Raw genomic sequence first — 72089 nt, forward strand, 5'->3', positions numbered from 1 at the left:
TCTTTTTATAAAATAAGTGTTTATTAATCTTAACAGATACTGCTGTTGCCTTTATAAAATTCTGAGTTTAAGACTCTATTTCTGTATCATATCTATTATCTATCTATCTATCTATCTATCTATCTATCTATCATCTATCTATCATCTATGTAACTTCAAGCTAAATGGGCCTTATTTGTCACAAGAGTAAATATTCTCTGGTATCTAGGGTAGGCAAAATCAGTTGTGCAGTATTCTTGAGTTCTGATATACTGAATACTTCTGACTCAATATGCTACATCATACACTAACACAAGGATAAAATCATGGTAGCATTTAAAAGGAATGTGGCAATGTGCACAGACCTGAGTAACACAGGATTTTGGAGAAATCTGATGTCCATGTAATATTTTCTCACATATTTTTACATGCATCCCACTCTTCAGCATAGAGAAGTAGGAATATAAGAATTTTGGAATCCAAAAGTTGGAGATTAAATCCCTATTCTATCAGTACAGGCAAGTGATTTGTCCTCTCAAATATCAGCCTCATCATTTTTAAATATGGAGATGTCAATACAGGGCTGCTTGATGTTCAAATATAATCATTTGTGCACAGACAAGACACATAATAGGTACCAAATTTATTGTAGTTAATGTGGTCAATAACTGAACTAGAGCCAGGTTTCTATATATTTAATTCATTCCAAATTCAAAACAACAATGAATACAGTTAAAATAACTTAATCAAGCACATCTTGCATGCTTTTTTTAAAATCCAAAAAATAAAAAAGATTATCTTTTACTAGTTTTTCTGAATTCCTCAGTTTGTAGTATTTTGCCTTTGTTCATATTAAGCTTTTAATAAGTTTTCTAACATTTGTGGATGTTTGTACCTCCAAATAGTCATTCCTCAGATTTTACTGCTGCCTCAAGAAAGAATTCCTTCCTTTCTCTTCTCCTACATTTCTAACCTGTCTTCTCAGGTATTTTTAGTTTATCTAGATCTTTCCATTCTCTGAAGCTCTATCCTCCTATATACATTCAGGCATCTGTTTCCCTATATTTAGAGTTTTAATTTAGTTGTGAGGCACTTTCTTGACATCTGTGACTTTTTATATCCCCCAAAGCCCTTAGCACAGTAGCAAGCTGATAGTAAATGTTCAACGTTTTTGCTAGTTGTACCTAATTGGGAAAAAATCTCATTTTAAGTATGTGATCCAGTGACAGGTCATAAATACGAAAGTTTGAGTTTGGTGCTCTTCTACCTCTTGTTACATTTTAAGATTTCACATCTCAGATGTCAATTCGTATAGCTTATACCAAGAAGGTATCAATGGTGACTCATTACTCCAAAATTTCAAAAAGTCTTCCCTACTATCACTTGTCCTAACTTGAAATTCCTTCCTTTCTGAACACCGTTTCATGAAAAGAAGCCCTGGAATGTATTCTTCTTAAGATAAGAATGCTATCTTTCCTAAGATACTTTCATAAGGTTAAAATAATGAGGATATAGCAGATCCCAATCTTGGTTAAGGGCAGAAGGAGAAACTGGATTTTATTTGGAATAGTTCCTCATTTGAATAAATGTTCACTGAAGTGAGTAAGCAGAGGCATTTCCATCTAAAATTTGGAGAAGAGACAGGAGAAGGAGCAGTTCAAAGAAGCAGGAGTCTAAATTTTCAGGAGTCAATTTTAAATTTTGTGCTTGTGCATGTTCATTACAGACATGATATGAGTACAAGAATTCTAGGTACAAGGTCTGGTTTTTCTAGAGTCAGTTTGTTATTCATCTCTGCATCGTAACATCTAGTATGGAGTCACAGAAACACTGTTGTACTGAAAAATTATTCCTGTCTGACTCTGGATTCTTCCTCAGAGACAAATTATTGATCAAGGTAAAATAAGGCCAAGTTAAAATGTGACAACACAGTAAGAAATATTACTACAAGTAGTGTGATACTAAGAGAAGATGGTTAATTTAGAAGATGGTTGGTATCCTTGAGCTCAGGTTCCCACTCCACTGTATTCAGCCATTCATGATATGACCCATCATTCAACCTCTATTATTTTAGCTTTCTCTTCCATAAATGAGGACCTTAAATCTCTAAGCCTTTTCCCCTCCTAATTAAAAAAAAAAATCTTTGATTCTCTCAGATTAAAAAAAAATTTCTTCAAAATACTTCCATTTAAACTATTTTTATTTAAATGAACTTCAGTTGTCTAAGACCTTTCTCTAAATATTTCTTTTAAATCATTTTTTTCTAGGGTTTTATGATTGATTACATCTTTGTAGCATCTCTAAGAAGGGTAGAAAAGAGATAAACATTTATGGGACATCTCATATAAGCCAAATTTTTCATATTTATTTCATTCTCATGCCTTATGAAGTGGAAATTTTCTCCATTTTAAAATTAAGGAAACAGAGAAGTCAAGTAGCATTCTGAAGGCCAGGCAAGGGCTAGGCAGTGCCAAACTCTCCTTTCAGGTCTGATTGATTTAAGAATCCATGTTCTTTCTAGTACATGATGCTGGCATTCTGTAAAAAAAGTAGGTATTCCTACTTAACAGATGGCAAGACTGAGGTACAGAGAAGCAGAGACTTCCTCAATTTTGTAGTAAATCAGCAGTTTGAGTGCCAGAAAGAAACTCAGGTATTTTGGAGTAGAGTATAAGCTCATCACAGGGTGTAGGAAAATATCCTTTTGTATGATAATTTTATTTGATGCCACCATTGAATTTTCAAGGTTTTAAAATAATGAGATATGAGAGAATATCTTATTGTATTTATATTTTTTTCAAATGAAATTCTAGTAATACAACTGTTTTCTATAGACTGTTTCAGAATGAACATTTTGTATCCTAGAAATTTGATGAAGCTTTCTTTTTCCAAACCATGCGCCCGAGACTCCCAAGCTCCTCAACCCCTGCCTTACACATACATGATACCTAGAGCATGATAGAGCTTAGTCTTGAGCTTTATTTCTCCTTATAAAAATAATTTTCTTATCCGAAAATAATTTGTAATGCTGCACAGTACTATACTTCCTTGTGCTTCAGAAAAGAACGTTTTTCCTCTGAATGTTCCTTGTGTTGGCTTCTAGCCTTCTGTTCCTTTCAGTGCATTTGGTCTTGTGCCAAATAAGAGTCATCACTTAGCCCAAAAGTATCGTTTTCCAACACACAGAATCAGAAGGAAAACCCCGCCTATTACACCCACTGCCAATTACCATACCACAAAACTGACTAGTTGCATCATTGGCCCATCACTTGTGAATTTCTGCCTTCCAGAGCTTGTATTCCTGCAGAGAATGAGTTTGAGCCACATGGAAGATATGTCTTTAAGCCATTCAAGTCCTCAAGGGACACACAGACTATCCTGGAAGCAATGGTTGCTCTACTCAACAACAGTTACTTTGCTGTTGATTTGCTCCTTCAGCACATTAATTCTTACTTTTCTTCCATTCAAGGTAAGGAGACAACAGTACCTATAATTGCTGTTTTTCTTTTGTAAGTCTAGTTATTATCATTGTCACTCAGTACTGTTAGAGCTAATTGGAAGAGATGTGTGGGTACAGATAATGCAAAAAGAATTTCAATTTTGTTGTGGCATATGGCTTTTTAGGCTTATCTAAATATTTTGAAATAAAAGGTATTAGAAAATGCCAAGTGTTAGATGCATAACTGGGCTAGATAGAATCACTTAATTAAATCAATTGACAGATGCCTTGGAATATTTTCTCCCTTTCTGGAACTCTGCTAAACCCTCTTGGTGGAATAAAGGTATAAAACATATGTTTGCCTTCAAAGAATGGGATGCAAGCTATCATCTTATTGAGGGAAAAGATTTAAGAAGATAATGGAAGAAAGAATAAGGTAGGCAACAGGTGGTTAGTGCATTTTTGTGGAAGGAATTGGCACTGAACTAGGAGTAAGATCTGGATTCTGGTTCTAGGTTACCCTAGCTGTATGAATTTAAGAAAGACATTTAATCTTTCTAGTTCTCAATTTCTTCATCTGAAAAATGGTGGTAGGAGAATGGATTTGTTTATTACAGTGCCCCTTCTAGGTATAAAATACAGTGATTAATAATTTATCTAAGGATAGTATAGAACATAGATACTTTAGGAATTCAAAATAGGGGACAATCACTTTGGACTAGGGTGATCAGGGAAGGCTTCATGGAGGAAGGAGGAAGCACATTACTATTTGGGAAGCCCCTGATGCTTATCAGGAATTTCCCATTGAGCTCCAATCCAAGTTGTGGATCTAGTAAAGGAAATGGAGATATTTAGGTTTTTGCTGAAGTTTTTCTGATGGTTGACTACATAATACTGATCAAAAATAAAAGAAGAAATGCCTTATTTAATTTAAGATTTTAGTCTATTTCTGGGTACATTTGGAGATTCTGAGCCTTAGAGAGAATAAGGTAGTATATGCCTGTCTAAGAAAGGGCTATGATATGAAATTAGCACCTGGGGAAACACTTTTCTAAGGTGATTGGCCAGTGAGGGTTTCAATGACATGTCTCTACTAATTAAGATATTTAAAAGTAAATGAGAAAAGATGCAAAAAGAAGTACCTTGTACTTGCTGATGTCAACTTAGGGCAAGTGCAGCTTTGGCCAAATTTTTATACAGTCACCTATTAATCTGTATTCCCTAACTGTACACTAGGATATGCAACAGAAGCATTTCTAATCATACCCCCATTCTCTCCAGAATGTATCTATCAAACAGAAGTCTGAACTTTCTGGAACAGTGAACCTTTGAGAAGAAAGAAAAGAATTGTCAGGAATTCTGAGTGTTTTGATTTCTGAAGAGGAAGGGTGAGAATAGCAATAGCTTACTTTGGAAATACTTAATCCCTCTAAAAGCCCCTTCAAGGTTTAGCCAGATTTCCCTGAAGAATGTAGGATATGTTATACCTGTTATCCATTTCTGCATAAACTGGGGTATCAATGCATAAAACAGACAGGAAATGTTCTTCTCAAAGGAATACAGTAGTTATTGGGATGTCTAATAATGCCAGAGGCATCTAGGACACCTCTTTCAAGAATTGAACTTGACCAATCCCATGTGTTTGAGCTCTGATTCTCTCTCCTAGACAACATGCATCTTCTCAATGAAAACTTCCGCCTCTACAGAAATAGCCAAGTTTATTTCAAGTTTGGGGAAATTTAAAAGGTTTTCAGGATATTGTCCTGATTGGATGACATAAAGGCTTATTTCCTATAGCACAAGCCAATGGCCTAGCTGATGATACAATATTAACTCACTTTCCACTTGCCTAAACTTCCTTTTCCTTAATGGTCACAAAAAAAGTATCTTAGGAAAGGAGGACTGAGTGGCTAGCGGATGTTGAGTCATTATGAGGTGGCCACTTCCACCTTCTTACAATATGCATAAACCTTGGAGATTTTATTTGGTCTCCACTTTAGTTTTTATATACAAAATCCCACTTTCCAACTTCTCTAGGCACTAATTCAAAAAGTGTTAGATAGGAAGATTAGTCCTTCTAGACCAACAGAAATTTCCTTGGGAGAACATTTTTTTCTCCCCTCTCACCCCATCTTTCAAAGGGATTGTTTTGATGTTGGATTGTTTCAGTTGAACAACTGAAAGTATTGACTATGAACCCAAGAAGTTTGGTCTACCCCTCAGTGAAAATAACCTCATAGAAGTTATCTTTAAAAAAATGCCAAACCCAAAAACCAAATGTTCAGAAGAGACTCCTGCTTCAATGAAATGAAAGATGCTTCCTAAAGGGGAAGTTGTGCTTGTTCTTAAAAGCAGAAGAGAGTCTATTTCCAAATGATGATCTATATTAGGATTAGTTTGGAGAAAGAATGATTGTTTTGGCCATTTGAACCCAGACATTTAAATCTGGGCTTAAATCATAATGGGGTTACAAGAGCAATTGCTCCTTCTAAAGCAAAAATGAATTAAATTAAATGGGAAGTCCCATATGCTTCTTTATAAATGGATATTTACCCCTTCCAAACATCAACAGAATTATAAATAGAAACTGCCCCCACAGAGTAGTGGGGGTGAGACTTTTGAATCAGACAGACTGTTTGGATTTCAGCATGGCCTCTTATCAGCTATATGACCTTGGACTAATTACTTAATCCCTCTCAGACACACTTCCTCATCTGCAAATGAGCATGCTAGTTCTTATCCCATAGACCTGCAATAAGGATTAATGAGACAGTATAGTACCTGACCCATAGTAGGCTCTGAATAAATTGTAGTGATTAATATTTACATCATTATTATTGACATCATAGTGCAGATCAATTTAAAAAGATTTTTAACAAAATGGATATTCCTTGCTCATCTATTTCATTTCCTCAGCTAAAGAGAATCCCTTGTTGCCAAATAGATGATTTTTGTGATTAGATAGATTTTGATTTGTGGCAATAGAAAATGTTAGTGGTGGTTTCTGACATAGCTCAGAAATAGACATTAAAGCAGTCCAAGTACAGCATTCGGGATTTCTGTCTCTGGCAACTAATTTGTCTGTGGCCTTAGGTTTTTCCCTACACTCTTTATGAATGATAGTAGACACCACAGATCCTATCAGTGCCACATATTTTGGCACTCATTTATATTTAGATTGTTACCCAATTGCCTCATGTGTGTAATCATCTTTCTAGAAAGACTATAAACTGCTTAAGAGGTAAGGACTATAAATTGTATTTTTTCTTGCTGACAATGCTAGTTGGGAATACAGGTGATTCATGTTTTTTTTCAGTTCTTCATCAAAATCAGCATCATTATTGAAACAGGTAATATTTAATTAGCAGGACCAGATCTGTCTGAGAAAAGTCCTCCTTAACAATTATTACATTTAAACCCATAAATATCTTCAGTGAGCTAGATGCTATTTTGTCCTCCATTTTATAAACAAGAATATTGAAGATAAGGAAATCCCTACCACATGACTATCATGGATCAAACTAAATTGAATTTCAGCATTTCTTTTAAGAAATCCCAAAAGGAGGATGAAATAATCGCAAGAGCAAAAACAACTGTAGGAATCCAAGCTTTTTTATTGCACCTCTTTATCAATAAAATATTTTTAGTACAATAACAACATGTATGGTAATTTATTATGTTACATAGAAGTACTAATACTATATATAATAAAAAGATACACAAAATGGAAACTTATAAGGATAAACTAAATAACATGCTTGCTCTAGTTTATTCACAGTGCAAGACTGTTTTTCTTTTACCAGAATATTATATTCTATATGTTAATATGATATAAACATTTCTAAGCTAATCAAAATAAAATTTCAGTAATTTGACAAAAGTGTTTCTTTTATATTCTTAATCTTAGTTTAACACTTTGTGATACAATAATTTGAAGGCTATATTCGAAGTTAATTTACTTTGATTCATGGTTTTGACTGTCATAACCTATATGTCTCCATTCTCCTCTACTTGACTATTTTATTCCTTTAACTTCTATTTAAACATGCAATAACTTTTCCCCATTCTTTTTCTTACCCGAAAGCCTTGCCTTCAATTTCTATGAGAAAATAGAAGTAGGCAAGAAAGAAGTAACAAAACTCCCTAGCATATCTACCACTTACCTGCAAGTTTGTTCACATAGACTATGTTTCCCTTTTGTCACTGTGCGTGAATTATTCACGTACCTATGTAAGGCCACCTGTGAACCAGATTCTATCCCCTCTTACCTACTCAAGGACATTGCTCCAACAATTATCCCCAGCTCTTAAATTCTATCCTCCCCTGCCCCCTTTACTGGAACATTGTCATCAAATGGCAACAGATAACCATGTTGTCAGTTCTCTCATGTTAAAACGAAACCACCACAACAAAAATTTCTTTGACCGCCTATCCCCGTCGAGACTCCAATTAATTTTTCTATTTTACTTTACAGCAAAATTCCCCCAATTTCCCTTTTCTCATTTAACTTTATAGACATTCTAATTATTAAGCTTCTGTCCTCATCACATCCCAGAAATTGCTTTCGCCAAGAACCCCAGTGACGACTGTATTGTTAAATCCATCAGTTAATTCCCTGTCCTCTTCTCGCTTGACTCAGCAGCATTTGATACAGCTGACCACTTCTTGCAATACTTTCTTCTCTGGGTTTCCAACATCACACTCCCCAGGTTTCCCTTCTGACTCACTGGCCTTTCATTCTTAATCTCCTTTGGTGTTTCTTCCTCATTCCCTGACCTCCAAACATTGCAGTGTTCCAATGCTCCTCTCTATCTATACTCACTGCCAGAACAATCTCACATGATCTCATGTCTTACAATGTCACACAACAGCTTAAGACTCCAAATTTTATACCATCAGAATTCCTTACATTCCATCCTCATAGGTCTGACTGCCTAGCTGGCACTCCTACCTAGATATGTAATAAGCATCACAAACTTGATATGTCCAAAAGTGAATTCATCACTCTTTCCTCTCAATTTACTCCTCTTGAATCTTGTTCATTGCAGTGATTAACAACTTCATCTTTCCAATTACTGATGCCCAACATCTTTAAGTCATCTTTTTCTTCTCATTTTCTCATCACATATCCATGTCAGGATAGCCAGCACCTTGGTCAGAGGCATCATGCTTTCTTGGCTAGATGATTATAGTGAATTTTTGGCTGGTCTCACTGCTTTTGCCATGGGCTCTGTTTGCTTTATTCCTACCATAGCAGCCAAAGAAATTCCATAAAAAATGTGCAATATCTTTAAGTTCAAAAAGTCTCCTAAGCACTTTGCTGCAGGGAAACCAAAGAACTATACATGGTACAAAAAATATTTTGTGATAATATCTTATTTTACTGTTATTTTAAAGCCTTTGGCGTTTAAATACCAGTATTTATAGAATTAGCCGCAATGATGGCTTCTTGTTGCAAGTAAACTGTGGTATGTTACGATACTTTGAAACTAGTCTCCTCACAGTATCTCACTTATTGTAAGTGGTGTGATTGTCTGCATATTAAATGAGGGCAGCTTTACCAGTCTTCATGGTGAGTATTTCTATAGTTTGATTTAATATTATTAAAAATAAAAATAAACTTAACTAGACATTCTATTATTTTCTTTTCACATGCCAGTGGATCACCTTGTGTACTGATTGGGCATAGAGACTACTACATATAGATAATTTCTATAGCCCAAGAGGAAGAGAATTCAAGATAAAATAGTTGCCCTGTGGGTAGAGGTTAGGTGGATGGGAGGAGAACTTAACTTTTGTCTAGAAGACTCAAAAGGGCAGTTAGGTAATAAAAGGGAAAGGACAGAACCAGCCGTCTGCAATGGAAAGCTGAGACAGGTGAGACAAGGTGGAGGGAAGAATTTTTTAATATGACTAGGGAAAAGAAGTTTGCTTCAGGATCTGAAGCTCTAAATAAATCAACCAAGAAGTCTGTGACACTGTCATTCTCCTGACCAATTCCTCTTTTTCTTCCTCTACAGACTGCCAGTGAGCCCTGTGTAGCTAAGTTTGGTGAGTAACCTATCTTTCATACCTCCTTTTTACTTTTCTTAGCATTTGATACAAGAAGGAAGCCCATATCCTACTTTAGTCATTTTTAAACCACTATTTATAACTGTTTATCTTGTGTCAAGCAGTTTTCTAGCAGCTGAGACATCAGAGGTAAGCCAAACAGACAAGTCCAAGTTTTTTTTTTTTTTTTTTTCCAACGATTTCTTTTATTGGACGCCTCCAGGTACCCGGGGATCACCCTCAGGAGGCGGATGAGCAGATGGAGACGACTGGGTGTGGGCCCCGGGGAATCCGCAGCATCCCGCGCCCCCCTCACCGGGCTCCTCCGGGCTCTAGAAAACTTCCCTTGGATCCTGGAGTCCCGGGATCGAGTCCCACGTCGGGCTCCCTGCATGGGGCCTGCTTCTCCCTCAGCCTGTGTCTCTCTTATAAATGATAAAGCTTACATTCAAGGTCATTTCTCTGGGCCGGAATACACATCACTCTTACAGGGCCAGGACCTGAAATCCAGGAATCCACCTTTAATTTTGCTTTTTAATAAGCACAAGTTACAAATTTCTACAACTCAAAGTTCTCACATTTCACATATTGCTGATGCTCAGTACAGCACGTGGTGTTTTTTTTTGTGTGTGTGTTTTTGTTTTTGGTTTTGTTTTTCCACATAGGCAGAAAAATTAAACTAAAAGGGTAAAAAGTCCCTCTGTCTCGAGGTTAAGAAAGCCAAATAGAGATTAGGATAAAGTTGTGGGGCATTTATGTTTGCTAAATACACAGATTGTTCAGCTTACTTGGTGGAGTGGAGGGTGTGATGGAGTCTCAGAAGCAGGAGGTGAAGGAACTGGGGAGAGTGGAAAGGAAGAGTCCCACCAAGGGTGAAAGAATCCAAGGCTTTGTTTTTTTTCCCACATATCTTTGTGTATACGGAAGAAAAGTGAAAACCATGCAATAGGGACTCATTCCCAGAACACACACAGATTGCAAAACACCAGCCTCAAGAAGTAACACCTGTCCTAACCCCCTGCTGGCTCTGTGCATTTTTGTTTACAAATGTATAGAAAAGGAATGAAAGCCAAGGAAATGGCTATTTCCTTTGTGCTCTTCTGTCCTCTCAGTTTCTAGCCACTTTCCCTTAAAGTGACCCGGTACTTGCTAAGAAAACCATTAAAGTTTCCAGTCACACCGGGCCTTAGGGTATTTCTTAGAATACATACAAAATTGAAAATAAATACATTTGGATTGTTTATGTGTTTCAGGCCACACACACACACACACACACACACACACATTTTCAGTGGGGAGCAGAACATTTCTAAAGTTAACTGCAACTCCTGTTTTCCTATATAGTTCGAATTGCCACACTTCCCTGGCTTTGGGATTAAGGAATCTCTTTTTGAGGAATCTTGTCTCTGCCTTTATAATTTGTTTTTGTTTTCCTAGTGAATGGAGTGGAAATCATGATATGTTTGAAATTCCTTCTTGAGGTGATAAAATGTTGAGAACCTCAAGTGTTGCTGAGTGGCTTCAAGTCTTTAAGTGGTCCTTATTACAGAATAAGAGAACCAGTGACACTTTTTCCTGGTGACTTGCCAATTATCTACTGCATATTATATGTAAAGCAGGAAGAAATTCACTGGGCTTTGGGTTCATTGGAGATACAGAGAGACTTTGCTTCTTGCTCTAATGATCTCTCCTTCATTCTCCTTTAGAATCTACCCTCAGAGCTTTATAATCAATCATTTATATATAAATAAGAATTTACATCAACATGTGATCCCTTCTGGGTTGCTTTCTTATCAAGGTTTCTTTGTAGTTATCAGACTTTGCCTTCCTAAGAAAAAATTACAGAGAATTAGAGAACAGGCCAAATAAGTATTTTGAAGGATCAATACACCGCCTTGGGCTCTGAAATCACACTACTATGCAAAAACAATTAACATTAGGAAGATATGTACATTCCACATATACCTATGAAATAAATGATCGAGTCTTGATTCTTTTCCCATCCTCTGTGACAGTATTAAACTAGGAATACTTTAAACAGTCAAATTCAAATAATTTCCATTTATAAACTCATGAATTTACTAGTAGTTACTTTTGAAGAGTTGGATAATGATATCCCAATTAGATCTCGGGTATATACCCATAAACTAAAAAGAAGAGCCATAATTTAGACACAATGCACCAAATTCAGGAACATGGATGTATCATTCAATCAAGAAATATTTATTGAGGACACACTAGGTTCCGGGAACTCTTTTAGGTGCTAAAGATATAGCAATGAACAAAATAGTGAAGCACTTGTCCTCAAAGATGTTATATTCAAGTGGGTATAATATAAAAAATAAACAATTTTTTGTTTATAATTTATAGATGATTTATAATATATAATTTATAATATGCTAGATGGCGACACACTTTCTATAAGGAAAACTAAAGCGGGATAAAGGGAGAGAGTGGCAGGAGACCACTATTTTATGTAGATTGATGAGAAAGGTCTCACTAATAAAATGATACACAGTAAATAGTACTTACATAGAAAAGGATGAATATGCATGGACTGCCACGTTTGGTTATCACAATCCTGGCTTGTGATTCCTCTTTCCCTTCCTCCTTCTTTATTTCCCTTCACAAATGTTAATTGACAAGAGATGAAATGCCACCTAAAACTTAACAACCCATTTTTCTATCCTAAGTCCATTTCTTTAGAATTCCCCAATCAAGAGATTTCTCTACAACAAGTTTCTCTAAAACAAAATACTAAAATTTTGGTTGGAGAGAACTATATAGACTAAGAAACAACTTGGAAGTAAGGAAGAACTATAATCAGGAAAGGAAGGAAATAAATAACTATGCTTTCCTTTTTTTTCCCCCTCCTTTATAAATTTTTTACAGGACCATTACCTTCAAAATGGCAAATAACATATCCTAAGCTTCCTTGTGTGAATAAGACAGCTGATGAGAAACTGGAGATACTTCAGAATGGTTTATATCTAATTTATGGCCAAGTGGCTCCCAATACAGCCTACAAGGAACCAGCTCCTTTTGAGGTGCGGCTATATAAAAATGAAGACATCATACAAGCTCTAACAAACAACTCTAAAATTCAAAATGTAGGAGGGACTTATGAATTACATGCTGGAGATATACTAGACTTGATATTCAATGCTGAACATCAGGTTCTAAAAAATACTACATACTGGGGGATTTTATTGCTGGCAAATCCCCAATTTATCTCCTAGACTTGATTTGGCCTTTGCATCATCTTTAGCACATGCAGAGATGCTGGTGAGTGGGTTGGAGGAGGCAGATTTTCAACACCCACAGTTTGAGTACACAAATCAACACAAATGGAATCCCTTTGCATGTGACTTTGCATCTCTCAAGCTTATCTGAAAAAGACTCAAAAGGCAGCCCAGAGATATTCGCTTACCCCTGACATTGGGTCAGCAAAGATGCTTTACTAACCCATGATAAATGACTGTGGGTAGCTCAGGGACAGAAGCTTCTTGAAGAGTCTTTGTCTACTTCTTGAATGCTTGGGTGGAAAAATTGTCTTATTGCCCTGGGAGACTTACCTGGTATGCAAAAAAAAAAAAAAAAAAAAGATTCAGGGGAGTAGCCTGGGTTTGTTCTTATATTCTTGGTCTGTATCACTTTATTCTTCCTGTACTCATGTTTTTTGAGGCCCACCTATTAAAAGTGGCCAGACTTGGAGGGTGGCCACAGATATGCCAACAACACCCCACTTTAGATGTGGTAATATTAAGAAGACAGACATGTTCTCTAAAGTTAGAGAACTATTGGGACAGCATAGAACGGAATGCACTTTACTTAGGAATTTCCCTTGATTTCATCACATTCAGGATACAGAATGCTTAATAAAACCAGTTAGTCAAAGGGCCCTCCTTCATGTAGGGCCCATGAGAAGTTGTTGTTTATGTATGTCTAAATGTTGTCAGTAGTAAATAAAGAGTAATCATTAGTAATCATAAAAATTAAACCGCAGAAATTGGCATCATCAAAAAATATATTGTCATGTAATAATTTCATATTTTTAGCTGGCTCTCCACAGTTTGCAAAGTGCTTTCATATATCATAGGGCAACTCTATAAAGTGAATGGGGCAGGTGTTTTTGGCACAATTTAAACAATGAAAATAAGAAGGCATCTAGAACATAGGTAACTTGCTTCAATCCATAGAACTAATGATTCATGGGGCCAGGTTGGTTTCCCCAGTGTATCATACTATCTCAGCTTTAGAGGTTAGTATCGACTTTAAAACCTATTAAAGTTTAGTAGATTTAATTATTAGGAGATACATTCTCTTTCAGCCCAAGGTGGGTAGAATAAAACTACAACTGATCTCTCCTTTCTTAGCAAACTACTTTTCCTTTCCCTGCTTGAAACAGGGAGCACAAGGGTATTGCTTAGGGCTTACTCCAACCAAATCCACTTCCTTACTTTAAAGAACTTGTCTTGGTCAAATGTGTTAACTTCTAAAAATAATGAATAGCCTTCAATTCAATGATAGTCTGCTAAAGCTTTAGACTCTGTTAAATTAATTAGCTTTCTTGTTGAAAGGTATGTAATATGATTACATGATAACCCAATTCAAAATATTTATGGATATTTGTAAAAAGCTGCATTATGTTAACTAATAGTATTACATATAAAGCTAATTTAAAACTATTTGTATTATATGCAATAAAAATTGTTGGGGAGCAGACTAAGCCTGAGGCCAAGATATTTATTAGGCTTTGTTAAAAAAAAAAATCTGCTGAGTAACTGTACTGGCCAAAGACCTGGATATCTTCTTTGTCTTGCATTTGCATATCTTCTCAGGAAATTAAAGTTATATAACATGTATTTATAGAAACTTGTTACTGATTGTTGTTGAGTTATAAACAAGAGTGTGCTGAAGTGCTGGAGTGAGCAAGCAGTTAGCTCATGACAGCTGATTGTTAAATTTTCAAAATTTTGCAATCTGGTTATTATTTATAGTCATCCTTGAAGTTGGCCATGAGAGGACAATTTATGTCATAGGAATTGACAACACAGCAAATTAGGGATTTTCCTTTCGGAAAGCCTGTTCACCATCACACCACTGTTTATAAAACTCTCCTTCGTAATGACTCCTCTCTGCTCCCACCTCATTCCTGGGACAGTCAAGGCAGGCAAGGGAGAAAGGGAAATTGTAATACTCCCAGCAAAAGTCCAACGTCATCATGATTTCTCAGAGCAAGAGTGATCCTCAGCAGCTGCAGCCAGAGCGATGGCTAACAACAAGATGACCTTTAAATTTTCCTGATGCTGTAATTTCAGCCTTTGGTTTCATGTATACTCTGTTTTCTTTTTTCTTTGAATAATTGAAACCTATAATAAATGTATATTGGTAAGTGGACTGTAGCTGGCTTATCTGTGGGTTATCAGTTTAGTCAGTGATGTTGAGAACTTCAAGGTGCATCAGAGAGATCCTTGACCATATGAAACACTTACGAGGCTAGTGTTAGGCAAAAGTGAGAGCTGGATGCAATTAGCTTTTTGATTATAGCTGTCCCAATCTCTGATGAGTTAGTCAGAGAGTTTCACATTCTGACCTGTACTTACCTCCTCAACTCCACCTCAGTCATCCTCACCAACAAAGCCATCACCAACACCTCTTATACTAATTGTTTTTTACTTTTCATTTGCCCATCAAAACTTATCGTTGTAGGTTAAGTCTCTGAAGATGGCAGTTAATTAAAAAGTAATGAAGCATTTGAGCATTTGATGGGGGCAAACTAACTCCTTAAATGAAATGTATCTGTTTCATCTTGGAGATGAAATTGCTGTCTTTTTGTGTTTGATCTCAAAGAAGCAATTTCATTGGTGGGTGTGAGAGGATTTTTTTTTAAATTTTTTATGTGAGAAGGAGAAGCAAAAACTTGATCAATTTATGGGTGAGGAGTCTGAGGATTACTTTCAAGTAGAATTTATAAAGGATACCTTGATACATACACTTTTCTTGATCTGATAGGATGCATCTCTATTTTGGGAATCAATAGTGACACTGGCAAAGTCACCTTAGGGGTCATGACTCCTCTGAGTCCCACATCTATCCTCAATAAACGTTTACACATGCCTTGCACCTACAAACTCAGAAAGTATGATTGTAGCAAGACTCTCCCATATCTACTACCAAGGAGTTGACCTTCCTCTTCCCAACAGATCTGCTGGGTGGGGTCAAACTCTAGCTTACTGTCAACTTTTGCTTTCTCTGGTGGGAGTCAGGTACTAGTTCTATCACCCAATTACAAGAAATATACTTCAAAGCTCTTTTAGGGGTTTCCTTGAAGTCCTCTACCAGGCTTAAGGTTGAAAAGTTTTATTGTTCCCCATTCCTCCTGCAAACTGAGTGGTTGAGGACTCACAGCATGGCTGCAGCTGTTTCTTTATAAATGTTATACAAACTCTCCTTCTTACCACTCTGGCCTCATTTTATGTCTTTGATTAAGCTAATGTGTCAAAGAGTATTAGGGGAAAGGGCTTACCTTCATTTCCTTTTGTAAATTCTGCATATTGATGGGAGCAATTGTCTTACTCTCACTTTGGTTGGTATCTTAATTTGTTCATATTATGACTGAGTTGAAACAAAATCACATTGGGTCCCACTTTAACACCTAGTTATACTCTTAAATGTCAAAAAGGGATCAGAGAGAACTATGGTAACAGAAATACAAAAAGCCCCAAACTCTCATCATAAGGAGCAGTAAAATGAAGTCTTAATACAAAGGCAGAGGGAAAGGAAAAGTATTGTTCAGAAAGTTTGACTTAAGAACATAATTACAAATGAACCTAAAACATTGCTTTTAATTTCTTGAAAATCAAGGAAAATTAGAGAAGCATGAAGGAAGGAAATAGAGTTGTTTCTTCCATTAAAAAAATGTTTTAACACACATTGTTTTATCAAGAAAAAGCAACTTTCCCCTGATACTGAGCTCTAAGTAGATTCTAGATCCACAATGAATGCTCTAGATAGTAAAATGCATACTTCCCCATTTGTTTTATTTGAATGTACTGGATTCTGTTAGCAGCTAACTAGTTTAAGGAGTTCAAAGCAGCTTAGTTGAGCTCTCACTCCAAGAACACAGCGATATTGATGAATCCCATTATACTACCTGGGAAAGTAGACTGGAGGGTATATACAGGATCTGCTTCAAAGAACTCGGGAAGTGTTTGGGAATAGGAACATGAAAATTCAATGAACAGAATCATTAGATTAAACCAACTTCTTCTTTGCTTCAACTGCATAATCAGAATGTGAATCTCTGATTTTAGTGTCCAGAGTGATTGTTTCCACCCAGCTTTGGTGTTATCCAGGGACACTATGGGGTAGCATGTTCCTGGGCCTCAAGTATGCAGAGTCCAAGCTGGACTGGGATGAACTGGTGAGTTTAAGTTTTGCAGAATGAAAGACCCAGAGAGCATCTTACATTTCCTCCTTGCTTATGGGTTGTATCTCTTATCCAGTGGGCTAGTCTCTGAGAGGAATCTGATGTCTAAGAGTCCAGGGTCTGACACCGTGCCTGACTTAGGGTCCTTTTTGTCTATTGGGTGAATAAGTAAATCATAAATTTACTTGAGCATTGGTGAGAACTTAGCATTATTGTATGTACACTGGATAATGGAGTTCAGTGGGGAAAGCCATCTCCCATCCCATTGTCTACTGTTCTCAAGTACTCTCCTCCTTCCCCATCAAAACATTCTGAGGAACATTATTTATGTAAATAAGGCAAAGAACCTTAAAAATTCACTTGCACTAAGGGAAGATAGCCAGTAAGCTACCTCATCTTGTAGCACTAAAACAGGACAAAATTCCATTTGTTTTAAGCTTTGCTGGGCAGATGTACCAAGAAGCAACTGTCTTTATAATATCCTAAGGCCAAACAATTTATTCAATGATCAATAGTAGAGGTTTTCAAAGTGAAGTCTATGGACTCTACATCAGATCCACCAAGGATGCTTGGAAGAAACAAAGTGACTCCTAGGCTTCATTCAAGTCTATTGAATAAGTGTTTCTAGAAATGAAGACTAGGGATCAAATGGATCTTTTAATAACCTCTGGACAGTTGCTTATTCTTATGCACACTACAGTTTAAGAATTGCTGTTTTATGGCATGTAATGAATCTCAGCTAAATATTTCTCAAGTATATAAAAAGAGTCGAATCTTCTAAACAAACAAATAAGAAAGCAAAACAAAGTGAACAACAAAACCAATGCTGGTGCAGCCCATGAGATTTAACATAATTCATCTCTCATCACAAAAGCAAATGGCCTTCTTTCCTCTAAGTTTAAAAAAGTCAGGCTCTTCACTTTTCATAACCTAATGGCATCTCTCACATTTGAACGTTGGCAATCTAAGGCATCTGAGCCTTTCTACAATCAATACTACATTATCTGCCTGTATGCTGTCATTTCTCACCTATTCAGCTTTTGCCCAAGTTGCTCTCCTTTACTTCAAACTTGTAAATCCAGCTGTTTACCCAACAGTTTCACATTGGAGGTATAACAGACATCTCAAACCCAACATGTCCAAAATGTTTCCCCAAACCAGCTTTTCGTGAAGCCTTCCCCCCGCCATTTCAGTTGTATTGCATAGGGCAAAAACCTCTGAGTCATGAATTCATTCTTGAACTCCTGTCTTTCATACATTTAATCTGTTAGGAAATCATGTTGTCTTTACCTTCAAAGAGAATCTGACCTCTTTTCTATTATGTCTCTTGTCTGTGCCACTAAAATTATTTCAATAGCTTCATAACTTCTACCTTTATAGCCAGACAAACTTTTTTTTCAAATCTCAATTTTGCCATTTACTACTTATTTGGATCTTGGACAAATTACTTGCCCTCTTGGAGACCTTTCTTATTTATTTTGCTTCCTGTTACTTATCTAATGCCTGACACATAGTTGGAGCTTAATAAAAATTTTTGTTGAGTCAAATAATAAATTTAAAATAGGTTTCAAATACCAACTAATTTATGTAAAATTCTTGATACATAGTAGACACTAAAATCATGGCTGCCATAGATTTTTAGTACAGTTTTGGATTTATCCCTAAATTTCTGACCTTTGCCATTTCTCAAATTGAGATATTTAACATCTCTCTTATTCTTTTTCCTCCCCAATAGAAGTCCTAAGATAAAAGCATTTTATTTGTTTAATGTGGTATCAGTAGCACCTAAAATAGTGCTTAACATTAAAGGAACTCAAGGCATATAAATGAATAGGCAAAAAAAAAAAAAAAAAAAAAAAAAGATGAGACTCTCATTCTTGGTTAGAATGACCAGCAAGATATAAGATACATATGTTGCAAACAACCTCTCAGAATGGTATGCTCACTTCCATTCCTCTAGGTGTTTTAAATCTCTAAGTAATGCATTGAAATTTCTAAGTATACACGTAACAAGTGCTCAATGAAAGTTGGCTGCTATCACCATTACCTATACCATGGCTATCATTATGATAGTCATCATTTAATTATCCTTGTTTCTCTAGGAAACAGTATGAGGGAACACATTAGCTTGCTTTACCACAGTAATGTCTTCACCAAATTTTAAGTTAAGCTTGTGCCTTTGGCTTTTATAAAAAATTTATATTAGAAACATCCATGGGTATCGTCTCCAAAAATGGTTCTTAAAACAATATTTATTATGTTACTGATCATTCTTTATGGCAAACACATTCAGGAAAATCGATCTCTCGTGAACTTGAAACCGTATCTCTAGAGGCATTTTTGTTCCTTAGGTATTTTTATAGAGCAATTAAAGGGCACAGCAACATGTGAGATTTTGGAATGTGTACAGATTGCCTCTGCAAAAGCACTGACAGTCTTTAGATTTATTACTACTTACTCCAAATGAATATTTTCATAAACACAAACTGTGCTTTCTGAGCACAGATATTGACAGATGCTGCCTTGGTTAATGAGTTAGTTTTTCAACAAGGGTTTTCAGAGTGGTTATTTCAGAACGGTGAAGTTATCATGTCTAAAGTCCAGTCCTCACATTTATAGGTACACACATGGAATTTTATCCAAGGGTTACAGTTTATAAATATCGCAGGGACCATGTAACCAAACTCATAAGAGAATGAGGTATAAACTAAGATGGAAGTTTATTAGTCAATACATCCCCTCCAGGAGAGAGAGCACTGAATGGGAATTCTCATTATAACCAGAAGGTTATTGGCAGGCATAATTTGCAGGCCAAGGTGATGAGGTAAAGGGGACTCCAGTGAATAATGGCCTAAGATACCGAATACATCTTTTATTCATTGAATAATGATTTCCTAAAGCCAATTATATCCCACATAGGTACCAGAAAGGATGCAAAAATCAAAAGATATATTGCCTGTCCTGAAGCAGTTTAGAATTTAGCAGAAAAAGATATGTACACAAATGATCAGAGAATTCTATATGTAATTACTCTAATGGCATTAAATGAGTAGACAATAGAGATGAAGGAGAATCTAAATAAGGACAGTGGCATTAGTCATGGGAATAGGGAGACTGAGAGAAAATTTTGTGTCATAGAATCATCAGACTTTAGTTACTGTGAAAGGTACCACTGGGGTTTCTGACAAGGTCATAGTGGTTTCCTTATCAGACTTTCTTATCCACTGGGGTAGATTTAAGCAGCCTCGTTTTTAACATGTAAGCCTATTCTCTTGAGTTTGACTTGCCAAGGAATTTTTTTTTTTTTTTTTTTTTTTTTTTTTTTTTTTTTTTTACTTGCCCAGGATTAACTACCCAGGATTGACCAGACAAGATAAAAATGTGGAGCAATTGGGCAGCCTATGTACCTTCGTAACAAATTCCTCTCCCTGCCCCCACCCTAGTTAGCTGGATTAAGTTGGTTTCTATTAATTGAAATCAGAGTCTTAACTAATAAAGTGATTGATTCAGGGTGAGGAATGAAGAGGGAAGGAACCTCTTGATGATACTGAGGAGATGGTGATGTTTTCACAGTAGGGGATAGAAAGGAGAATCTAGAGAAAGTTTGGGATGAGATAATGAGTTCAGCTTTATAAGTGTAGGGTTTGAGAGATGTTTGTAGAATATCCAAGTGGGCATGACTATTATGCAACTAGAACTCAGGAGGTGTCTCATGGGATGGGATGAATATGTGAAAGTCAACAGCCTTTAGGGTAAGGTCACTGTCATGAATGATATCACAACAGAGAGAGTTTAAAATAAAAAGGGAACCAGTGAATGAGATCTGGGAGCATCAGTATTTGAGGATGGGCATACGAAAGGAATCCTATAGAATATCATCCAGGGACAAATGAGGTCAACTGGTGGAGTGCGTCCACAGAAACAGACCATGAGTGATTAAGAATAAGGGAGTAGTCAACAACAGAAGCTCCAAGAAGTCAAACACTATGAAGATTGAAAATTGCCCATTGGATTTTGCTGAAAGACAATTGTTGGTGACAGCAGCAAGATCATTTTCAGTGGCATAATGGGGGAAAAATCCAGATTTCCAGGAGTGAGAAACAAATGAGGAATACAGTTGCTAGATGTGGAGTACATGGAAGGTGAGACAATAAGCTATACTAGTCTTTGTAAAACCTTGATTGTGAAGAGAGTTGTGGAATGGTAGAGAGTATATAATCTTAAGGCTAAGGAAGAGGCATCTACTTGGCAAGCAGACCAGGTATTAATGTTGGCTGGTCAGAATACTCTCTTCTCAGGAGATTGCTGGAGATGCACAATATGAGTCAGGCTTGCACAAAAACAAAAAAAACAAAAACCAAACCATAGCCCTCTCAAACACCCCCCCCCCCCCAAAAAAAAAAACCTACAAAAAAACAAAACACTAAACTGGGAAAATCTAATTTCCTTTCTTAAGAATTTGACCTAGAACACAGAAGGAAAATCTCTCATTTAGCAGTAGAAAAGTTAAATGATCCCATGGAGCTGTTTGACAGGCAGGAAGTATAGAACTGTTGTAAAAGAAGAAGTTGCTGCCATATGAATGGGAGAAAAAGGAGAAACCACGCAACTTGCCACAAAGAAAAAGCTGCAGTCAATGCCCAGGAATGCTGCAGTTCTGACACAATATTCAGTGCCTTATAAATATTCAGGTGTTTATAAATCACCTCAGTAAATACCCTTTGTCCTTGAGCTTATGTTTCCCTTCAACAAAATGAGGCCCATCACCTCTAAGATGTTCTTTCAAAATATTTGAAAATATCTGTTATTTTCTAGGCTATATCATCTCAGGAGAGGCAATGGAGTAGTGTGGTTAGGAGATGCATTTAGATTTAGACAGGCTTCAATTCAAATCCTGACTCTGACAGTAACACTCTATGTCAGCTTGAGCAATGTGTGTAGCTTCTCTGGAGGGAAGTGTTTTCACCTATAAAGTAAGGAAAATTATTTATACTACACAGTATAGTTTCAATTTCTGGCAACAGAAAGTTCAATACATGCCAATGATTTTTGTGTTATTATCATCTTACAACTAGCTATATTAGGTGGACGCCTTTTCTCTATCTTAAATTTGTCTTCTTTTTTAGCTTTAATGAGCAACCAAGTACATATTCAGCCTCTTCTTGTTTTATTGATTTGTATACCATACTGATATTTGCATTGTGCTTAGAATTATGAATATTAAAAAGCTTAAATCTCTATAGTGTATTCTTATTAGTTGCCTTTTCTAGATCTTTTCTAGAAACACAGTTAAATGGAGGGTATATTTTATTTAAATACAGTATTTAAATTACATACATAATGGTGACTAATTTTATACAAAGAAAATATCTTAATTATTCATTCACTCGGTCATTCATTTACTCTACAAATATTTATCCTGGTTCTCCTAGGTACAAAGTGCGGTTAGATGCTATAGACAATATGGAAATTTAGAAGGCATTGAGATTTAAGAGGCTACATCTAGTAAGAGAGACAGATGAATTCAAATCACAGAATTATAGAGCTAAAAGGTATCTTATGCAAAAATACAGATCTTCCTCGACTTACAATGGGATTACAACCCAATAAACCCATCATAAGTTGAAAATATAAGTTGAGAATTCATTTCATATCACTAACTTACTAAACATCACAGCTTCACGTAGCCTACCTTAAATATGCTCAGAATGTTATTGGACTCGTGTCCAATCTGTTCATCACACGACAGGCCAGTAAGTTGAGAGATAAGGTGTTGGGGCAGAGAAAGTAACTTCATTCAAGAAAGCCAGCTAACCAACAAGATGTCCCACCAATGTCTCAAAAAGTCATTTTCCCATCTCAGTGCAGGCAGGGGATTTTAAAAGGAGGAGAGAGTTGGATTGGGGGTCAGGGGAAAAACCAGCTACAGCTGCCACTTGGACTTGAGCAGTCAGCCAGCTGTCTTTAGTGAGTATACACCAAGTTCTTCAAGTTCCCCGAGAAACTTTAAACAGAATGAATTGCTATAAGCTTACCATTGTGCTTAGGGACTGACGTAGTCCTGCTATAAATCCCCCTGTCAATTATTTCCTCCCATAACCTTACAGAACTAAAGGGAAAAGGATTAGAGTCCTAACTAGTTCCTGCTGAATTGGGACATCGGAGCGAGGTCATGGAGTGAAACAACTGGACTTGTTTTAGAAAATAATTCTTAGTACCCTCCTTAAGTAAGGGCTTAAAAAACTGGGAACTGTCTCTTAGCAGTTTCCTCCCATTTAGAGCATCCTTTAGCTATGTGAATCATAATCAACTTGACGAACATATCCACGCCAACTCCTATTATAAGTATTATTAAGCCCATTTTAGTAGTAAAATAGCATAAAAAGCTGAAGTAAGTTCATGGAATAAATGTTTTGCTGACTCACATGTCTATGAGGAAGCTTCAGATTGTGTTTCTGATTCCTCAAGTGGGGCTTGCTTCACCCATCTGTGATGTATCCAAGGTTTTCATCCCAGCCAACTTGAGATGATTATGTGGTTACTAATATATCATGTGATCCCATCCACTTTGCAGCAAGTTGGTGATCAGGACCCTGTTCCCTCCAAGTCATGAGTAGCACCTGACCACCAGAAATGAAAGGATGCAGATCTGGATCACATAACTGGATCTGGTGGAAACAAATTCGTGCATCCTATTTGATATTTAACTTAAATTTTGAACATATCTTATAACATTCAACTCACGATTAATTTCAGAGGACAAGGAAGTCAAAACTGTAGCTTGGAAAGGTTTCCCACACACAATTTCAAATGGGCTTAATTTCAGCCTGCTTTGGGGAGCTACCCTTATCCTGAGCAGTGCAACGGCAATGTTTTATCCCAAGTTAATTAAGCTAGTCTCTTGACAAATTTTAGCTATAACTTTTTCCAGTGTTTTCTATAGATTGAGGCCTCTAGGAGGAATATAGTTTCTGTATTAGTAAATTCCCATTCTTTAGCTTGTTTTTCATCTCTTGCAGTATACCGGGATAACTGGAGAGATCTATGTGAAGAATCAGGATACCCCCCAAAATAATTTCTTTAGCAGCCTGTTTTGCCACAATGTCTGCTAGTTGATTTTCTTTAATTACATGGGTTTCCCCTCTTTGGTGTTCTGGATGATTGCCACCTTAGATGTCTGTTGTATAGCCTCCAGTAAAGCAAAAATTTCCATAGAGTGCTTCATACCCTTATTGGTAGATGTCAGCAGTCCCTGCTCCCTCCAAATGGAACCATAAGCATTTACTATCAAAAAGGTGAGAGTCAGTGTATATACTTATCTTTTCACCAGCAGACGAAAGGAAAAGTCCTCATTAGGGCAATGATTTTAGTCTTCTGAGCAGAACTTCCCAGGGGCAGTTGCTTGGCTTCAATTATCTACAACAGTCACCACAGCATATTCAGCCTTCTGCTTCAGGCTGCATATCCAGCCTGATTCTGTAAGGCTACTTTCATCCATAAAGGGTTCCCAATCCAGGTGCTCCGAAGCCTGGTCTATAAGGTCCGGCCTGCTAGAATATTCTAAATGCACAATGTCTCAACAATCATACTCAAGATGAACCTTGGGATTAGGAAGAAGAGCTGCTGGATTTAAAGCAGAAGTAACTTGCAATTTCACATTAATTTTATCAAGTAGAATCACTCGGCATTTCCCCATTCTGCCAGCAGTAGGACAAAATCCACCCTCCCATTCCAACAGAGTAGCACTTAATGAGGTACATAGATAGTTATAGATTGGCCAGGTGTGACTATTTCAGCATCCTGTAAAACATCACAAGCTATAGCGACTGCTTGGAGACAGGGTGGCCGTCCTTTGACTGTCTGTTCCAACTGTTTTAGAAAAATAGGCTACAGGTTATGGAAGATCCCCCAGCAGTTAGATTATTACTCCTAATCCAATGCCTTGTCTTTCATGCATATGCATAGGCAACCCCAAACAGGGGCTGATGGTAGACTTTCTTTTATAGTATCAAAGAGTCTCTGGCATTCTTTTGTCCAAATTATATGGATCCAATCCTTTTAATACTTCATAAAGGTTGAACTATTAGTCTGTAATTTTGAATCCCAATGTGGCAAATCCAGCTATGCCTAGGCACCCCTCAATTGGTGCCTGGTGGTGGGTTCCTTGAGGTCACTATTCATCTTTTTCCTGTTGGGTAATAGGCTTCTTTGCCCTTGTGTTAGGCTGAAGCCCAGGTAAGTTACTTCTTGTTTGCAAATTTGCACCTGAGGATGAGGGGAAACTTTGTATCCACAGTCAAATGATTTAATAAGAGGATGATATTCTCTAAATATCTTTCATAAGTAGTACTAACCACAAGTAGATCATCCACATTCTGCAAGAGGACTTCCTTTATCTACTGAAAGTTCCCCAAGTCTCTGAAAAGTAATTCTCCCAAAATGGTAGGGGAGTTCTTAAACCTCTGAGATAAAACTGTCCAACATTACTGGTGGATGGTTTCAGTATATGGTTCCTACCATTCAAAAGCAAATAACAATTGGGACTTCTCATCTTTCATAATACAGAAGAAGGCATCTTTCAAATCAAGATCAAGTACCAGTCATAACTCTCAGGTATAGCAGTCAGGAGAATATTTGGATTTGGCACAATTGGATGTATTTCTTGCACAATATCATTAATAGCCCAGAGGTCTTGGACAAAACAGTACTCAGAAGAATGTGAATTTTTTAAAAGGAGCATTATAGGGAGACCTACAAGAACTGACGAGCCAATACTTTAAAAATTTTTTTGGAGGATTGGATATACACTTTCAAGAGCCTACCCTTTCAAAGGACATTGCTTTTCATTTGGCATTTTCTTTCAACATAATGGAAATAGGTTCCACACTCTTAGCTTTACCTGGTTTCCCATTGCCCATACAGCCTTACTCACTTATTTATAGATCTCAGGTGGGAAGGTCAGCAGTCAAAGCCTCATCTCCCCTTAGGATTATCTGAAAGATTCATCTCCCAGCAGTCTTAAAGCTTGTCCAGAAGGCACTTGGAATCTTCACTGCTTTTTTTCCTGGAGAAAAAAGTGACTTGAGCATTCAATTTACAGAGCAAGTTTCAATCAACTAAGGTGATGGGACACTCAGGCATGTATACAAATCTGTCATAGCTTGCATAAAGGCCTTTTGTTGTAATTCCTCAGTAATTCACAGTATGGAGACTTTTCTACTGGAACTTTTTGCTCTTTTAGTATTGATAACTGAATACGTGGCTCCAGGGCCTACTAAAAGTCTATTAATTGACAGCCCACTGTTAATTTTTTCCAGCTCCAAATGGAGAAATTACTATTGACTTAACTAAATCAATGGGAGTCCCTGGGCCCCTTCATTCTTCATCAGGGCCTGCATGTTGTTTGATCATTTGATACTTCCTTTCCTTCCCCTCCTTAGCCTTTCTATTCTTTCCTCATTTAGGGCAGCTCTTCCAGTGTCTTTCTTTCTTACAGTAAGCACATCGTTTTTTAACTAAAGGACCTTCCTTATTTTTCCAAAGAGCCCCAAATTTGTGAAAGCCACCCAGGGTTTCCATAAAGATGATAATCTATCTCTTTACAGCTTCTCATTTTGGTGTCTATTCCTGGCCATTGTATACTTTGGATGCTATACCCACCAGCTGTGATGGATTCATCCCTAATGCTTCATCCAAATTTTGCGGTTTTCTTTTAAAGTCAGGAGCATTCTGTCTGAATATTTTTGGGTACTTCAGGATTAGCATCTGTATACTTTTAGTATTTTTGGTAAATATGCTCCAAGAACTCCAAGGGATCCTCATCAGATTTTTGTTACAATTCATGTATTTTATTAAGGCTTCTTTTGTTTAGAAACCCTCTAAGACCAACCAAAATGCATGTCTTGTAGTAATCAAATCCAGGCATTCACCTGTCATTGGGATTCTAATTCGGTTCCACCAAGGGAACTACATCAGCCTAGGAGTTCCTTGACTCCTCTATAAGGGAGCCCACATGCCTCTTCCCAAGCCTTCTCTATTACTAATCATTTCTCAGATATTGAGGTAAATAGCTCAGTAATTTCGAAGAGATCATGCTGGTACGAGGAGTTATTATTCCTCCAATTCAACAGATCTGAAGTATAAAAGGGACTGTAAGTCCATCAGTATCTGACCAGTTGTCCATGCTGGTTTATACCACTAGCAGGGAACTGCTCTGCTCTGGCTGGAATTTCTTCTAGCCAAATTGAGTCCCATGGCATCTTATTAGGAGAGACTACTCTAGGCCCTGGTGCTTCCCTATAATCTTATTGAGGAGGACCTGAAGCCCCAGAAGTTTCCAGAGGCTAAAGTGTTTTAGCCAGAGGAGATAGAAGATTGGCTGGAAGAGGTAGAAGTGGAAGGATAGGTAAAGAATTTAGAGCTTGTAGCATCATCCTGTCTTCTTCCTTCCTGAAATTACCCCATCTTTTTTTCTGGTCTCTATGCCATCAGCTTAGACCACTCCTTTTTATTCTTCTCCTGATAGAGGAGCATAAAAGCTTGCACACAGGGAAATCTCATCTTCGCCAGCTCTCTGGCAATACAACTCCAATTGCAAAGCAGTATGGTAATTCAAGGAGCTGTTTAAAATCCATCATTCACAGATTCCAGTGTATATTTTGTGTCCATGTTGTGTCACAATAAAAGATAATTTGCTTGGATATGGACAAATAACTGATATTGGACAATTTCTTTAAAATGAACCCAAATAGCCTGTCAAGGTAGAATAGACATTGAATTTCCCATGACTATCACACACAATCAGAAAAAAGCTGCTCACCTGACAAACCAAAACCAAATTGGGTAGAAAGTCCAACAACTATTTTTATTGGCCAGGTATCTCAAACAACAGAAACAACAAAGAAAAGGAGTTCTGATTGTACACATTGAAGCAGCAACCCACCCAGTACTTGAGTTCATGAACTCATCCAGAGGTTGGCTCCTTGCTCCTACAGAAAGTTGGGGTGACCTGCACTGACCTCAGAAATGAAGGGAGAGTCCCTGAATGAAAGCAGTTGTGAAAGTTGCTAGGGCCCATTCCCAAAGTCTTCCTAGTCCTGGGTTAGCTAACCATGAGCAAGGCCTCTCCTGGTAGGCTAACCAAAATTGTTACCAAACCCACACCCCATCTACTCACCACACAACAGGCTGAGTCAAGAGATATAGTGTTGGGGCAGGGAAAGGAACTTTACTTGAGAAAGCCAGCTAACTAAGAAGATAGCAAACTAATGTCCAAAAAAACCCACCTTCCCTGCTCAAGTAGGCAAGAGTTTTTAAAGGGGGAGAGAAGTGGGGAAAAGGGAAAAAAGTTGGGGGAGGTTGCGTGGAGAGATAGGGAGAAATTAGCGACAGCTGCCACCCAGGCTTGAACAATCATTCAGGTGCCTTTAGTTAATGTAGGTCAGGCTCTTCAAGTTTCCTAAGACACTTTAAACAGAATTGATTGCTATAAACTTACCATGTGCTTAGTTTGACATGGAGGAATCTGATTAGTTAAGTCCTGCTAGAAGAACATTTATATTAGCCTACAGTTGGGCAAGATTATCTAACACAAAGCCTATTTTACAATAAAGTGTTAAGTTTCTCATGTAATTTGCTGAATACTATACTGAAAGTGAGAAACTAGTTGTATGGGTACAGGATGGCTGTTAAGAGTATCAGTTCTATACCCTCCTAATTGCCCAGGTGCCTGGGAGCTGCAGCTCACTGTTCCTACCTGCCACAAATCACTAACCCAGGATCAAAGAAGATGATCAAAATTTAAGGGACACTTGGGTGGCTTACTGGTTGGGTGTCTGCCTTTGGCTCAGGGCATGATCCTGGAGTCCCAGGATCGAGTCCCACGTTGGGCTCCCTGCATGGAGCCTGCTTCTCCCTCTGCCTGTGTCTCTCATGAATAAATAAATAAGATCTTAAAAAAAATTGAAGTACAGTTTCTATTGAATGTGTATCACTTTACACATTGTTAAGTTGAAGAATCATAATTCAAACCATCATGTGTTAGGGACTGTCTGCAATTAATCTCACATTTCTAATTTATAAATGAGAAAACTGAGATGCAGTGAAGATAGGAAGTAATGCAGGATTTGGAATCTGGATAGTCCAAATCCTAGGCCAGTTCTTTTTCCACTATTTCATCCAATACAATAAAGAATGAAGCAAGTGCTATGGTAAATATAGGGATATAATAAAGAAATAACACGTACTAGCCCAATGAGAGAAGGTGGAGTATTTGAATTTATGTGTGATGATAGAGTAGGAGGTAGCTCTTCAGGCAGAGAGGGAATGTATACACTCTAAAGTATACACTCTGAACCCTTGTTACACACTGTATGCTCATAAATTGTATGTGAGGTGCCACAGGCCTTGACAGCCCCATTGGCTAATGTAAACCTGCACACAAGCTTGCCCAAGGCCAGTCAGGTGGTACCTAGCAGAACTGGTATTAGAAGCGAAGTTTCTGATTACTGGTTCAGTGCTCTTTCTACTATGTCTTGACAATCCTCCATTACTAGGATTAGATAGAGTGGAAATTGACTTGATATTTTGAAGGATTAGGATGAATTTTGAGTGTGAAAGTATATACTTCTGCTGGATCCAAACACTGTCTTGGGAAAAGATTAGCCTCTAATTCTTTACTCCCTGTCTTCCCCGTCTTCCTTCACATGGAGCGGGAATAATTGGTATGTTTCATAAAAGTCTTTGCTGATGTAATCCTAAAGTTTTAGGCAGGTGGCACTATCAGTGGTTCCTTTTCCAGAGTCACTTTCAATGCATCCTCCCTCCCATTTTTCCACTTCTGCTTTTATAATAAAAATAGAGAGAAATCTATAGATAAAATGAGAGTTAAGGAAAATTTTGCACAAACTCTTGTTCAAGAATTTTCTATGAAGCTTTTTTTAAAAAGCAAGTTTTATTAGGGAATACAGTTTAGTCTACTGACTCCTTTTAGTTATAGTGGCTTAGTCTTACATTATCTTTCTTTATCTTTCTATTCCTTCAGTGACATTCATCTAGCCTTTACTAGATGAAAGTCTAGTAAAGGCTAAAACTTTACCCAGTTCTCTTAACATCTATCCGTTATCTCATATAATGGCATTTCCAATGTTTGAAGAGTGTTAACATGAATCACTAAATCTTTTCTCCTTAGATTAAACATCACAGTTTTTATAGGATGGTACAGATGAAAGACTGGAGATCTAAGAGTTAATTACCTGGCTCTGCCACTTATTAACCATGCTACTTTGGTCAAGGCACTTAATACTTTTCAACTTCAGCACTATATCTATAAAAATGGGTATAGTAACATTTATCTCATAGAATAATTATGGGGATCAAAATCAATATTAGAGAATATGTTAAAGATGTGCATACTGTGAATTGGTATTTAATATGTACAACCTGGTTGTTAAACTGGAATAAAGCACTTCAGAATGAGGCTGATCTATAAAGGTTATAGGGAGATAACTTGTTCTGTCAGTGAGAACACTGTTCTTTAGTATGTCTAAATTGATATCAGATGTCTCTAGTAGCTATACTGGGTCATCTTAAGCCTGTGATACCCAGATCTTTTGTGCAGCTTGGCTCTAATTTGCTTACATGCAATTATGGTATTTACCTTATATGCAGGAATTAAACTTTGTGCCAGTTAAATTTCACACTGTTGGTCTTGGCCCAATGTTTGAATATGTGAAGATATTTAGAATATTGGGTGATTCCTCTGGATGAGTTCTGTTATCCAGCTCTGCAGCATCTGCAAATAGATCAATTTTCTTTTCAATATTCTTTGCCTATAGCCTTCATAAGGGATAGATTTGTCCTCTACCTTTCCATTGTAGAACTAGAAAGATGTGCACACATAGATGTAGGAAGTCTTGAAATACTTTGAACTGGGATCTTCCAGGGTATCTGGCTCCATAATCTCTCGAAAAACCTCATTGCTGTTATTTTGGGGTGTGTGTGTGTGTGTGTGTGTTGTGGGGGTTGACAACATGGAGAAGAATTACTAGGTGGCTTCCTTTGCTTGAGAGGTCTTTACTTGTTGATGAAAGATTGACAGTGCTTTGATAATCTGAGAACTTTCCATTTTGGTTACTGCAATGATGAAAGACAACAACCTGACTCATCTCACTTCAAATTCTGAAGACCTCTCCACACCCATTTATTGCATATGAGCACTTCCCCTTTTCATGGGAATGGAGAAGAATATCCTCATTTTCCAGAATTTATTTTCTAGGTTGTCTTTGTATATCCCAAGGATATCATCTTCATCTCAAAGATGAAGTTAAGTAAGTTGGGTCCAACATGAAAGTGTCCCACTATAGATAGACTAAGTGATAAAAAACATAGCTTTTCAGAAATGATATAATTTAAGTAGTCAGGGAGAGGGAAATAGGTAGGATTTTCTTTGGGACTTGGGCTTTAAAAATATGCACACAGATCTTTTTTGAGCCTTCTTTCTTACCTGAGCATTTCATTTTAACTCTTCCCATGTATCCCACTTCCTTAAGTTTTAAAATTGACATAACAGACATATAACATACTAGATTCTGGCATATGACATAATGATTTGATATTTGTATATATTGCAAAATGGTCACCACAATAAGTGTAGTTAGCAGCTGTCTTCATACAGAGTTATAACACTTTTTGTCCTTGTAATGAAAGCTTTTATATCCACTCTTTTAGCAACTTCCAAATATGCAATACAATATTATTACCTATAGTCAGCATGCTGTATATTAACACTTCCATAATCTTCAATGACTTAATGGCATCTTAAATTTCTACCTCTATCCTCAATCTTTTCCATGTGCCTTCAAACATGTTTAAATTTTTCTTTTTTTAAAAAAGATTTTATTTATTTATTCATGAAAGAGAGAGAGAGAGGCAGAGACACAGGCAGAGGGAGAAGCAGGCCCCATGCCGGGAGCTGATGTGGGACTTGATCCCAGGTCCCCAGGATCACCCCCTGGGCCAAAGGTGGCACTAAACCGCTGAGCCAGCCAGGGATCCCCTGTTTAAATTTTTCTGTCTTTAAAAACTTTCTTTGACTCTGCTACCAACTCTAGAATAGGGAAATTGAACTATTCAAACCATAGTCTGTACACCCTTTGTTTCTACTTCCTTGTCTTTTAATCACACATGGGGCTGTATTCCTCCTCTACCACTGAACTGAAAATGTTAAGGTCATCCATGACGTCTCAAGTAGCCTCTTCTCAGTTCTCTTTCTTTGACTTCTTTGTAGGATATAATTGACTACATTCCTGAAACTTTCCTTGGTCCTTGACCTCCAAAATATTTTACTCTCCTAGTTTTTTAAGCTCTCCTAGTTTTTGTTTTGTCATTGCTCTTAAAATAAGTAAGTCCTACCTATAAGACTTTGGTCCTTTTTCTAACTCTTCAGTTTCATCTTGTTCCTTTTCCATCTTGCTTTCTCCATCATGATAAAATTCTTTTGGTTTCATGGTAAGCATTATTTGTCATCACTCATCTCAGGTCCTTGGGATATGATGATCCTTTTTCTAGGACTACTCATCCCCACTTCCACTTCATCTGGCTAACTCCTGACTCATCTCTATATTTTGCCTGAAATATAAGTCCCTTAAGAAGGCTTTCTGCAGTCTTTAAAGTAAGGTTCTCTGCTCTTTGATCTCAGAGATCCATATCACAAATCTTATTTTATTATCTCTTTAACTGTCAGTCACTTTAATTAAGCTATAGGTTTTGTAAATATCTGGTTTATTGCTATATCCTCTCATAGCTTGAAACATGTAATTTGTTAGTGGTTGTTGAAAGAATAAATGAATAAATGATGACTTGCCATCCATTCTCTATCATCACTATTGATTCCTCTTTCCTTCTATCCTCTCATGTATAAAAATTGGGATAACTATATCTCTCCTAACTATTTCACAGCTTTGTGAGGATTAAATGAGGCAATGTATATGAAATGACGTATCTATAAATTATAAAGTGGTATGCAAGAATGCAATTTGCTATTATTATTGTGCCTTCATTAACAATACTTAGTCTCTCATCTGTGGTGAAGAATGATTTGAGAAGTATTAAGATGGATGTTGCTTAAGGGTACAAACTTACAATGAGTAGTAAGTAAACCCTAGAGATATAATGCATGGTATAGTGAATATAGACAACAATATTGTATTATAATCACCAAACTTGCTAAAAGACTAGAATCTAATTATTCCAACCACTTAAATGAAAGCATAATTATATAACATGATACAGGCTAGTTGTCAGTACAATGGCAATCATATTACAATATATAAATATATAAGATTAACATTGTACATCTTAAACTTACACAGTATTATATGTCGAATATATTCAATTAAAAAATAAATGTTTGTATTGGAGTTCTTGGGGACTTCTGAAATTGAACAAATTTGGATTTTTCTGATTAATCAAAGAGTCAAGAGGACTTGGATGAGAGTTGTAAAGTCACTTACACCATGTGAAGTGTTCTCAGGATAATTTAAGATTTTCATTTTGCAATCTTAACTCAGGTCACAGAAATTATTTAACAACATAATTCCTGCCTAAAGTTATCCTACCCTGAAAGTTCATCCATATTAAGTATCTTTCCTCATATAATAAGATTCTCTTTCTGAGTTTTCTTTATTTTTGATGCAAGAAAATCATCCATTTTTTTGCTAATTAATTTATTAAGGAAGCATAGGTTTGAATAGCTATCAAACCAGGAAAAGTTTTAATTTCTTTGCCTTTGTGTACTGTTTGAGGGGGAACTCTTGAAGTAGTTTTAGGCAGCCTCTGACAGTAGAGTAGGGATGAATATTATTTTTCAGAGATTATCATGGGGGGAAATCCAAATCCAGGAAGCAAGTAATCCAAGAAGGAAGTTCTCCAGATAGCCATCTCAGAATTAGAAATAAGAGAATTTTTTGAAATCCACTTGAAGAAGTTAATTACTAGGCTGCTCTCATCAGTTATGTTGATCATAATTCCAAAGTACTATAAAATTCCAAATGTTTGTACTGAACTTTGGTCTGATCATGTAACATTTAAGAAACAAATCATTTGTCTGAGGACCTGGAAATTTCTTTGTTGTTCAGTGGTCTGGTTTGTACAAATGTTTCACTGAAAAGGAAGCAACAAGGAAAGAAGAAACAAATATAATCTGCTGTCATGTCATGGAATGTTTTGGCTCATCAATGTTCATTTGAACTCTGGCAAATTGGCAGCTCTGGCCCCCACACACTGCTTCCTGCTCCAGCTCCACAGTGCAGCAATGTGTTCACTGTCTTTCCACATATGGCAATGTGGGAGGGAGTGGTATTTACCTTCCTTAAGCTTATAAGGTGAGTTAGAGTCTGGTTTCAGAGGAAGCCCCAAATTCAGACTACAGACAGGGTAGCTGATATACCCTCTGGAGCTAGAGAAGAATAACTAATAATAACTAATATCTACTGAATATTTAATAAATTTCAAGTATTTTATGTGGATCATCTCACCTATTCCTCATAACAAATCCATGCCAAGTAAGGAAACTGATATACAGAGAAGATTAAAAACAACAACAACAACAACAACTCAGTTCAAGTTCACACAAGAAATAAGTAACAAAGCCAAGCTACAAACTCAGGTGGCTTGACTTTGACACCAAACACTTCACCATTCTGCTATATTAGCTTACTCATCAGTCCAGATTATAAACCCTCCATTAAGGCATGAAATCCTTTCAAGATACCATGTTGGTAGGAGAAGTGTTATTGCCTACAGTGTGAGTAACTGTTATGATACACATTGGTAATTGAAATAAAAATCACAACGGAAGGTGTCAATTATTCAACTATTTATTGAGTATCATATAACCAACCCTTGAGAGAAACTGAGGGAACTGCAAAAGAATGGGAAATGAGTGTTGGCCCAAAAGAGCTTATGATTGGAAGGCAAGACAAAGGATATAAAGGAGTAGATATGTCCTTTGGAAATCTGTCATTGATGGAACATGTCACAAGGAAATGGAGTTTTCACATGATTTCTGACATCTAGTCTTCCCCTAGAGGGTTAACATCAGAGTTTTTGAGGAAGTATATCTGTTTCCTGTTTTCTTTTGTTTCTAAAGTTTTGGGATAACTTCTTGGCCTTTTGAATCTCATTGACACAGTCATTCCACAACATAGGCAGTATAATCCAGTGACGGAGATAAAACCAGATGAGAAATATCCCCATGGTTTCCCCTGTGTATAACTTGTTTTGTCACTTTTTTCTTTGGCTGCATTAGAAAAAATGATACTAAGTTCTACTATCTCTCTTCTCTTAGTAAATCCAGAAGTCATCATGTTTGAACATTTTTCACTTATAACAGATGCTGCAGGATGAGAGTCACCTTATACAACAATTCATCAACCATTACTTTTTTGGTGCTTAGAGCAAGTTCAACACAGTTCAAGGACCATGTGAGGGCCTCAAGAGAAGTACTATATAAGTACAGTCCTTGATCCTCAAGGACTTTGCTTTTTGGTTGGAGACAGAAAGTACTTATATAAAACACTAGAAGATCCAGAAAATTAAATGTGAAGTCAGTATTGTCATAGATAGGTGGTTTACAGAAAGGAAAGATGAGTGAGACATGGGTAGCCAGGGAAAGCTCCCAGAAGGAAGTAGAGATGAGGGTGTATGAATGCACTGTGCATGTGTGGCAGAGTGGGGTAAATCAGTATTAAAAAGCATGGGACTCAAGGCCCTGCTGTGGTATGATAGCCAAAGGACACATCTGTGGTCTCTAGCTTTGGGGGATATTCTTTTACCACTGTGACTATAGTATTCCACCTCTCTGCTCTTTTCTTGGCAGAATTGCCAGTTGACCTAAATATGAGATATGATGTGTCTTTTTAAACACTAAGGCAAGTTTGAACAAGATAAATTATTTTCAATTACCTCCTGAGTTGGTGATTAAAAATAATAAGGCCCAAAGAAAAGTAATGATCCTGTTTGAGAAAGCCATGCAAGAACCCTGGGGATATTTTCTCAGTTTTTACACAGTTGACCTCTAGAAAAGGCCACCAGTTTGTCAGCTTTATTTTGGTTACATTTCAGGGACCTTGAAGGCATTTCTTCAAAGGCAATGTAACTATTTATTGACAACTTATTTATGACACATATTTTCTTAATAAGCCCATGAAGTGTCTTGTTCTTTTCCTCCTCCAGTTTTAAAATGCTCATTGTTCTCTCTTCTCTATAGAACATTTTTTGGGAAAAAAAAAAAAAAAGAACATTTTTTGGGGAGACAAAAAAGACTTCAGCTTGCTGTGCATGAAAACTTCTGGAAAAATTGCTAAGCTCTGTATTTAGAGGGAAAGAATGGTTTTCTAAGGATAATAACACTATATCTTACTTGAATGTGGCAAAATTGTGCAACTTGATTAATTATGGATCACATGAAGAAGTAATGTAGTCTTTTGTACCCTTTCATCTCCCTCCTTAGCACCTTTCTTTATAACCTGGGCTCTGTCCCCATTATACAAGATATATAAAACTTTCATTGTGAGGCATCATCATATTCTTCTCCTTTTCCAAATAAATACATGAAACCCTATATCCAATGAAACTAGACCATTCTTTTACACTATACACAAAGATAAACTAAAAATGGATGAAAGATCTAAATGTGAGACAAGAATCCATCAAAATCCTAGAGGAGAACACAGGCAACACCCTTTTTGAACTTGGCCACAGCAACTTCTTGCAAGATACATCTTTGAAGGCAAGGGAAACAAAAGCAAAAATGAAGTATTGGAACTTAATCAAGATAAAAAGCCTCTGCACAGCAAAAGAAACAGTCAACAAAACTAAAAGACAACCTACAGAATGGGAGAAGATATTTGCAAATGACATATCAGACAAAGAGCTAGTATTGAAGATCTATAAAGAACTTATTAGGGATCTCTGGGTGGCGCAGCAGTTTGGCGCCTGCCTTTGGCCCAGGGCGCGATCCTGGAGACCCGGGATCGAATCCCACATCGGGCTCCCGGTGCATGGAGCCTGCTTCTCCCTCTGCCTGTGTCTCTGCGCCTCTCTCTCTCTCTGTGTGACTATCATAAATAAATAAAAATTAAAAAAATTAAAAAAAAAGAACTTATTAAACTCAACAACAAAGAAACAAACAATCCAATCATGAAATGGTCAAAAGACATGAACAGAAATTTCACAGAGGAAGACATAAACATGGCCAACAAGCACATGAGAAAATGCTTCGCATCACTTGCCATCAGGGAAATACAAATCAAAACCACAATGAGTTACCACCTCACCCCAGTGAGAATGGGGAAGGATGGAGAGGATGTGGAGAAAGGGAACCCTCTTGCACTGTTGGTGGGAATGTGAACTGGTGCAGCCACTCTGGAAAACTGTGTGAAGGTTCCTCATAGAGTCAAAAATAGACCTGCCCTATGACCCAGCAATTGCACTGGTGGGGATTTACCCCAAAGATACAGATGCAATGAAACGCTGGGACACCTGCACCCCGATGTTTATAGCAGCCATGTCCACAATAGCCAAACTGTGGAAGGAGCCTTGGTGTCCATCAAAAGATGAATGGATAAAGAAGATGTGGTCTATGTATACAATGGAATATTACTCAGCCATTAGAAATGATGAATACCCACCATTTGCTTTAACATGGATAGAACTGTAGGGTATTATGCTGACTGAAGTAAGTCAATCAGAGAAGGACAAACATTATATGGTTTCATTCATTTGGGGAATATAAAAAATAGTGAAAGGAATTAAAGGGGAAAGGAGAGAAACTGAGTGGGAAATATCAGACAGAACATAAGAGACTCCTAACTCTGGGAAATGAACAAAGGGCAGTAGAAGGGGAGGTGGGCGGGGGGATGGGGTGACTGGGTGATGGGCACTGAGGGGGGCACTTGACGGGATGAGCACTGGGTATTATACTATATGTTGGCAAATAGAACTCCAATAAAAAAATATACAAAAAAAAAAAAGAAATAGAAAAGAAAAGAAAGAAAGAAACCCTATATTCTAATGTCCACTCTCCTCTCTAGTAAAATTACTCTGTGTCATCATAAGACCTTGCTTATAGTTAGCTGCCACTTTGGAAAGGATCTGATGATTTAATGGGGACATCTAGTCTTTTTCAATTTAAAGGAAGGATTAGCCTAAACTCAAAGATTCTAAAGACATTGTGTTGGATGGAGTAAATGTTCATTCATTCATGATCTGCTTTGTCCTAGAAATAATTCCAGGATGAATCTCTTTTGTGGTCTTTTCTCTTTTTCCATTTATTGAACATTCCCTAGGCCTCAGCCACTGTGTTATGCATTGTGAAAAGATGAAAGTGGTATGTAGAGCAAGTGTCCTGTCCTCATATAACTCACAGTCCAGCCAAAGAAACATACATATAAACTCTACTACCAGATTGTATTAGGACCCAGAAGCCAGTAAGAACTTGTATTCTGGGTTGGTGAGGGGAGAAAAAGTCCTGTGTGTTTTTTCCTGGGAAGAGGGAGTATTGAGAAAGATAATTCTCTCCTTTGCTTTCTTTCACTGGGCAGGTGTTAGAAGAGAACTAAAATAATGCTAAAAGTGCTAGTTTTACAATCTTGAAGCAGAAAATCAATTGGTAAAAACTCCCCTAGAAAGCAGTTGGGGCCTTGTTGGGGCTCCAGGCCAATGTGACAAAGGCCATGAACTTAACACTCAAGTGTCAGCCTTTGTTCCTGGTTGGCATTATGCTGGATTTGTGCAATGCTTTTCTTGGTGTGAATAGCTCTTCATGGGGAGTAATGGTAATGCTGATGTGGGGTAGGAGTGAGAGAAGAGTATGGGGAAATGAGAGTTTTCTGTGCCAGGTTCTCACTGAATCCCTAACAAGGAAAAGGAAAACACAGTGTCAAGCTCACTCTGGTTCCCTTCTGACTTTATGTAACTCCCTGAACAATATTTTCAGTTTTCTTGGTTTCCTCTTTCAAATGAGGTCCTAGGATTCACAGACTTCAATGCATAAGAAGAATGGGTAGATTCCAAAAGGGCGATTAAATTTCCTAAAACTTTCTACTCTGTCATTTTGTCTCTCCCTGTCCCTCACTCCTTAACCATAGTCCCACACACCTGCTCTGTACACTTTGGCTTTTGTGCTTTTAATTCCCACTGTTTGGAACAGACTTCTCTGTCTTCCTTCTCTAGGCTGCTAGTCCTCCAATACTTGGCTGAACTCCTCTTCCTTGAGTCCTCTACATCACACCTAAAGCAAACCTGGAGCTCCCTTACTTCAGGATGTCCATCTGGGAGGTATGTATTATGACTTAGATACTGTATAGCTTTTTAATCGCTTCAGATGTGTTCACTTTGTCTTTCAAACTGCACAGAAAGGGGTTACATCACAGGATTTCTTTACATGCACAACAGAAGTTACGTAGCCCTTGGCCTTTAAGTGGGCCCTATAGATAGGTACTTGTTTGACTCTGTGGTAGCCTATAGCAATAGATAACTAGAATGGGTGAAGGAGTGGAGACTCAGGACTGAGAGAAGATGCAAACATAACCAGGACCATGGCTGTGATGGGTAGAACAGTCAGAGCCACTGGCTAGCTATGAATATATATCACAGCTTGCCTATGGATGTCCTGTTGAAGTTTCCATTTCAGGAGATAGCTAAGGAAAAAAAGTCAATGTTCAGAAGGATATGCATGGATGATCTTCAGGGTTCTCAGCCAAAGACAGACTAAACAGATATTAAAACATGCTGTCAGCACTTCCCAACTCAGCATTTGAGTGGCCCATTCCACCCTTTGACTCTATCAGCTACGGTATCTATAATATCTCAGGAAATCATGATGTCAGTGTACTTTATTCACATGGATCTTGGTTAGATGCAAAAGAATGGAACATGATTTTATTTTGGTTTGGTTTGTTTTTTTTACTTTTTCACATTCCATAACACACTTGTGAACTTACTGGATGCTCTGGACCCCCCTGAGAGAGGCAGTAAGTTTACAGTTGTTAGTGCATCAGAACATTGTTTCTGGAAAGATTTTTCTAGCCTCAAAAATCAAAAAAATGCAGACAGCTATTCAAATAGGAAAAGCTATCTGGAAGTCACATCTGGAGAAGAGCTGCTGCTATGACTTGTCTTGGGTAATGTCTCAAAGTTGCGGATATGAGCATGAGGAAAGACATTTTATTCTTTGAAAAGAAATAAAACCATAATTGGATAGAGTAGGGATAAATCCTCTCTCATTTTTCTGAGCAGCCACAGGGAGTATAAAGGAAGTTATACTCACCAGAGCCTGACCAGGCTGAGAATTTCTCAAGAATCCGTGGCTTAGTGTAGGGCTTTCTATCACAGTATGTGCAAGCAGTTTCATTGAGTTGGACAAGACAAAATAATAGTCCTAAGCAAAAAATTACAAGAGAAGTCACTTTCTTTTTGATGACAGCATTAATAGTGATAATAATAAAAGCAATAGCAATTAGTTGAATAATTACTATATGCCACTCTCATCTTGATGCTTTACACAGATGCTTTGACATTTACACACATAAAGTTCACTTAATCTTCACAGCAGATCTCTAAGGCTGTCAGTCATGAATATTAGAAGTATAGACTCACAATAAAAGACTAAGTATTTTCTGTAAAATCCTGCTTGGTATGCCTTCCATATGGTATGACATGAAGCAAAATTGTACATATAATCAATATTGTATCTGAAAATATTTTTAAAAATACAATTGGATGGGCACACTTCCTCCTATTTCCTCTGCTTATAAATTTTGTCTTCCTGATTCCCACACTCTCTTGAAAGTGCTCAGGCTCCTGTCACTGAAGACCTCCAAATAGTCAAATAAAGTACACTTCATAGTCTTTACCTTACCTGACCTGTCTGAGATACTTTACGCCATTAACTACTTCCTCCTTCTCGATAGCTTGGCTTCTAGGACATCACTCTCTCAATTCCTCTCCTACCTCTCCAATATCTCTGCTTCCTTTTCCTGTTGCAGACCTGCCTCCTAAATGCTGCTATTCCCCCAAATTCAGTCCTTGGTCTTGTTCTTTTCTCACTCCTTATGGTTTCCTTATGTAATCTCTTTCATATTAAAAAGCTTCTGGTATTATCAGTATAATGGTGACATTAAAACCTGAGTCTCCCGCCCCGGTCTTAGTTCTAGCATCAGAACTATACAACTAACTGCCGTATAGGTATCTCCAGGAGGATGCACCACAGAAATCTTTAATTTAGAAGTTCCCTGAATAAACGTAACTCCTCCCACTACCAATATATCTCTTCTCTTGGATTTCTTCTTTTGGTTAACCAAAAAACCATTCAACCTAAAAATCCATGCAAGAAAACCAAGACTTATCTGTGAATTCTTCCTCCCCTCATAGCCCATCCCCAGTTGATTACCTTTTAAATCTTTCTCAATAGATTTTTTTCTTTTCACATCTACTGCCACCATCTTAGTTTAGACCTTTCTGATCTCTTACCTAGATTGTCATACTAGCTTCATAGCTGGGTTCTCTGACAATCCCTCCCTTACACCCATCCATTCTCTAAACTGTTCCCAGTATATGATCATTTAACACAAATCTATTCAGTGCCCCCAAACTTTTCAAAGATCACCTCACTGCTCAGATAATAAATTCCAAATAGTTTAAAGATTTGTTTATTTGAGAGAGAGAATGAGAGAACACACAAGTAGGCGGAGGGGCAGAGGGAGAGAATTCTCAAGTAGACTCCTCACTGAGCGTAGAGCCCAACACAGGGCTCCATCTCACAACCCATGAGGACCTAAGCCAAAACGAAGGATCTGAGCCAAAACTAAGAGTTGTTGCTCAGCTGACTGAGCCATCCAAGTGCCCTTAAAGTCCTTAACATGGTTTAACATTCAGGGCTTTTTTGGGTCATAAGTTACCAAAATTCAATTTAAAGTGGTTCAAGTGGAACCTCTGTAATGAGAATGCCCAGGAATTGATCAAAAGCTTCAAGTACACGATTCAAGTGATATCACCAGGGCTCAATTCCTCCCTTTTCCCTGCCTTCTCTGTGTCCCTGAATTCTATCTTCTCCTGTGTGTTTGACTCATTTGTCAGAAACTTGTAGGCAGCTAGAGGAGAAAGCTACGTACAACTGCAGGCTTGCATGATCTATACAGTTCAAGATTCCAAAGGAAGAAAGACAAGATGCTTTATCCTAATTTCCACACATTAAGTCTTAGTCTTAGTCTTAGGTTCTTATTGGCCTAGCCTAGGTCATAAGCTTGAAGTAATCACTGTAGCGAAGGAAGACTGACTGGATAACTTGAGCCATTGTCTCTAGGAGGTTGCAGTGAAAGATGGTCCAACCAAGATCACAAGGAAATGTGGCTCTCCAAAGAAATTTAGGATGCTGCTATCACTTGAAGGGTAAAGAGATGCTGGTCCTACAAAAACTACACAAGTGAACTCCCTATGTCATGCATATCTTTCCATGATCCTGCTTACTATCAGTCTCCCCCATCTTTACTCCTTTCCATCCTTGGACTACTTAAGGTGTCTTGAATGTACTAGTCCATTCTAGGACTTCATGCCTTTGCAAGTACTATTTTCTCTGCCTGGAAGGCCTGGAGGGCTAAGCTTTATTTCTCTTTATAGCTGCAGCTGAAATATCTTCTTCTCTGAGAGGGCTTTGCTGACCTCTGTCTTATGAGTTGATTTCTCCCTCCTTTGTGCCTCTATTATACATAGTACTTACCAATAGCACTAGACCAATAGTATTCACTACCAGATCTCTAAAGCATAGAACAGATGCAGACCAGTTATTCAATAAATTATTGAATTAATAAATGTTGAGTGAATGAATACACGAATGGCTGTGTTTTTCAGTGGTAGAAATGTAACTTATCATTTCTCCTGGATATCAGGAACATCCTTCAACTCACCCTTCTGCTGCCTCAACCTACCTCTTGACATGTGCACACATAGATACATATGTGTAACAATTCATCCAAAGGGGGCAACCCCGGTGGTGCAGCAGTTTAGTGCTGCCTGCAGCCCAGGGTGTGATCCTGGAGACCTGGGATCGAGTCCCACGTCAGGCTCCCTGCATAGAGCCTGCTTCTCCCTCTGCCTGTGTCTCTGCCTCTCTCTCTCTCAGTGTGTCTTTCATGAATAAATAAATAAAATCTTTTAAAAAAAAAATTCATCCAAAGGGAAAAAGAGAGCTACCTCTTTAGGATCACATGGGGGTTATCCTTCCTGACTGGGCATATATTTATGTCCCTTATACAAGCAGAAGGATAACATGTTGATCTTTAAAATGTGGTTTTGTTTTTTGTTTTCTTTTTGGATAGGTGGAGAAGTATGAAGCAAGCAGAAGGCCAAAGAATGTCTAAAGGGACAAGGCTGGATGAAGGGGAAAGGATGAAGGAGAATAATACAATCCCAAATGAAAAACTTACTAGACATTTCATTTTTGCTTGTGGTTGGCCTAATCTGTATCAATGATGAGAAAGTGGTACATGAAAGTACTTGTGTCTGTATCACATAGCTCAGCTTTGTGTGATTTATAAACAAGTTTAATTTTGCTTAATACAACTAAATTTCTCTTAAAGAAGCATTCTCGGAAAATGCATTAGTAGCATAAGAAAACTTGGATTTGCCAAACAGAACTTGTGTGATCTTAGATCATTGCTAAACTCACTGCATCTGTTATATCACCTGCAAAACGGAGAGCATTAATCCTTTGGCTTTCATTTTTCAAAGGTTATATAAAGTTTTCAAATAGGATGTTTCTAAAAGTATTTTGTAATGTGTTAAGTGTAATATGTATAACAGTGAGTCATTAATTTTAGAGAATGGTTACAACTCCTCCACAAAATGATGTTCAAGAAAACGCAAGCTACCATTTTTTTAAAGTTTTCTTTCAAGTTTTTACTTTATATTAATTTTCAACAATTGGATTTTAAAAGGGCAGTAATAAGACTGTAAGTACATTTATTTGATTTCTCTCTTGAGCTTATGAATTAGATAAAAGAGGATTTTTCTTAATTTGGCTGATGATATCCAAATCTGCTTTACCTGAAAGAAAGAGTAAAAAAACAAATGATAGCCAAATTTGTTAAGGTGGATGCATTTGTTAGAAGAGCAAAAGGATTTTGATGATTTAAGGTCACAATAAGCAGCAGCATGACCTGGTCCAGAGGGGAGTCAAGGGGACTGACTGGGTTCACGTTCCAAGTCTTTCCTGACATGCTATGTGACTGTAGGAAAACATTTCTTAGCCTTCTGTTTAGAAGTGGCTGAAAGGATTGTCCAAGGAAAAAGAAAAAAAAATTACCATGTAATCACAAGATCAAATTCAATTGATAAACACTTTTAAAGGTATCAGTGCTTTGTACAGAATTAGGGCTTACTGAATATTTGTTGAGTGTGGGAGTCAGAGATGAGGAACAAGGAGAAAATCATCACATACTTGACCTTCAGCATGTTATTAAGTTTAACTTTTACTGTTCTCATATATGATGTGGAGCAAAAATAATTTCTATATTGAGAACTAATGACAATGGGGGATTGCCAAATAAACACAAGATAAAAGTAACATTACCTTCCAGCTATAGGCATAATATTTTTCCAAGTTCTTTTATGTACACTTTTATGTTCTTTTGTTTCTCATTGAAACCCAAAAAAACAATAGACTATGGGAATTTTACAGGCACAATATTTAAACAGCATACTTGATTGTTTTCCCTCTTGCCAATGGGACTGGTCTCTTCTACCCCATTTTTTGTCTCTCTCGTACTCAGGGAATCCTGAACCATTTCAAGAAACACCACCAGTTTCCATCCACTGGTCTAGCCACCTGAGACAAGCTGGGCAACTGGCAGGATAGATTCTTTGGATATTAAGAAACCTACCCTGATTTATTGCCTCAGTAGGGCTGGCAATGACCTAAAGAAACTCTTTCTTCAGCCTTACCCCACCCTTTCACACTTCCGTTGTGATGTAAATGAAGTTACCTGGAGGGTAGTTGTAGGAGAGGAAAGGGGTGGAGGTAAACTCAAATCCAGAAAGTATCAGATTACATGGCAGCCTTGAGCTAAACCTAGGCACTCCCAAATTAACCTCAACATTACTGTCAATCAGTTTACAGCTTTTATTTAGCCTCAGATTGCCGAATGGGAGAATGAGCCCCAATTCATAAGTGCACGTGTAAGAAAGGTTTTACCTCAGTTCATCAAGTGTAGGGTGCAGGTTTAGGTGAGCACAGGGATTTAACATGACCTTTTAAACTAGAATCTACAGGTTGAGCTTCATCTTCAGAACTGCTGAAATCCTAACTCCTTTTGGGATTTCTTTTTGCAACCTCAATATCACAATGAGGAATCTGAAAATTCTTGCAAATAGGATCCTGAATATCATGCAAAGAAGAAACCTGGAAGATCAGAATCTCTGGAAGCAGAGAACAGCATAGTTTCTCTCTTCATTGGTCTTTCCTATGGATTTCTCAGCTCTGATAGGACAGAGATCATATTGTGCTCTTTGAATTACTAATGCCTGGGTTCATAGGTACTAATTTAGCAAGTACTTGATTATAATTCCTGTTGTAGCAGTGGACTGACAGCAAACAGGAGACAAAAACAAAACAACACTTCTAAAAAGCCTTAACTCTTGATTTGGCCCTTGTGAGTGCTGTGGTAAAATCCATCTGAGCTATATATTCTTGGTGTTTCCTGTGAGAAAAAAATGGGGAAAAGAGAATGACATACAACAAGTGAAATGTTTCTGCCTTCTGACTGTTGCCTTTTCCCAGACAATTGCTCAATAAATAACCTCCATTAAGGCAAACCAATCTCATTAATGATGAAACAACCCAAAACATGTTAGTCTCCTGAATAAAAATTGGTCATATTTTGATTTTTTTATTTTAAGTGACTGGAAGGCCATTTGGAATTCATAACTCTCAGTCTCCCACTAACTGCTGAGCAGGAATGATTTTCTATGGTGTCATATTGGATGTAGGTATAGTGGTGGAGTTCCACATAGAATTTTATTTTATTTTTTTTATTTATTTTTTTTTTAATTTTTTTAAATTTATTTATGATAGTCACAGAGAGAGGGAGAGAAAGAGAGACAGGCAGAGGGAGAAGCAGGCTCCATGCACCGGGAGCCTGATGTGGGATTCGATCCCGGGTCTCCACGATCGCGCCCTGGGCCAAAGGCAGGCGCCAAACCGCTGCGCCACCCAGGGATCCCTCCACATAGAATTTTAAATTGTGTTAGGTACTTTCTCCTGGACAGAGAAATAGTAATAGGCAAGTAACTCTGTAATACAAGCCTAATTATAAAATCCTAAGCACATACCTCAAACCTAATTGCTCTTTAGGTTGAAAAGCAGGATATAAAATAAACCTATCACTCAACAATATTTATTGAGTATCTGTTATGTGTCAAGTACTATGACAAGTGTTCAGGCTGAAGAGCTAAATGAGATACAGTCCCCGACTTCATGGAGACAGACATACAAAGAAATAATTACAATATGGTAGGCAATGATGTGATAGAGGTATTAACAGGGTAGATTAACATCAGATGTAGGGTTTCTAGGAAGGCTTTACAGAAGACAAGATGTGTGAACTAATTTTGGAAAGATGGGTAGGGATTTCTGTAGTGGGTGGGAAGTGGAGTAATGGGGGTCAGATGAGAATATTCCAGATGCATGGAAGGTTGAAGATGCCTCTATTTTTCTTTTTCATGCACATGCTTCTCTATACAAAACCTCTTTTCCAAGATATTTTTATGGTTGTCAGTGAAGTACTAGAGGATGTTAGGGGGAAGTCATAGGTGAGCCACACATGCTAATTGACTTTATCCAAAGGAAAAGTAAATTTCTCTTATGTCATGACGAGATAATTTTGCAACTTGGAGCAAGTCACCCACTAACGTTAGGCTCCTACTTTCCCACAGAGACTAAATACAGTGCTATGTCCCTTGATGATTATATTTCAAAGGGACTGCTCCTGCGTTCTTGAGAAAGACAGTTTTAGGTTACAAAACTAGTAAGAAGCATTCAAAAAGAATTACATCTTATAGAAAGCCATAGAAAGAATTTACGATTACAAGTTTTCTAAAGTAGAATCTCTAAGAAAAAGATTAGAGCACAGAGTTAGAGGGAAGCCTGTCTAAAACTTAGTCAAGCTGAGGGAAACATTAAAGCTGTCTTCCTTGTGATGGCATTTTGCCAGGTGCAATTTAACACAATGTTTTTCCTTACATGCTCATCTCTTCCTCTTACTTTTGGTCCTCAGGGTAATTAAGTTCATGGACAACAAAGAAGCAAAAATAATTACGTCATAAGAGGTAGCTTTAGAATCCCTCTCTATTGCTTCTGCTCATTGAGAACTGAAACTGAGTTTGAAAAGTAGAAGCAAATTCCTCCTTTAGTTAAGAGTCCTCTTGGTTCAAAGCCATAGCTAAAAAGACCAGGCATCCTCCTACCAAGGTAGAAGACACCAAACAGAACCATTGCTGAGTTTGAACAAGACAAATATTTTCTAACTGGAAATGTAGTAGTCTATGTCTTTCCTGGGAGTGCAGAATGTCTATCTTAAAAAAGAACCCTGATTCCCCATTTAATTTCTAACTTACTTATGCTGTCCCAGATAACAGGATAAGAGCAGTATTGCCCAACACATCTTATGAACTTCGGGTAGTTAGACTCCAAAAGCACATGAGGATGATTCAGCACTTATTTACACTGAGAGAAAAAAATAAAACAAAACAAAACAAAACAAAAAACCACGAGAAAACTAGGAATAGCCAGGAAATTCCTTACATAAAAGTTACACACAAAAAACTTAGAACATATATTGTGGTTAATGAAGAAAACTAAGATGCATTCTTTTAAAGACAGGGAATAATATAAGGATACACTTACTATTTCACATAGTACTAGATATGCTGATGAATGTTACTTGGAAAGAAAAAGAAGTAAATTCAAGGATTGGAAGAAAAGAGATAAAAATCACCAGATATAATTATTTATCTAGAGAAACCAACAGAGGTTCAGACCAATTCTTTGAGCTATTAAGAGTTCAATGTGTTTGCTGTATTTAAGATTACTTTGCACATTTCTTCATCACTAATAACCAAATGAAAAATGCTCATGTTTTCTCTCTGTCTCTAATAACAAGACAAGTTATCAGAAATTAGCATATATAAAGTTGACAGGTTACATACCGGGAGACGTTTAAATATCTAAAACCACAAAAGACTAATAATATATATAAGCAACATATGAAAATCAACAAGACAGGAATCTTCAATCAAAAGCACATGATTGGGTAATTTACAAAGAGGAAACCCAAAGGCTAACAAGCACATGAAAAGCTGCTCAAGGGGTGCCTGGGTGACTCAGTCAGTTAAGTGTCCAACTCTTGATTTTGGCTCAAATTGCGATCTTAGGGTTGTGAGATGGAACCTTGCCCTGCGTTGATCTCTGTGCTGGGAGTAGAGCCTACTTGAGATTCCCTGTCTCTCCCTCTTCTTCTGCCTGTCTTCCCATGCCCTCTCTAAAAAAGAAAAAAAAAAAGCTATTCAAATACACTAGTAATCAGAGAAAATGCAAATTAATCAACAATAATACATTATTTTACACTTGTTTAACTGAAAAAAAAAATTAGAGAAAGCTGTTCATTGCCAGATGTTGATGGAGATAAGTGGATATCTTTCCTGGAGAGTAGAAACTGATAGAGAACTCTTTAGCAACTTAGTTCAAATAAATATCCCCATACTTTATAACCCAGTAATCATATATTTCTAATAACCTATCCAAAGACATTCTTATACAGTTCCATAATAGAACATTTTTCAAGGAAACTTATCATAGTCTTGTTTTCAGTGCTGAAAATTAGAGGCAATCCTAGTGTCCAGTCCTACCAAAAAAGATAGTTTAAAAGTGAAGTCCTACATAAAGGACTATGTAGTGAGAGAAATAATAGACCACATATGTCCACAGCTCCATAAATGAATGCTAAATATTTATGGATGAATTTTTAACAACAAAAGATAGAAACAGGAGTGAAATCTATAAATGATCGCATTTGCAGGAATTTAAAATTAATGCACATAAAATGCATATTTTGTAAGAACAAACACAAAAGAATACAGTTAAACACATTAGAATACTTGATGTGGTGTGTGGAGATGGAGACAAGGAGTGGTAAAGAAAAAAGAATGAAAGAATGAAAGAAATTAAGCAAGAGACTAGTATGGAACTATAACAATAGTGCACATTCTGAGGAGTATGATAAACTCAATCTATGTATCTGTATCTATCTATCTATCTATCTATCTATCTATCTATCTAGAGACGTGGAACTAGGTAGGAACACAGAATGGAACACAAAATGTTCTTTTTGGAAGAGGCTGTTCAAGATTGAATTTTATATATTCTGGCCTGCTACGAGACTCTTCTTCAAATTCTAGTTCCTTAACTGAGAGTATATGTCCATTCCAAAAGAAAAGAAAAAACAAAAAAGAAGGAAGGAATACAAACAGGCTCAAAGAACCACTATTTAAGTATTATTGATATCATTAAAATTATTGATCAATAGAACCTCAATTATGAAAGTAAAACATGAAACGAAGTGCAAAATTAGTTCATAAATTTGCCACATACACAAAACAACACAATTTCCAGGCAAATCAGTTAGTTCAGCGTAAACACAATCATACTTTTTGCTGATCATTGCCAAGACTAAACATAACAAGGTAGACTAAACATAGCAATACAGCCTAAATTTAAATCAAGTTAATAGAATTTAAATCGAGTTAATAGAATATTTTATTATCAGGCAGAAACAGCCTCAAAAATGCTGCATGTTCCTGGTTCACAGTTCATTTGAAGGTTTGAAAACTCCTAGTAGAATGTAACTTAATGCTTTGTTTCATGTAAATTGCATCTGTTTTCTCATTTTGGTAGCCAAGCAAAGAAAAGTGACTTTTCAGTAGTTTAAAATTCTAGAAAAGGGAAATAAATTGTTCACCTAACAGATTTTACAAGAAAATAGCAGCTGCTTCTGACACAAGTAGACAGATACTCATTATCAAGCAGATGGATTGATTTCTTTGGGGAAATGTAAACAGGAAAAACAAACACCCTTCCTACATAACTTTTTAAAATTTTTCTTTGGTGTTTGTTTAATATCTTGATTGAAAACATAGGTCATGTGGAACAGAATGTCCACATTGAAGAAGCTGAATGCAAAAGTATCTCAAAAATCAGATGAGAGAGGAGAGCCATATACAGAAAGGGGTCTAGGATCAGAGATCGCTATAAGTGACTTCCCACTATCAACTGGAGCAGTGAGTGCTCAGGAGAAGTTTCCCCAGGGAAAGTGTCATTTTAGGAAATAATCCTCAACAGACTAGCATTTCCTTTTAGAATCAAGGTAATGGCTTCTGAGCAACCTGAAGTTTATTCAGTCTTTGATTCAGATTGAATACCTGTATTGTTGGCCCTAAGAAGCCCAATGCTAACATTTGGGTATGTATTTGTATTGGTCATTATTCTCTAAAGAAACAGAACTAATAAAATACGTGTGTGTATCTATATACGTCTATAATCTTTATCTATCTGAAAAATTTATTTTATGAAATTGGTACATGTAATTTCAGAGGCTAGCAAGTTTGATTATAGAGGCTAGCAGGGTAGGCCAGTAGGCTGGAGACCCAGGGAAGAGTTGATGTTGCAGCTCATGTCAAAAGGCAGTCCTGTTTTGGGAGAGGTCAGTCTTTTTCTCTCAAGGACTTCAACTGATTTGATAAGGCCTATCCACCTTATGGAAGGTAATCCATACTCTGGTTTACTTAAAGTCTACTGATTTAAATACTAATATCATCTAAAACAGGCTCACAAGGACACCTAGAATGGTGTCTGACCAAATATCTAGATACTGTGACATATTCATGTTGACACATAAAGTTAACCATCTCTGTGTTCATCCTTAGAGTTTAATAAAGATGGTTTTGCTTATTCTATATGACAGGAAAAAAATTCCCAGCAACCTATGTAAGAAAAAGCCGCAGTTGTTGAAATTCCAAAGAAAGACAAAATCATTCCACATAATTGTTTTCAATCATTTCCTGACCAGGTGAGACTCCATTATTTTATAGAGTCTTCTTAATATCTAAGCTTCCTTTCTGTCCATTCCTCCTTCTTCACCACTCTCTTCTTACCAAATGCCCTTGATAAAATACAGGTGTGTAGGCATTTAAAAAAGAAATGGAATTGTCTTTAAGGAAGAAGAGAGATTATAAGTAGATAGGAAATCATATTCCACGGGACAGTATCTGACATCACATATGTTGGTAAGTATTGCTGGGAGCTGAAAATGACAACAGTAAAGTCACACTCCAGGGTTTTACCCAATGCTCTCTCCTTGAACAGGCCATGAACTCAGTACTACTGACTCACAGCTGAGAAATGACTGAGGAATTAATAGCTCTGGTTCAGCTACATTGCATGATGACCTACCATTGTTCTCTCCTCGGTGACTTTGGAAGGAATTGACTAATCTCAGCCAAATGTAGTGAACCATTACCAAATACCACAATGTATCCTCATGGTTGTTTTCAAAGCAGAATACTGTTCATGTTTGTAGAGAGATGTCTGAGGTTCGCAGAACATACTCTGGCCATGTTTACTACCCAAGTATTTCCAAATTCATTTATCAATCATCAATAAACCCATGTTTATTATTATTAATTTATTTTCATTAATCTTGTGGGGATTGCAAATGCAAGGATCTTATCTCTTATGAGGTTATGACAAATACTTAAAGTCAGCAAAAAGTTTACCTCTAGTTACCCAGGCAGGAAGTTTGGGCAAACCAGTTTGGTCCGGTTGTGTAGAAGGGAGAAAATCACACTATAGGAGAGTTTCAGTATGCCATAAAGGTAATTTGACTTCTCACACATTTGAGGGAAACTCCATTCAATTCAACTGTATTTATTGAGTTCCTGCCATGTTCAAGACACTGGAGTAGGTAGAGGTAGTGGTAGGGAAATGATTTAGAGATGAGCAAACTATAGCCTTTATTCTGGTAGAAGAAAAGATTTAGAGATAAGTAACCTATAGCCACTATACTCCTTATAATTATAACCTAGAAGGAAGAATTAAAACAGGACATACATCCATCCATCATATAGGGGAAAATGTAGTCAGTAACCCAAGAATGGAAATAGTCATGTAGTGGTTTATTACCCAAAATGTCTTCTTGTACTTTTAGAGGAAGAGGACTTGGGCTACCAGCTATCTACCACCTTTGTAAAATTTGTCCAGTGGCCAGGAATCTGAGGAAGAAACTCAGCATATTTTGGATATAGTCTCCAATTCTTATAGCAAAGCCTTCCATATTACTTACTCTGTTCTTGGTCTTCAAATTTGGGCTGCTAAATCTTGAAAATTTAGAAATACACTTCTGTGAGTAGCATCCAGCTGACATGGCACCTGATACCACAAATACCTTTAAGAGATCCAGGCTGTAGATCCCAGAATGTAAAATGCATACTAAGTACTACCGAGCTTACAAATTCTGTGTGCCTTCCACCTTGTTTTTGACCTCCCATGAACCCACATCTCTCACCTATTGTCTACTCCCTTGCTCTTCCCTGGGCCAAAGCCCAGAGATTTTTGTTTTGTGACAGAAACTACCAAGCTTGTTGACTTTGCCCTTTTCTTGTGCTAAGTTTCAGTTTGAATGTCTTCTCTGGACACAGAGATTTTAGTCTAAGCTTACTAACTACCTTTGTTATGTAACCTAGAGTTTAGTCCAGATTGGTAGCTGATACACCTTAGCTACTATTTCAACAGTTGTAGAGTTCTGAGGAAGCTCCTGGTAGAAGTGGATGAAGTGATTTGTGCCAAACCACATCCTTCCTCTGTTTAGATTACAGTGTAAGCTGATGACAAAATTATTTTGGATGCTTTCTTTTAAGAAATCTTGACACTTGCCACAAAAAGCAAAGCCAAATGTTTTTTTTTTTAATATATATAACTAAAATAGTTGACAATTTTATTTTCACATTTCACAATACAAATGAAAATTGCCTTTTTTTTTTGTCCCACTACTCCCCTGCAAAAACTATTCTCTCTTTGATAGGAAGGGAAAGCAAGTCTTCCTTGTCATGCTGTTAGAAAACACCCAGAGTCACAGCACCATGATCTCCTGGTGAAGTAGAACAAGTAATATAAAATGAATATAAAGAGGTTCCTGTCTCTCCTTATCTGTCTGGTCGAGTCATTCCTGGCCAAGTGGGCAGCATCATGGGACAAGCAGGAGGTCTCATCATTGGGGGCCCAGGCATCATTGGCATATGGCCTCCCATAGGTGGCTTCATTCCAGGAGCAGGTCCCACTGGCATCATTCCAGGAGGAGGAGGGCCCATCATTGGCATCATGGGAGGGCCCCCCATATGGGGGGCTGGCATTATACCAGGGCGAGGAGGACCCGGGAGACTGGGGGGAGGTGGGATCATTGTCCCTGCAGGAGGAGGAGCAGAGAATGGAGTAGGAGGTATCTTTCCTTGTTGAAATGCAGTGGTTGTTTTGTCGATCAGGCTCTGAGCTTGCTCTTCCATCCATTTCTGATAGTAGTCTTTCACATTCTCTTTGTGTTTCCTACCACTGCAGTGTGTCTTTCTCACAGATGGAGAGTCATGGGTGAGGTATGTGTCGCAGTAGTCACAATAAAACTTAGGCATGTTGCTCTGTAGGCCGTTGGCAACTCCATCCCCAAAGCCAAATGTTTTCAAAGATTTGATTTCCTCTCTACCTACATATGTGGTACTCATAAAATAAAGGGCACCTGCCTTTAAAATGTGAACTCTGGTGTTTGCAAGTCATATAAAGTTTAGAGTGCTAGGTTCAAGTAGGGCTATGTCTGTAGTAGTCATTCATTAAATATTTCTTGGCAGAATATATTTTCCCACTACTCTGGCCATTTTTCTCCTATTGTTGCATTCATTCAATCACTCAATTATTCATCATTTATTGAGTTCTTGCTATACGACAGGGACTGTTCTAGGTGTAGGAAATATATCAGGAAACAAAAGAGACAAAAATCCTGGCTTCATGGAGTTTTCATCTCTTACTGTAGTGGGAGTGAAACAATAAATATTGGCGTATCATATACTACTATAAATGGTTATAATCAATATAGAGAAACAAAGTAGGAGAAGGAAATAAGGAGGTTGGAGTCAGGGGAGCAGTTGAATTCAACAGGGCACTTGTTCTGACATAAAAGACAGAGAAAGAATGTAGGAAGAAAACAAGGGATGTGTGGTTTTGAGATCAAGAGGATGAGATAAGAACTAAGAAGTGATTTGCCAACATGGAGGCCATTTGTTACTTGACAACAGCAGTTCCACTGGACTGATGTATATAAAAGCCTGATTAGAGTTATGTAAGCAGTAATGGGACACTTAGGCTTCTTCCATATCTTGGCTGTTGTAATGCTGCAGTAAACACAGGAGTGAATGTATCTTGTGCATATATAGGATATAATCCAAGTGTCCATTGATAAATGAATGAATATGTGTTTTATATATATAAATATGTTTTATATATATGTTATATATATATATATATATATACACACACACACACACACAATGGAATATTACTCATCCATAAAAAGGAATGAAATCTTTCCATTTGTGACAACATGGATGGACTAAAACATATTATGCAAAGTCAGATAGAGAAAGACAAATACCATATGATATGTGGAATCTAAAAAACAAAATAAACAAAAACAAACATTCTTAAATACAGAGAACTGGTGGTTGCCTAAGAGGAGGTGGGGGGTCATGGGCAAAATAGGTGAAGAGGATTAAGACATAGAAACTAATAAGTCATAGAGATGAAAAGTACAGCATGGGGCATATAGAACAAAGTAGAAACTAAAATAGTGTTATATTCATTCATGAATAGGCTGAGATTAATGGGATACAAATTTCAAAAAAAAGAATAAATGTATAAGGAAATTTAATATATGATAAAGGCCGTTATGATAAAAGAAAGAAAGAAAGAAAGAAAGAAAGAAAGAAAGAAAGAAAGAAAGAAAGAAGAAAGAGAAAGAAAGGTAAAAGCCTTAGCTACTAGTTTTCAAGAAAATGCAGATATACCCCATAATGAGATATATCACATCAGATTGGATTAAATTGAAAGGACAACACCACCCACTGTTGGTGAGAGTATAGAGATTTACATTTTTGGTGGCTATGTAAATTAGTAAATCTACTTTGGAAAATATGTATCTTCTGAGCTATATGACCCTATGACATAACAATTCCCCTCCTGGCTGTATATACACAATAGAAATGCATGCTTATGTGCAATAAAACATATATAAGAATATTCATAGTTGTTTTATTCATGACAGTAAAAAAATTGGAAACCACCCAAATATCCATCCATAGAATGGACAAATAAGCTGTTGTATGTTTGTACAATGGAATATTAGAAATGAAGAACAACTAATTACTGCTACTCTTAACAATATAGATTAATCTCACAGAGATAATATTGCATGAAAAAAGCTAGACACACAAGAATGTATACTTCATCATTCCATTATTATATAACACTTAGAAAATGAGCAAAATTAGTCTATGGTGTTTGAGTACGAAATCGATATTGCCCTTGAGAAGATAGAGACTAAAAAGGAATATAAAGGAGCATCTCGGGATCCCTGGGTGGCGCAGCGGTTTGGCACCTGCCTTTGGCCCAGGGCACGATCCTGGAGACCCGGGATCGAATCCCACATCGGGCTCCCGGTTCATGGAGCCTGCTTCTCCCTCTGCCTGTGTCTCTGTGCCTCTCTCTCTCTCTCTGTGACTATCATAAATTAAAAAAAAAAAAAAAAAAAAAAAAAAAAAGGAGCATCTCTTGAGGACTAGTAATATTCTAATTTTGGTCAGGGTCATGCTTAAACACTGAATGGTTAAGATCTGTGCACTTCATTGTATGTAAGACAGACATCAATACAGAAGGGTTTTTAGAAGATTTGGGAAAATGGAGTAGGGACAACTTTTTCATTTCTTCCCACAACATTAACATGAAGGTCTAAAGACACAAGACCTTAAAAGTAGGAAGGATTGAAAGATTATCCAGTCCAAATTTCTTCCACAGGAGCCGATGAGTCATGATGCTTTCCTGTAGATTAGAGTATGGGTATGTGCCTATGATGTTGATCACTTTTCTAGATGTCTGCATGTAATTTTGATTGACTCTTTAATCATGGTGGTGTGACAGCCAGGAGATAAACTACAGCAAAATAGATTTGTGGTAATTATAGAGTGATTTTCTTAAGAATCAAAGATGCTGAAACATGGGTTCCATGTGGAAATGGGAAATTGTGACCAACTCCTCCCTTATATTTTATGAAAAGAAGCACCATTTGAGTTGAGAAGGCATATTTCAGATAGAAGACAAGGGCTGTGCCAATGCAAATTCTGGATTATTCCAACCTGATAGTTTCTTCATGTATGAAAATATTATATATATATTATATATTATATACATATTATATATTTATATATATATTATATATATGGTTTTTGGCTTAAATGCCATCATTTAAATGCTTTTAATTGAGCTGGTATAAAGTTAACACACGCAAGAATGTTCAAGGTAATGTCATACACCCAAATGAGTCATTCAGCTTGTTCTGAGGCTGCAATGCAGCTTGCCCCTGTGAGAGGCTTTCCCTTTGTATTGATTTAGAAATTACTAATTATGCAGCATAGACCAAGCCCTCTTTCTTTTGAAGCCAAGCCAACTTCCAGAGCTACATCTGCCAAAGAACACCCTCTGGGCTACGTGAAGCTTGCTTACATGGTCCTTAACGGTGTGATGTAGCAACAGAGGTATTCTCTCTTGGGCATACCAAGGCCATGTAGGAAGGGAAGTGTTTTTCCCCTTCCCCCCATAGCAGGTACAAATTCAAAGGAGGTGGAATCTGGTTGTGGGAGCATCTAGAATGGTAGGGAGAAAGCTCTGCATTTTGTGGGAAGAAGTTGAAGCAGGGAATAGAGGAGAAATCCTGCCCTGCTGACCGCAATCCACACTATAGGAAATTATGTAATAGGTTTCATCAGCACCTAGGTTACTGAAGCTAGTGCTATTCATCTCCAAAGACATGAGTCATAACCGAAAACACACACACACACACACACACACACACACATACACACACATCTAGATGATAATATCTTTTGGGGACCAGGCATTTCAAGACTTTCATTCTGATGGTAGAAGATAGGAAAATTATATAGACAACTAAAAGATTATCTGGGCTTCAATACCCCCCACTGTCACAAGATATGCACAAAAGTGGTAATTTAAAGATCCAAGTGATGTTCACATGTAGCATATAGGTTTTCATTAACCACGCTGATTGAGAAAAAAATGGATGTTGACTAGTAGGCCTTTAAAGGTAAACTCAGATAAACTTAAAATTTTTTTAGTAATATAATTTTTCAAGTATTGAATTAGAAAATGGATTTAATAATAATTTTAAAGGTTGGTTAAAGTATGAGGAAGTGGAGACTCATATATGAGAGTACAAGTTTGTATACATTTTGTATACAATTTGGTTATATGTACTGAAAATCTTAAAACACGAATTTCATTTATCCAGTAATTCTTATTCTAGGAATTTTTAAAGATATCATTAGAACTGCTTTTCACACAATGAGATAATACATCAGCATTAAAAGTTTTTAAAAATATATTCATTAATATGAAAATGTGAGCATCTGTTCAGGTATATTAATGAGCAGGAAAAACATATTTAAAAACATATTAAAGGGGCAATGAGGTGGCTCTGTCAGTTAAGCATTTGTCTTTAGCTCAGGTCATGATCTCAGGGTCCTGGTATCAAGACCCATGTTGGGCTTCCTGCTCAGTGGGAAGTCTGCTTCTCCCTCTCCCTTTGCCCTGAGCCCAGCTCATGCTTTCTCCCTCTCTCTCTCAAATAAATGAAAAAAATATTTTAAAATATATATCAAAAAATACTATGAATAGTATGATCCTATTTTGTAAATAAATGTGTAAACAGTTGCACATACAGAAAAGAAAGATAAATATTCTATAAATAGTATGTATCTCAAAATTATTTCTCTTGAAAAGATCCTAATTTCTTTATGGTTGGGCCTTAATGAGTTGTTTGGAAATAAAGGGAAAAGAGAGACAAAGTAATGCAACTTCAGGCTTAATATTAAATATCTAAGGCATCAGATCAGTGTTTCTCAGTCTAATGTGTAGATGTCACCATCATTTTGGATATTCTGACTTATTTGGTCTGAGGGACCCCTAAGCTGTTATTGTTAAAACTTCCCAGGTGATTTTAATGTGCAGCCATAGGTGGGTCTGATGCACTGGGGCAGTGGTTCTCAAAACGTGATTCCTGGATTAGAATCATCAGCATCACCTGAGATCTCATTGAAAAGGCAAATTATTGGTCCCTCATCCTAGAAACTGAATCATAAACTGAGAGTAGGGCCCAGTAGTGTGTTTCCACTAGTCCTCCAGATAATTCTGATGCACTGTGCAACTGTTTACACTGCATCAGGGAATCGCGAGAAACAATGCCATCAGTTTTCAGATGATCAACCGCAGGAAACCTGTTTAAAAAGACCTGCTCATATCTCTGTATACATAATAGTGGATTGATTGATCTATTCTAGAAGTCAGTATAATTACAAATTTCCAAAATTGTATAACAGAAGTAGGGAAAGGAAATTGTCTCTGTACTCTTGCACATTGGAGGTAATATTCCAAAGCAGGCTAAATGGACACATGTGAGAAAGCTTTGCTTCTACTTAGACACACAATTACACATTTCCAATTCCTGGAAGTGTTATTCAGCTGCTACAGTTCATGATCCTTTCCCACAGTAATACACCCTCACATTCTGGCCAAAGGAAAATTTTCCACATGCAACATGATCATACCACCTCCATACCCAGGCTTAGAAACTTCTAAGCTTTCCCTTGCTCCCAGGCTAAAGATGGAAATCCCCAACAAGGCTTAGGACGTCACACACAGGGACGCCTGCCTGGCTGGCTCAGTGGTTGAGCGTCTGACTTTGGCTCAGGGAGTGATCCTGGAGTCCTGGGATCAAGTCCCACATTGGGCTTCCTGCATGGTGCCTGCTTTTCCCTTTGCCTATGTCCCTGCCCCCCCCGCCCCTCCCCCCCCTGTGTCTCATGAATAAATAAGTAAAATCTTAAAAAAAAAAAAAAAAGGAAGTCACATACATTGTGAATCCAACCCATTTCCCCATCTTTGTATCACATGATGTTGCCTGGTGAATTCTGTGCTTTGGCCACCTTGGCTTCCATTGGACTCTCAGCCAACCTGCCAGCCACATTCTTTTCACATGCTGTTCCCTCTGCCTGAAACACTCTTCCCTCTTCATCTTTGTGTTTTTAGTTCCTGGTCATCCTTCAAATCTCAGATAGTCCTCATTTCCACAAGGCAACCTGACCATATCACATTCCTTTAATATATTTGAAGAGCACAATAATTGCTCCTTCAATCGTCTCTCCTCTTATGTGTGATCTTGCATTTGTCTGGGACACTCTTGAACTGATACCTATTTCTTCCACCGTTTGGTTAGCTCCACATGAGCAATCGCTCATTCATATGCCTGATACATAGTCAACACAGAGCTTGACATGTAGCAAGGACTCAAGAATGCTTTTAATGAGCATATAGAATGAATAAAAAAGTAAATGAATGAATGAAGAGTATTTTGATTATATTGCTAGGGTTTCCTACTATTGAAGTTGTTGACAGTAGTCATTGACTTGCGTCACAACATCCACATTCCTTATTCAAAGTCCATATAATTTTACAGGAAAGAAAACAAAACTTTTTGAAAATTAGTTGTGTCTCTTATGTATCAGCCTGCTTCTTGAGATTGGCTTCAGGGAGAAAATTGAAATAGAAGTCAAGTGTTTTAGATGTTATGACTCTGTGATTTGGATGTGAACCATTTGCTGCTTTCAGACATTATATTAGCAAACTCTGCCCATCAATTTCTCTCACTTGAGCTTATTTTGACAAGCTTAAACTTTCATACACTAAGGGCTCACCAGAGTATTTAGCTGCCAAAATAGGCATTTAACATATGTGGAGGGTTTTTCGTGAGAGCAAAGCTTTGGCTAAGTAACTAATAACATGGATCATACTGGCAGCCCAATCCATTTGAGGAGACAAGGAGCCCTTGGATGTATCATGGTCAAGAAAAGAGCATGAATTCCTTCCTAAGGATGTGGTCAGAATTCTCAACAAGAGTAGTGGATGCAAAGAGATAACAAAATTCTGTTTTTGACATATTGAGGGAAAAGGCCTCTGAACTAAGAATTTTGCATCTAGTTACATTTTCATTAAAAAAAATGGCTTAAGTAAATAGTCTTAGGCATACACAGCCTCAGGTATGCCTCATAGAGATATTATATTGACTATACTCTTGGAGAAAGTTCTAAATAAGAGAAACACACCCAGGAGCTGCTATAAGAGATAAGAATATAAGAATGGCCAAATATCTTAGTGAAATTTATTCCCTTTTTTAAAAAGCTAGAACCAAATAAAAACAGAAAGGGAAGTATCTAACCCAGAACTCAAATTTAAACATGTATGCATGACTATGGAGACAACACATAGTAAAGAGTTTTTTTAAGGCAAGATAAAAGTATTGATATCATTAGGCAACCAAAAAGGGGTTCTAAACATAAGTTTGGATTTTATAAGAAAGAAGTAGAATATACAGCATTTAAAGTAGTAGAAGAAAACTCAGTCTATCCCCTTGGAAGCAGGAAAGGAGAATAAAGGAATTTAAGAAAGCCATGAAAATGAGCTGCTCAAGGGTAGTGGATTGGGATTGGGTAAAGCTCAATGAAAACATCTTTGAGTTTTATGTGGAGGACCAACCTTCAGGGACTTTGACGTGGTTATTTATCTTTTTCTTTCTGATCGTAGCAAAGCTGAAGAGCCCCTATGGTGCCAGTAATTCTTAGCCACTGTGCAATCAAATGAAGCCATTTGCAAATTAGGAATATTATTTTCCCTGCCTTGAGCCCCAGGGAAGTTCTTAGAAGTCTGGCCAGCTCTCAGATTTCAAATTAGGGAGCTGGCTGTCAGAGACAAATGGCAAGGCCAGACTGAAAACCAATGTAACAACCTGTGTAAGTGTGCTGGACACACGTTTTTTTCATAGGGTCTGTCCCCTATTCTAGGGACTAAGGATAAATAAGCTGTTTGAAATATGCAGCAACAATACTGTCAACTAAATACAAAATTTGGGGCCAGAAGAGTCTTAAGAGACAAACATCCCTGGATATCAGAAGCTCATGTATTTGACTTTTCTATGATACAGAACCCCAAACACTTTGACCCTGATAATAAGTTTGAAATGAAAGGAGGGTTAACTTGCAAGGGAGAGAATTTACTTCCTGATTTAATTCCTGGATTAGCTTGTGTGGGCATTAATCTCTTGCCTGAACATTCAAATTTCAAAAGTATGTATTGATCTTACATTTTCTCAACACAGAATGCTAATAAGGGACCACATGTATTTTTGGTGTGAGGAAAGCGTTCATGGTAATTTTTTCCAGATGGAATGTATGTTCTCTAACTAGCTGGAACATTGACTAAACTGGGCAGACCAAATAAGCCTCAGTTCTGGAGGATATGTCTAGTGAACAGTGAGTCTGGATGGCTTCCTGTGAGAGTGAAGTTTCCAAATTCATTTTAGCAAAGCCATCCTAGAGTCAAATGGAGTATTCCAGGGTGGAGCATCCTCTAGCATGCAACAGGGAGCAATGGGAAGTTCATACCCATAACTCTTCATTTCCAGGATAAGAAATCACGAGGGTGATTAACCAATTGCCTTAGAAGGCAATTAGCCTTCTTAGGGGAAAACAACAAACAAATGAAAGAACATAGAAAAAGAATATTAGGGCCCCCCGCTTAATTCCCATTAAGTGTACTTAATTTTGCTTAGGTTCTGGGAGCACAGATTAAATCACTTTCAAACATATTTCTATAACTTTTTCAAGGTAATTGTGTTTTCATGAATACTGCTGGCTGCTTTATCTTGCCTCCCTAATTTTTCAGGACTCCTAGGAATGTTTTAACTTTAGGATAAACACTCTTTCACAAAGTTGTATTAGCAAGTTTAACTAACAGAAAATATTGTATAATAAATATATCTGACATGCAATTTGTATAAAAAGCACATACATACTTGAAGTCTCCCTTGTTAGCCTTAGCCTACAGAATCAGAGATATATATTTGTAATTCAGGCTTCACAGTTTATATCCTTGAAATTCCACAGAACTTTCTCAATGTAGTCCCTACCACAAAACTGTCATTCTGACTTAGTGCCAGAAGGAGCCCCAGAGGTTTGAACTTTGGCTACCGGAGTTACTATGCTCTAAAGTTCAGTGGATTAGTCTGAGGCTGTGGGCTATTGGGTTTCCTTTCCTTTCCTTTTCTTTCTTTCTTTCTTTTTTTTTTTTTTAACTTTCTTTCTTTCTTCTTTTTTTTTATTAAGAAATTCCCTTTATTATTTTTTTCTTTTTGCCTCATATTTTAATTATGACAAATTTTCATATATATATCAATGAAATGATAAATTAGTTCAGTCACTGTTAGATACAATAGTTTACATTTTGGAAAACTTGTTTATCTGTTTTCATTTTCCTCTGTCTCTTTCTGTCTCTCCTGAATACATCTGGAAGTAAATTCATCTTAACATTTTATCCTAATGTACTCTGCTGGTATTTCCTAAAAGTAAGAACATTCTCCTACATAAACAACATAAGCACACCTAACTAAAACATTAACTGTAATTCCTTAGTATCCTCTTCTATCTCATCAATATTCAAACTGCTCCAGTTGTCTCTAAATTTCCTTTGACTAGAATTTAATCTCTTAGAAAAGTCTCACGCCATTTTAGTGTGGTTTTGTTTTTATGAAATTGACTTTCGGATGAAATGATGTAAGTTGATTTATATAATGTCCTACTTTTTGGATTTGTCTGTATTTCCTTGTGGTAATGCTCTACTCCCATATTTCTATAACCTGAAAGTTAGAATTATATAATCCCAAGGTCTGATGTCACCCTATGTCCTTAAAAGAAGTAGAGAAGAATTTAATAAGTTTCACAAGACTGATGTCTTTTTTCCTTTCTCTTTCCTTTACTTTTTCTTTTTTTATCAAGTTACTTCCAAGCCCCCTGGATCTGTTCTGCCTTTTAATTCTCCATCACTGGGTTAAAGCCATGCTACCCTTATTTTCCAGCCTTCTTTGAAGGTGGAGGGGAAAATGTGTTCTAGAAGCCTAATTTTCGTTAATCAATATTATTTGATTTTAATCTCTAAAGCTTAAAACATATCTTTGTAATATATTAGTGACTTCCACAAAGATGGCTTTCATGATTTTAGACTTTGAAACTTACTTCAAGCTCCTTTGGTTCAACCTCCTTTATTTACAATTAATCCATTCATTTATTCATTCAGTAAGCCATGTTTTCAGGTACCCTGTTAGTCATGAGGGACACAAAATGATTAAGATATGGTACCTGCCCTTATTGAATTGGGAAACAGGCATGTTAATAATGATCATTTCATCAATGTAAACTTTCCTAATGTCATCATTTTGCATTCAAAATCGGTTTACAGCTTTCCTCCATATGCTTATAGCATTCTATGCATATGTATAGCATTGGTTTTATCTCGACGGCATTGTGATTATTTATTATTTGTCATTTTTCTTCACTAGACTGAAAGTTCCCTGAGTTTTTTGAGATATTTTTCATATCAGTGTCTTCAGTACCCAGCACTGGTCTCTGAGACATACCAGATGTCCAATAAATGTCTGATAAATTAATGAAGTGTTATGGACTAAGTGCTGTTAGATATTGTCATTAGTCATATGAACAAAGAAGTATAAATATTGAGAAGGCAACCTTTGAATTAGAGCTCTAAGAGATGAATAGGTAAAGATGGGGAGTGGGTGGATAAGGGTAGGATATCACAGAGAGAAGAAACTTCAGAGAAGAAAGTTTTATGTCAAAGAACAAAATATAAAAGACAGGCTATGGGTGGGGAGGAAGTGAAAAGGTAGGTTTGCGTGAGATTTTGAAGAGTCCTGACTGCTAAGCTAAAACTGTTTGGATTCTACCCCAGAGGCAACAGGGGGAAAACAAGCTTTTTAAGATAAGGAATGACATGATCACTTTTATTTTTTCAGCACAATTATTCTAGTATAGGACTGAAATGGAGGAAACTGGCACCAAGGAGGAGAAATACAGAAGAAAAAAAAGCAACTGAGAGAGGCTCTGTGACCTGTCCAGCGTCACAGTGCTAGTCAGTTATCACACCATCGCTACAAACCTGAAGCAGGCAAGACTGTTAAGTTTAAGGCTTTGGGATGTGGGCCTAAGTGTTGTTCAGAAGAAAGTGAGGTATGAGAAACCGGAGTTACCAGAATGAAACCATGCACTATTGAGGAATTAAGCTAGGTCGTAAAAATATCAAGGATTGATAGGCTGACAGGAAAAGAAGATATTCAAAACAGAAGTTAAAACAATGAAAGGCAGAGACAGACTGCTGTGTGTATGTGTGCTGCTAGTGATTTAGGGACTAGAAGGAAATAGAGCTGCAGAGATAATCAGGGGCTAGCTTGTATATGGCTCTTGGGTTAATAGCATTCATAATATGTGTCTAAATTATTACCGTCTACACAGCTCTATTCTGGCTATCATAAGTGGTTTATTTATTAGTCATCTAGCTAGATAGATGAAGATTTAGTCAGAGTGTTGGTTAGTTTAGAACCACATACCTTATAAAGAACTGTTTCCTGGCTATGGGTTTTCCACTGGTCAGTGGCGGGTATGCCCCATCTTCTGGAAACAACTAGATGAACTATCCTAGGCTTTATCATCAGCACTTACCACAAATGAAACTTCAGTTGAAACCTACTGATAGGTTGATAGAGTCAATGAATAAAGCATGCTAAGACAGAACTCTTGAGTATCTGAACTTGTCCGGTAGAGGTGCCCACACATCTCTGTTCAATGAGATAGAAAGACTAACACTCCTTACGCCAATCCTCACGCAGAGAAAGAGGTGTGACTGAGAGGAATTTGCCCTCAGGTCTGCTTCCCACAGATTCTTGTACCTCTCTTTGGGTACTGCCCACAAACAGAGATTCAGAGATCTGCCAAAGTCCTTTTTACACTGCTAAGGCCTAGGGACTGGGGAAGGGGAAAGCAAAGGCTTTTCCTTCTAAATCCAACCAGCAGCTTTCAAATTAGACTGAAAGCATGATAGAGCAAGTTTCTTGCCCTTCTCTGTTTGTTTACTTCAGTCCTCTTCTTTCTCTCTTAATGAGCTACTGTCAGGGTGGGTCTCGAAAGCATGAGTGGTCTAAGTAATTAAAAAGTGAAAAATCATGTCAAACCGTTCCACTTCCCATGTTCCATCTATCCAATGAATCATTCATTCATTCATTCATTCATTCATTGATCAACAAGTATTTAAGGCACTGTTCTAGGCTTTAGAGATATATTGGTAAAAAAAAAGAAAGAAGAAAGAAAGAAAGAAAGAAAGAGAAAAAGAAAAAGAAAAAAAAAAACCAGACATATTTCTCTGTCCTGTGTAACTTCAAGTGAAAAAGGACTGACTTTAAATAATGAACACTCAGTTAAGAAAAATATAGAATAGTTTAGAAAATAAGGTTTAAGGGAACAAAACAGAGCAAGGAATGAAGGATTGAGAATGCAGGGTTTTATAGAAAGGAGGAGGTAAGAACTGCAATTAAAAAAAAAAAAAAAAGGTGGTCAGGGAAGCATTGACCACCTCACAAAGAAGCGCTTCTGCTCTACTCAAGGGAGTTCTGCAGTCAGTGCTATCTCAATTTTGGCAGGCATTCAGAGAGTGCTCTTTGCCATGGAAGTTCCTTTTATTGAAAAGACCAACAACTGGTCCAAACCAAGCCCTTCATTTTGATCCAAAAGACTTGTGCTGCTTTTAAATCTTCTCTGTACCTCCTGCTGTGAAGAATCTTTTTTTTTTTTTAAAGATTTCTTTTATTTATTTATTCATGAGAGATACGGAGAGTGAGAGGCAGAGACACAGTCAGAGGGAGAAGCTGGCTCCATGCAGGAAGCACGACGTGGGACTCGATCCCAGGACCCCAGGATCATGCCCTGGGCCGAACTGCCGAGTTGAACAGCTGAGCCACCCAGGGATCCCCTGCTATGAAGAATCTATAAAGCAACCCTGGGATTATCATTGTCCCCAGACTCTCACTTCTTTGCATGGCTCTCCTCTTTTCTGTAGTCTATTAACATCTAAATAGCCACAAATATCTAGAGAATCCAAAAGAACTCTGAATTTTCTAGGAAATTAAAGAATGAGGGTATATAGCTAATTGTTTGGAACATGTTTTTTGTGCTTATATGGAGCAAGACTCACAACAACCTCAAAAGGCAGATACTGGTGTTATTCAGTTTTACAAATAAGTAAATTAAGGCTTCAAGAAGTTAAATAACTTGTCTATGGTTTAGTATATTTAGAGCCAAAATTTGACCCCAGTGGTATACTCTAGAGCCCATATGACATCCAGCTTTTACTTTAATGTTCACATCTGGCCACTGTTGAGCCAAGTTAAAATGTTATCCCTTTATAAAATTGTAAGTGCTTAACTCAGGAGTATCTTAAATCGTATCTCCTATAATATGATATAATATTCAATATTACTTTTCCATCCAGTACCTAACTCTCCACCAAAGAAAGAAAAATTATCAATAAATAATATATTGCATCCACATAAATGTAAAACATGATCTTATAACCACGCCCACTTTAAAGAAGCAAAGAAGGAAGGACAAATAGAGCAGCAAAGAGACTGACTAGTAGTTTCCTAGCTTCTAGAGTCCCACAAGGTCATCAACACAAAAGAGTTACATTCTCTTATTTCATTTATTTTCAACATAATCTGCTTTTGATGACCTTTTACTAAGTGCCAGTCATTAAATTGTGGGCACTGATATAACCCACATTTCTTCATGTCAATAATATTAATAATGATAAAAATCCAAATTTCACTGGGTTTTGTTGTCATATATTCACAGAAGTCTTCATTTCTGTTCTCCTTCACTCCTACTTAAGCCAAAATTTATTTATTTTTAAAAAGCGAAATTTTGACATGTAAAACCTTTAGATGACAGTGGAAAGCTAAATTTGAAATTTATTTTCATGACATGGATAATGATTTCCTTCTGGGAGCAAAATGCCATAATTTTACAGAGACCCGTGCATTTAATTTATAATGATTATGCTTTCATTGATCTGTGTATTCTCATAATCATTTATATGAAGTTCACAAGTAGTATGAAATCAATGTTCAGAGAGACTTCCCTTGAAAAAAGTATATCCTCTCCTACTGTCTTAAGTGAGTAAGCAGGGCTCCTGTTTATCCAAGTGAGAATGATACTGACTTCTTGCCCTCTTTATCCCATGGAATGCTTAGATTCACACATAATTCCCTTAAATTTGTTTTATCAATAATAATTTCTGCAGTCTGCCCTGAGATTTAAACTGAAAGTCAACAGTTGTGACAACACTACAAGTTCTTTAAAGAGTTGGCCAGGGAAACTTGTCATCATTGTTGCAATAAAAGGAGAGCCAGGGAGACGTAAATCATCAAATTTGAGGAAAGAAACTCCATGGAATTTATCTTGGTTGATAAGATACTAAGATATGGTTTCATGTATGCATATTTTAACAGATTAAAAAAAAAACTCTAATGGATTTTTCTATAGTGAAGCATTTATTTATGTTATTCCCCTGGCAAGGTCACATTCCAAAGAGCCCAAGGAAAGTGGACCCAAGAGAAATGGTTTGCTGCAGGAGAGAGTGAGAGAGCCAGTCAAGGATGTGAAAATGAATTTAGGTGCTCCTGTGTGGAGGATTTGGAGTGAGGGAAAGCTGCTGCTTTGATGAAAGTAAAAGGACAGGGAAGTTAGAGCAGTTTTGTGTATGTTCCCTTTGCCTTGATGGTTCATATGCATTGTGTTCTTCAGATCTGCCAGATTGTACTCCAACAGCTTCACTCCAGAGACAAGAAACTTACCCCTAATCCAGTTCCTTAGCCTCATTATGGCTTTTAGCATTTTCCACTTTGTCTAGAGAAGCCTGACCCAATTTGAATTCCACTGAAACTGATTTTCCCCTAACTTGACACTGAGGCAGCTACACTCATAGATATTCTAAGCCTTAAAGTATTTAAACAATTTTTGTCTCTGACAGCGCTAAGGCAACTTTCCTAGCCTCAGGTTGCAGTTCTACAACGTTCCTCAAATTCCTTGACATTCATTTAAGCAAAGATATCTTCCATGATATCTTCAGATGCCAACTCTACTTTAAATACATACCTAACTCTAGTGACAAAATTTGTAGCTAGACTTCTGCTTGACAATTACAATGGACTAAGAATTCTACTAAAAAGTATTTGTTCTCTGACTGTTCAGTATATAGAAAGGAATAAGTTTTGCTTTCCCAATTCCCATGAAAATTACTTGAGGTCAAGAATGAGGTTTCCATAATGTTTTGCTCCCATTTTGCTTCCTTCTCTTTTATACAACCTGTTTCCCATCCCAGAACTGAATCGAGGTTTATCTGGTGGCATTAAACTATTTAGCTTCTATATTAATGAGCTAGTTTTCTATGAGTTAACTTGTCTCTCTTTCCTACATCATGAACTCCTGCTAATGTCCACAGAAGCTCTTAATTCTGTACAAAGGGGTAAGATCTCAATCAATTATAGTACCTTTTACTAAGTTTAGAAAATCCATTTTATTTGAATAGGCCCTCTATAAAGTGGTGACATGTAGTCTCTGAAATAGTCTGACAATGAATCTGGAGAACCTCAGACTCCAGGAAACATTAACAAAATACATCGGACTGGCTTTAGATCAACTTGTCAAAAAAACAAAAATAGCATCACAAGAACTGTATTTCCAGGGCACTTGAGTGGCTCAGTGGATTGAATGTCTGACTCTTCATTTCTACTTAGATAATGAGTTGTGAGATCAAGCCCTGTGTCAGGGCTTTGTGCTGAGTATGGATCCTACTTGAGATTCTTTCTCTCCATCTCCCTCAGACCCTCTCCTTGTGCACTCTCTCTCTCTCTCTCTCTCAAAAATAACAGAATAAAATAGGTTTTTTTAAAAAGAGCTATATTTGTTTTCTTTACCTCAAGAAGAACAATAAAAAAATCTATAGTTCTTTTTCCATGCAGAAAAAAAGCTACATGAAAATAAAAATACTGATGTTTGCAGTATATGTAGAATAAATAATCTAAGTGATGGACCACCATGATTCAGGCAACTTAACTATAATGCAAAGTTATAGTGTTCATACATCTGCTGCCACACCTACTCAACCAACCCTGGATCAAGGGTCTAGTTTACCCTTGTTCCTGAATCAAGGGTTTGGGTACCACTGAAGAGAATTTCCCAACCCTATGTATTAGGGCCACTGTAACATCAGTGCAAGAAAACACCAAATATTGACTTTTATTTGAGCCAATCAAGCATGGAATATTTGAACTTCCTGTTTCTCTACATAAATGTCTACATTCAACCCCCCCAACCCCACCCCCACGCACAATTTTCTTCATTTGTAAAGTAAAATGAATTGCCATTTCTCTGGTTCAGAGTAAACACACTCCTCGATGCTCTAGATTCCTGCTTTTTCTGTCTCCTACAGGATCCCACTCCATCAATCATTGTCTCTCTCTTTCTTTTCTGTTTAGTTTGCCTTTCTCCACTGGCTCCTTTTCTTCATTGGATACCCATTCTTATACTGAATTTCTCCCCTCTACTTACTTCAGCCATTTCTCTACCTGCCACTCAAACCTCAATTTACTAATAATCTGCTACCCCAGTAAATCCACTGAAGCAACTCTTGTTAAGCCCATCAGCAATCAATCCCAATGGATACTTCACATTACCTTATTTTATTCAAACTTTGACAATTCATTACTATTTCCTTCTTTAAAATACTCTACCCTGGGTTTTTACAGTAAAATATTCTGTTGATATTCCTGTTACTTCTTGTTCACATGTAATTCAAAAGTTGGTGTTTCGGGGACGTCTGGGTGGCTCAGCAGTTTAGTGTCTGCCTTCGGCCCAGGGCATGATCCTGGAGTCCTGGGATTGAGTCCCACATCAGGCTCCCTGAATGGAGCCTGCTTCTCCCTCTGTGTCTCTGCCTCTCTCTCTCTTTCTCTGTCTCTCATGAATAAATAAATATAATCTTAAAAAGAAAGTTGGTGTTTCCCCAGAATCCATTCTTCATGCCATTTTTCTCATTCTACATTTCTTGATGAATGATCTCATCTACTTCTCTGGTTTTAACTGTTACATAGAGGTTGATGTAGCCAATGTAGTTTTCCCTTCTTTCTTCAGTAAAGTACATGCGGGAAACAGTAAATTACTCCAAATCCTGTTCTTGAGATTTTGAGTTCAGAAGATCTGCTAGGATGAGCCAGAATAGTTCCCCTATGCAGGTCTTGTGGAAAAAGAAGGGTCACAAGATCCCCAAAAGGTTGCCATGAACAAAAATAGAGAAGATATGGTGAGCTAGCCCTGGTGCTTCATAAGCAGAGAGGAAGGAAAAGGCAGCTCTCTGAAGTAGCCAGTATGGAAACTCCTAGAGTGTGAGCCAAACCATACTCTTTCTCTTGCAGAGTTCTTTGATCCCGTCAATCCTCAAATCTTTCTGATTCTACCTCCAAATATCCCCTGTACTCTTTCCTGCTATCAACTTCATTGTCACTGATTTGAGTCAATCCCTTCTCATCTCTTGATGGAAAAATTACAACAGTCTCTTTACTGGGGTTCTGCCCTAAGTCTTACCCAGCTTTCAGAGCCAAATACCTTTTGTTTCAGGCTGCAGTAAAACCAAATTATTTCTAGTTAGCCCTAATCCCATACTATTTCCTTCTTTCCATCTCTTTGTTCGTTCACCAAATCTTGAATGCTCTTCACCCTGTAACTTGCTCTTTGTTGCCTTTCAAGACTCAGCTTGGCAATCACCAATTCTCTTACCATCCTGAGCCATTTTCTGGCTAAATGGCATGTTTGTCTTTGTATCTTTGTAGTTATTCTAGCCAACCCACCTCATCCCCCACCAGGCCATTCCTCTGTGCTTTTTAGGAATTCTCAATGTCACAACTTGGAAGTCCCACCCTGACAGTTATCACAGATGATTAGGGCAAATGAGTGGTAACACATTTTTGGGAAGATTGGGAAACAATATTTATGAAAATATCTCAGAAACACTGAGGAATTAGAGTAGGCCTTAGCTTAACTGTCCTCTGATCTTACTTTTCTATTCACCTCACCCTGACAAGATTTATAGCTTCTGATAATAATTTTTCCCCTGTAGATTCTCCACATGATATTAAATGGAATATGTCTAATTATCTGCTTATGAGGTAACTTCTTCTGTTCATGCCTTTTATAATTTCTATTCCTCAGAGTAACTAGAAAAGCTTCATAGGATGAGTGGGTCTAAATATTGTTATACAGTCAAGAACAAGTTTTGGAATTAGACTAAGAGACTCAACTTCAAATATTCATTCTGCCGTATATTGTGTAACTCTGGAACTTAATCTAAGACTTAATTTTCCATCTCTAAAATGAAAATGACAATAATAATATGTACCACAGAGGGTTGTTGTGAGGACTAAGTGAACTAAACATATAAAATACTTGTTTAAGTGCTCGCTCAATAAAGTTTAACTTTACAGTGTTCTTGGGAGGATGAAAATCGATGTTGGGAATACAGAGCACAGTTTGGTTCAACTGAACCTAATGATGTGCCTTTCACTGCAATGAAGTAGGCATGCCTCTGGATGGATAGAGCTTCTCCACTCCCTCAGGTGGGAAGGAGCGGAAATGAATCATGCTGTGTAGAAGACTGGAGCTGGTGTGGGAGGGGAAACTGTGTAGGAAGCTTCTCTGAGTTATACCAGTTTCTCTGTTTCTCTGCCTTCCTTCAGGCTCCCACTTAGG

General features: G+C 37.3%; 2 protein-coding genes and 1 long non-coding RNA gene across 3 annotated transcripts; 2 read left to right on the forward strand and 1 right to left on the reverse strand.

Annotated features, from left to right (window-relative positions):
* The first annotated feature begins 3258 nt into the window (after positions 1-3258).
* TNFSF18 (TNF superfamily member 18) lies at positions 3259-14860 on the forward strand. Its single transcript, XM_025430302.3, has 3 exons — positions 3259-3448; positions 9439-9469; positions 12362-14860. Exons 1-3 carry the CDS (start codon positions 3290-3292, stop codon positions 12706-12708), a joined length of 537 nt encoding a protein of 178 aa, XP_025286087.1. The 5' UTR covers positions 3259-3289; the 3' UTR covers positions 12709-14860.
* A 24176-nt stretch (positions 14861-39036) lies between these two features.
* LOC125755368 (uncharacterized) lies at positions 39037-43379 on the forward strand. Its single transcript, XR_007411709.1, has 2 exons — positions 39037-39239; positions 43277-43379. It is a non-coding gene; the product is annotated as an uncharacterized LOC125755368 (long non-coding RNA).
* A 9703-nt stretch (positions 43380-53082) lies between these two features.
* On the reverse strand, positions 53083-53713 carry LOC112648218 (U1 small nuclear ribonucleoprotein C-like). The gene has a single exon (XM_035719285.2). The coding sequence runs from the start codon at positions 53685-53687 to the stop codon at positions 53208-53210; it is 480 nt and encodes a 159-aa protein (XP_035575178.1). The 5' UTR covers positions 53688-53713; the 3' UTR covers positions 53083-53207.
* Between the last annotated feature and the right edge of the window lie 18376 nt (positions 53714-72089).

The sequence above is a fragment of the Canis lupus genome, chromosome 7, assembly GCF_003254725.2.
Source record: "Canis lupus dingo isolate Sandy chromosome 7, ASM325472v2, whole genome shotgun sequence".
Taxonomy (NCBI): Eukaryota; Metazoa; Chordata; class Mammalia; order Carnivora; family Canidae; genus Canis; species Canis lupus.

Coding starts and splice junctions, on each gene's coding strand:
- TNFSF18 (XM_025430302.3), top strand. CDS start 3,290: ATGAGTTTGAGCCACATGGAAGATATGTCTTTAAGCCATTCAAGTCCT. Junction 3,449..9,438: donor TTACTTTTCTTCCATTCAAG/GTAAGGAGACAA, acceptor CTTCCTCTACAG/ACTGCCAGTGAGCCCTGTGT. Junction 9,470..12,361: donor GCCCTGTGTAGCTAAGTTTG/GTGAGTAACCTA, acceptor AATTTTTTACAG/GACCATTACCTTCAAAATGG.
- LOC112648218 (XM_035719285.2), bottom strand. CDS start 53,687: ATGCCTAAGTTTTATTGTGACTACTGCGACACATACCTCACCCATGAC.